The sequence below is a fragment of the Zingiber officinale genome, chromosome 10B (genome assembly GCF_018446385.1).
Source record: "Zingiber officinale cultivar Zhangliang chromosome 10B, Zo_v1.1, whole genome shotgun sequence".
Classification (NCBI taxonomy): domain Eukaryota; kingdom Viridiplantae; phylum Streptophyta; class Magnoliopsida; order Zingiberales; family Zingiberaceae; genus Zingiber; species Zingiber officinale.
The window spans coordinates 95,993,330-96,056,285 of record NC_056005.1 but is presented as its reverse complement, the minus strand read 5'-3'; the positions used below and the strand labels follow the sequence as shown (position 1 = coordinate 96,056,285).

Genomic DNA, 62,956 nt, shown 5'->3' with positions numbered 1-62,956 from the left:
AAAAAAAGTGCTCAATCTAGAAAGTATGCATCAGTTGGTCTTCCAATTTCACTTAGCTAGAGCTATGATCGTTTAATTGGAGTATTAACCAGGATTGTATTACTCTTAGAGAGATACTCGACTTAAGAAGCATACATCATTTGGTCTTCCAATCTCATTGAGCCAAAGCTGTGGTCGTTTGATTATGGTGCTGACCAGGATTGTGTTACTCTTTGAGAGATAGTCAACTCAAGAAGTATACATCCCTTGATTTTCCAATCTCATCAAGCCAAATGGCTGTCGTCTGATTAGAGTGCTGACCAGGATTGTACTACTCTTAAGAGATACTCGACTCAAGAAGTATGCATTCTTTGGTCTTCCAATCTCATCGAGCCAAAGTTGTGGTCGTTTAATTGGAGTGCTGACCAAGATTGTATTACTCTTCGAGAGATACTCGACTCAAGAAGTATACATCCCTTGGTCTTCCAATCTCATTGAACCAAAGCTGTGGTCGTTTGATTGGAGTGTTGACCAAGATTTTATTACTCTTCGAGAAATACTCGACTCAAGAAGTATACATTCCTTGGTCTTCCAATCTTATCGAGCCAAAGTTGTGGTTGTCTGATTGAAGTGCTAACCAAGATTGTATTACTCTTCGAGAGATATTCGACTCAAGAAGTATACATCCCTTAGTTTTCCAATCTTATTGAGCCATAGCTGTAGTTGTCTGATTGAAGTAGTGACCAAGATTGTATTACTCTTTGAGAGATACTCGACTCAAGAAGTATACATCCCTTGGTTTTCCAATCTTATCAAGTCATAGCTGTAGTCATTTGATTGGAGTGCTGACCATGATTACATTTATTCTTCGTAAGACACTTGACTCAGTTCTTAGTCACTTGCAACACATGTAATGCAATCCTTCTAACTCTTCTATTTTGACCTCCACTTAGGCCTTATTGAATTAGAATCAAGTATAGCTTTTTACTAAGTGGGCTTGATTTTCTTTCTGAAGACCTTCATTAGTCCTCTTTTTGGATAGTTTAAATTCACTATCCTCAACTTTGTGACTTTAGTCAAATGACACCCACAAAGTCTTGACCATCATTATATCCATGGTATAATTTTGTTGTCTATCCTTTTAAGGTACGGTTCTCACATAGGAAAATTCTATTCTTCCTTGCAAGTAACTCTCACATTACTCGAGGTTCACTTTTAGATGCGCTAGGACATCTTTTGATTGTAACATTAAAAGATATATTTTCTTCAAGTAACAATGTCTTTTACTGTAATCGCTTGAAGACGATTACAGAGAATTTCTCTCTAGTAGGAGTGAGACTCACGATCACCATAATCGTCAATATCGTCTTAAGATTGTTGGATATTTTTCTTTTAGAAAAATATGAGTATATTGATCTTTAGTGTTGAGATCTAACAGTTGGGCCCAATTAATTATCTCGATGATGAGTAGATAACTCTAACCGGTGGAGTTCGGTATGGCGATGTGGACTTTGTCTCATTTATACTCTCGACTTCCCCTTTTGGTTATCTAAGTACCCCTTTGGGTAAGATATATACCCTTCTTGGTATCGTCGCTACCAACCTAATTTCGTCGGTCGTCGAGTTATCCCTTCGGATATCGACACAACCCCTTTGGGTAAACTTATCCTTAAGGATAAGAGTATTAAGGTCAAGGTGAAGGCTAGACCTTCTTTCCTTAAGACGATATTGCCCCGCTCAAGTACTTACAGTTTGGCAAAATATCCCAAGATATAACGACTTGAGTCTTGAAATAGGAGCACTCCAAATTTTGAGTACGGAGAATTTCTCTCTAGTAGGAGTGAGACTCACGATCACCATAATCGTCAATATCGTCTTAAGATTGTTGGATATTTTTTTTTTAAAAAAATATGAGTATATTGATCTTTAGTGTTGAGATCCAACAGTTGTGCCCAATTAATTATCTCGATGATGAGTAGATAACTCTAACCGGTGGAGTTCGGTATGGCGATGTGGACTTTGTCTCATTTATACTCTCGACATCCCCTTTTGGTTATCTAAGTACCCCTTTGGGTAAGAGATATATCCTTCTTGGTATCGTCGCTACCAACCTAATTTCGTCGGTCGTCGAGTTATCCCTTCGGATATCGACACAACCCCTTTGGGTAAACTTATCCTTAAGGATAAGAGTATTAAGGTCAAGGTGAAGGCTAGACCTTCTTTCCTTAAGACGATATTGCCCCGCTCAAGTACTTACAGTTTATTGGCAAAATCTCTCAAGATATAACGACTTGAGTCTTGAAATAGGAGCACTCCAAATTTCGAGCCCTGTTGAACTTTCAAAGGCTTGAAATTCTTAAAAGAGGAGAGAGAGAAGAGAACCCAAGAGGAGAATTCATAACTTCAGAATTAAGTATATTGAGTGGAAGGAATGATATTTGTTTTATAGGGATGAAGGGTTATTCTCAAGAGGTGAAAGGATATGAGATATGTCTTTTTCCTTACACCTCTTCACTTAAACCTTTTCATTCTGATTAATTAATTTAATTAATTAATATGATTAAATATTTACTTAATCTATTGCAAATATAAATTAATCAATTAATTAATATCACAATGATTTATCTTTTAATTAATCGATAAAATTAATTATAATTTCATACCCTCAATGGTTTCACATACTTGAGTTAGTGCTTATCTATGAACTCAACTCATATGCGAATCAAATTTTCGTCCAATTATATCGGACCAATCCTTTATTAGACATTAATTTCTCATTCACTTAAGAAATTAGTTTATAACGGTCTACTTGTGAAATAACTGTCGCATCCTTATTAATCACCAAACTAATTTTCTAACAAAAAGGTTGCAATTGTAGTATTGAATGGAGGTATTGCTCCCTATTTGTTGATAGAATGGAGGATAGATAGGAACTTGAACTGTGGGATTTTGCCCATAGAATGGAGGCATTGCTCCCTATTTGTTGATACTTGGTGGTTGGCCCTGTGAACATTCAGCATGAAGTGTCATCCTGTGTAAAGCCTCCATCTGTCTTAAAATCTATAGGTCCATGCAAATAGTTATCATCCGTACATTTTTGTTGCTCAATTGAAATCAATTTCACTTGGTATTTCAATCATTCTAGTCATGTTGTGCATGATTGGTTATTGATGTACTTTGTATACTTTATTTTGTTATAATTTGTTGAAATCAATTGACTAACCACTTATTTCTGAAATTTAATTTGTTAGGAAAATGATCATTCTTTGTATATATTCTTAATATTTTTCCTCCATGTCTTTGATGGGTATCCTTAAGTGGACTAGTTCATTCAATGCTAATGCCATCATATTTCTCCTTAAATCACATGCTGAAGCTTACAGATTTATTCTATTCTGTTGTTGCCACATCACTGTAATCCAAGAAACTTGATTTGTTATGAATGAGACCGGACTCTATTTATATTTCAAACATTACCAATTCAACAGGTTTTCTTAGTGTGATGCATAGCATAGTTTCTTTCATACTCCAACTGTAAGTAGCAGGGCTTTGACCAGAGAACATATAACACTAAAGAATTCTGTCATATGGTACCTTGAGCACTGGTCATCTTTGTTTGTTTTGACATGGTCAATATAGGAGTTGTGTGAAAGAATCCGACCTTCCGAGCCGATTCGACTTGTCAAACCATCTAGTTTCCGTGTCGATTCAACTGGACACAAAAAGACATGGGGCATGATCCTCACTCGCCCATATCTTCTTCTCACTCCCCGTGATCTCTGCTCCACTTTCCCATGATCTCTATAGGTACATGTTCCTCTCACATAAATATAAGGCCAAGTATATGCTCCAGGCAAGGTGCTCAGGCTCTCTCTCTAACTTTATATTTCACATTTATCTTTTTCTTATATTATCGAAACACCAGACTCACTTAGGCATTGGAGTGATTTTGTTGAGAGAACTCCTTATTGGATATATGTGAATGAAGAAGAAATAAAAGAGGTATAGAGTTCTATTGTGAATGAGATTTTAGTCTTACATTAGGATCTTCAAGGTAAATTGATTGGTTTATATTAATTCATATGCTTTGATGATGTGAACAAATAAAAGGGGAGATGCTCTCTCTCACGTGTAGGTGTGCGGGAGTGCAAATCCATGGCCCAAATTGCACTGAACCAAATTGACTCGTGTGTGAGCACGACCTACGTGCGTCGAATGCTGGACGGTCGGGGCAACATTTACCCAAGTGGAACAACCAATATTTTGTCACGTAAATTTTTTTGCTACTTTTGAGCGAAATGCTAGCTTTTCACAGTTGGTCGAGTAATGATGCTTAATTGATCATTAACTTTGTCGTTGATCTGAACTCCTATATAAGGAGGTTATGATCATAGGAAAAAAGATTACACACATAGAAAAACAACAGAAGCTCCCCACCTACGTCCTTCTCTCTATCGATCATCTGTTGCTCGACGAAGTATTCATGATAGCAATCGGGTACTTCTCAGTTCGCTGTGACCACCAGTGCTTGGTAGGGATCACGGTTGCCTATTGTATCCTGAGAAATAGACGATCCAAGAAATCCTCGAAATACAGCCGGAGGTGGGACGAATTTGTTTCAAGGAAACTGTGTTCATTGTAGGCCTCAGTTCACTTAGTGTGCATGCCCAGTCAAGTTCTACGCTTTGCCCGCTCGGTCAAGTTCTACGCTTCGCCCGCCCGGTCAAGTTCTATGCTTCGTTCTGCCGGTCGATTTGCTCTGTCAAAGGCTCACTCGCTTGGTTGCTTCATCCACCCGGCCAGCCTCTACACCCGGCAAGTCTCAAGCTCAACTTCGACCTGGCCAACCGCATTCGTTTGGCTGCTGCTCGTCCGGTCACCCTATTGCGCTGCCTGATCGACCACTTGGCTGCTTCGCTCATTCGACCGCATGTTCACTCGGTCGCCTGACTCTCCCGTTCGGCCTCTCTGCCCGGACGACCTCCAGCTTACTCAACAGCTAACTCGCTCATTCGACCTCTTTGCTTGGACGACCTCTAGCTCGCTCAGCAGCTAACTCGCTCGTTTAGCCTCTCTATCCGGACGACCTCCAGCTTGCTCAACAACTAACTTGTTCGCTCGGCCTTTCTGCTCGGACAACCTCCAACTCGCTCGGGAGAAGCTCGCTCAGCTTGACTGCTCAGTCAGTCTAACTGACCAACCGTTCAGCTTGCTCGACCGCACTACTCAGTCGAACTTTCAGTTTGATCAGCAATTCGGAAGCCTTGCTACCCGGTTGGCTACTGAACCCGATCGACCCTTTAGTCCGCTCAGACTTTGCCGCTCGGATTCGGCCGCTCAAACTTTGCTGCTCGAACGCTTTGCTCGCTCAGCCACTCCGCGTACAACAATTGGGAAAAACCAACCCCTGCTGGCAGCTTGAGATTATCAATTCAGGTAATCTCGACAGATAAGTTGAATTTAATTTCGTATAATTTAAATTTGATAAAGTTCCAAATATTTCCGACAATAGATTGTTTTGTCCAACACTCCTAATAAGTGTTTGATGTTTCTTATTCTTCATAAGAGTCATTATGCTATGAGAAGAAATCTCGGAGAATGGCTTAACGTCATCGCTATTGGATGGTGGATATATTTCTATCGCTACATCATCGTAGTGAAATTTTCATACTGAAACATCTGCTATTGCATGAAACAAGTTATATGTTGGTTGATTCTCGTCTTCACAAAATTACATCAAGCCTTATGATTTTATTTATTTATTTATTTTTTAATTTTATTAGGTTGGTATGCCTTGTCACAAAATAAAATTATTGTTATGTGATTTTGATTTCATGGATTTGTGTTTTAAAAATAACATTTTATAAAATATTATAAAATAAGATTACCTATAATATATATTTTTTTAAACCTATATATATAGGAGTTTTGTATACGGGACTACTCTTGTATTACGCTACTATGTTCATTTCCCAAAAAGTTACTAGCTGGAACGAAGGCTTGTATCACCTGACATGATCAATATAAAATGGGCTAAACATGCCAAACAAACCGACCGAGCTAGGCCGTGGGTTTGATTGAGATATTCATTCTTATTTTATTCCCTGTCATTTCATTTCCTCTGTATTTAGACTCATTTCTTCCAATTTTTAAGCTGCATTCAATTCGTTTAACATTCCAATCATATACTTAAATGATATGGCGACTTGAGCGGGGAACAATGCATGTGACCTTTGAGTAAGGTCACTTGCTTTGCTCCTTTCCTGCCTTTTGACTCCTGAACATTTGGAACAATACTTGTTCTATACTCATAATTTTGTTAGTTTCAAATCTACATTTGGAACAATACTTTCTCCATGGAGAATTAATATCACCAATTGCCTTCAGCATTCACAAAGTTGGCATGTGCCGACATGTTTAGGGTTTAAAATAATGAGTAGGTCAACCGGTTCGGGTGGTTAATCCGGGAACTAAGACTAATTTAGTCTAAGTTTTATTTGATTAATTTGAATTTGAAGGTAGATGATTTTTTTTAAGTCGGCGTATATTCAATTTATGCGTATTAATTTTAGAATAATCGGTTCGATTATATAGAACTACATTCATTATTTTTAAGTCAACCGTTTATTAAGAAAAATTCATTCATTAATTAATTAAAATATGCTTTACAAAATCATTCATTAAAAAAACTTCATCGGTTAAATCATCTATTAGATGTTCTTCTTTTAAAATGCTTAATAGGGTAAGTCTTTGTTTTTTTAGTGAACATCGTATATTCAGTTTACATCGATTAATCCTGGATGATTAGTTCGGTTCTATAAAAATTTCACACTGAACATCATAAATCAAAAAATAATCCCAGCAAACTAATAAAATTAACACAACTATTTTTTTTTTAAAAAAAACACAAAAGTAAGTTTTTTTATAATTCAAGTATCAAAATCTTCAAATCAACTAATCCTAGAGGTGATCGGTCCGATCTCATAGAAATTTTCCACCGGTCACTAAGATAAATCAAAAAGTCTCGCGAAGACCCAACCAAATAATCAATGTTTTTGTCATTTAACTGAAGAAAAAAAAATCTTTATCGTGTGTTTAAGATTCAACCCTTAGGGCGTGTTTGGTTCGGGGTTATCGTGGATAACCTTGGTTATCTGTCTATGGTTATTTACAATAACCGTGTTTGGTTCGAGGTTTTTTTGGATTCCTAAGTTTTCCTCGATTCCGAAACGTCAGCACACGTCATCAATTGGGGCATCCAATCCGGAATAGAAATACATTTGGCTGTCTTGGTTTTTCTTGATTCCTGAGGTTATGAAATTTTTTGTCCGAAATTATCCTTCGATATGACCAGAGCACGAAGGTGGCGGTAGTAGGCTGCAGTAAAAGGCGTCGGGTAGTGTGGGCAGTGGTCGGCTTCGTCGGAGGTGGCGGCAGATCAGCAAGAGGTCAGCGGTGGGCGTTAGGCAACGAGAGACGAGCAGACGGTGGGCAGCGAAGGCGGTCGGCTGCAGCAATAGGCGTCGGGGTGCAGTCGGTGGGCAACGGTCGCGCATCGTCGGACGTGAAAACAGATCGTTGGATGGCGGCACGACAGGCAAAGGGAGACGGCGCGGGCGGTGGTCAGTGAAGGCGGCTTGTGGGCAGCGAAGCGGCTTGTGGCGGTGGGAAAAGGTCGGCGGGAGGCAAGCGGTGGGCGGTAGGCAAGGGGAGACGGGCGGGCGGTGGGCAGCGAAGGCGGCTTGCGGCAGTGGGCAACGCGAGGCGAGGAAGAAGAACAACTTTACTTTTATCTACAACGTTTTTTTTATTTTGCTATTTTAAGTTAAATGTTACTATTTTAATTAAAACTTTATTAAATGAAAACAAATTGTAAGTAAAACTTCATTATTAACTTTAATAAATTATTTAAATAGATTATAAAATTAAAATAAAATATTATCTAATTTTCTTTATTTATATTATTGAATATTAATATTATTAATTTGATTTATTTTAAAAAATAATCAAATATTAAATTGATTTAGTTATAAAATATCTTTGATGGAACAAAGGATAATACCATAAATATAAAATTAGGTTATGCATTAGAACCTCGAAACAAACAAGTTTGTGTTACATTACTTGGAATTAAACCAAACGACATTAGGTTATGTTTTATTTCCTATAACCTTAGTTATGTGATTACTAGGTAATTACATAACCAAAATTATAAATGATAACTTGAACCAAACGCACTCTTAGAGCCTAAGTCTTTCCTTTATAACAAAAATGATTATGTTCACCCTAAATGTCTCTTATAGTTCATTCTTAAATTATGTGAAGAAAAATAAATTACGAAGTTAATTTATTGCCGACTACCAAGTAGTTATAGGATGGAAGGAATTTTTTTTTCTGAGAGTATACTTCTATCAGAAATTGGCCTCTTATAATAAAAATTGATTATACTTATCTCATTTTATAATCAATTGTTAAGTGATTTATAGTTCACCCTCAAATAGCTAAAGGTGAAATAGGAGTAAGTCTTTTTTGTGACAAAAAGTGAATACGCTCGCAATTAGTGTCTCCACCAATTCGTTCCAGAGTCAACACGGACGGGGTAAATTACGAACGACTACTAACCTTGAGAATAATGACTAACACATAATTGAAGTATTTATCTCGGCTATGTTAAAATTCAAATCTTAAATTTTATGATGACAATATTTCATGTGTTAACCATTAAATGATCCCGAAAAGAGGGAGTAAGCCCTTCTTAAATTGATGGATGAAGTTAAATCTACGAAAACAATAGTCCTTCGATTAGTTTTATATATTAAACGGGAGGTTGAGACTGAGAAGGGGGCAGGCACTGCTATGCAGGTTGTGTCTTGTACTTTAAACATAGCTTTGGAAAATAAAGTAGGTTTCGCTGCCATGACAATGACCTATCTGGTGCTTTCGAATATTTGACCAGTCACCGTATTTTAAGTTCGGGCTTCACATTACGAGAATATTCAATTCAGGTCCTTCACGATTTGGTGAAACACGGAGGACTCGACAAGTTCTACCTGCGATCTGAGCTCCAAAATTTATTTATTCCGATTGTAGGGCGCTCTTGACTTTGGAGTTGCTAATAATTAAACCATAAAATAAAGTAGAAAGCCGTCAATGTTATCGATTGGTCACGCAATTTTATGAATAATAAACAAACTATTTGAATGCTTGATGACAAATCCATAATATGTAGGGTGTTATTTGTAAATATATTGCAACATTTTGTCATCAAATTGCATAAATATCTGTAATTAGAAGGGCACAACTGAAAAATAGCCCATCGAATCGGCGACAACAGCGTAGCCGACAATGCGTCTGCCACTCGAATGCAGATGGCATCGTAGGAGTAGCAATGCGTTCGTTAAAAAGCGCGCGGGAGACCAAGCAGGCCCGACGATTCGCTGTCTGTTCAAGCCAGCGAACAGGAGGTTGACGCGGAAAACCTGTGGGTCCTGCGTCGCCATCATTCATCTTTTCTCGCGTTTAAGCTGTTCTGTGAGCCGATATATTCAGCGTATCATCGTCAACACAGCCTGCACCGATTACTGCATGCGGTAGCTGCCTCGTTGCGCGCACCACGCCGTTTCTTTTTCTTTTTGACAGTTTAATTTTAAATTCTTAAAATGCTGAAAACTGCAAAATTAATTTAATAAACTAAAATTCTAAAATCGACATGAATTAATTGATTATTTTTAACTAAATATGTCAAGCTGTAGCTGGCACGTCCGCTGATACTCAAAGCGGCAATGCGACTGAGAGAAATCAGAAGTGATCTGTCGGTTCGGGCCGGTTTACATGGGAGCGCCGGTCCGGTTTAGTTGAGGAGCTGAAGGAGTCCAGATATTCATTTATTATTATTAACGTTACTTTGTCGGCGGAGCTCTCCACTTTAAATACAACCGAAACACGATCGGTCTCGATCATTCCAATTCCGTTTGCAGCTGAGCGAGCGGCGAGGAGAGGAATATATTGCAGCTGGAGCGATCGGAGAGGACGGGCTTCCGATTCGATTCCGTTTGTCCCAGGAATTTTGTCTTCGGTGGTGTAATCTCGTCGATCTGCCTTTTTTTCGTTTCCGTTTGTCCCAGGAATTTTGTCTTCGCTGGTGGAATTTTGTCGCCGCCTGTGCTACCGTGAGAACTCGGTGATCCAGGTAGTTTTTCGTCTCGACGATCTGTTTCCGAGCTCGATCTTTGGTTGTTTTCCGATGATGAATCAGGGATCTGAGTCGTCTGTCAAATTAGTTGATCCGTTGATGTGCGAGATCTTCTCCGATGAGTCTTATTCATGGAGTTTCTGATCTCGATTTTTTGTCGGCATTTCTCGCATTAGGTTTGCCTTTAAATCTCAAAGCAACTGAATAAATATGCGCACATGATATATGTTTGAACTCTGTCGATTTGAACTTTGGTGGGGATTGATTTCACTCGATCGGGAATGGTTGTTCTTCTTTGTTTGTCGTAATCGAAACTTGTGTATCTCGTTATTTTTTCTTCTTCTTCTGGCCTTTACATCTAGTGCTGTATTTCCGGTATCAGAACTATATGGAGGCATTGGTTCCTGGCGATCTAAAAACAATCTTACTTGGCAGATTATAAACTAGTGAATACTTCAGAAGGTTATCAGAAAATGACTGGTATGTCAACTTGGATTCATATTAACTGTCTTTATGAAGCGCTGATAGAATTCTTCCTGTCTGATACCCTTTTAATATGTATATATATTTTGTGCTGTAAGGTCTCGATACGTTTCACAGTCGGGAAGATAGAAAAGAAAGAAGATCAGATGTGGAGAACTCAGAAGATGAACGAAAAAGGTTGAGTTTAGGGTCTCTAAAGAAAAAGGCGTTGAGTGCTTCTTCGAGATTTACCCACTCTCTTAAGAAGCGAGGGAAAAAGAGAACCCCAAATAGGACTTCTACAGTGTCGATTGAAGATATAAGGGATGTGGAGGAGGAGCTTGCAGTCTATTCGTTCCGAAAGGAGCTATTTTCTAGAGACTTATTGCCTGATAGACACGATGACTATCATATGATGCTCAGGTTAACTTTCCACTATTAAAGAACAGGAACTTTGTTTTAGCATTAAATCCTTCACCTGACTTGTTTTAACTAGACTATAAGCATCTTTATTCAATATCAATTTTAAACATATGATTCAATTGGGTTTAATTTTACACCGTGCTTGTCTCAACTTGGTGTTCTAGATGTGATTTCATTTTTCTAATTGTTTATTAATGAATTTACATGATACAGATTCTTGAAAGCTAGAAAATTTGACTGTGAGAAAGCAGTTCAGATGTGGGCTGACATGCTTCATTGGAGAAAAGAATTTGGAACGGACACAATCATTGAGGTAGCTTATATCTATAGTTTGCCAATGGACATCACTTAATGCTGACATGTATATATGTAAAACCTACTGGATGCCAGGATTTTAAGTTTGAAGAGCTCGAGGAAGTTTTACACAATTATCCTCAGGGATACCATGGAGTTGATAAACAAGGAAGACCAGTTTATGTTGAGAGGCTAGGGAAAGTGGAACCAAATAAGCTGATGCACATTACTACAATAGACCGATATATCAAATATCATGTCCAGGAATTCGAGAAAACTTTACACGATAAGTTTCCTGCATGCTCAGTTGCTGCAAAAAGGCACATTAACTCGACGACTACAATTTTGGATGTGCAAGGAGTGGTATGGAGTTTCTTTCCTTGTTTGACCCACTCGAACCATTTGTCTGAACTTGTCTGATATTTCAAGTTGCATTCCACTGAGTCAGGGTTTGAAGAATTTCAGCAAGACAGCTAGAGACCTTTTGCTCAAAATGCAGAAAATTGATGGGGATTACTATCCTGAGGTATTGAACTTTATCCATTTTCATCATCATTGTTATTCCTCACTTCAAACTGCAATGTTTTGCTTGTTAAAGTGCAGACATTACACGAGATGTTCATTATCAATGCTGGTCCTGGCTTTAGGCTCCTTTGGAACACAGTCAAAGGTTTTCTTGACCCAAAAACAACTGCAAAGATACATGTAAGTTCTCCAATACTGAATGTGTCTTATTTTCTGGTATTTGATGTATTGCAATACGTTTTGATTACTGTATCGTGAAGGTATTGGGAACAAAGTACCAGAGTGCTTTGCTTGAAGTTATCGACTATTGGTAGGGGCATATCTTTCTCTTCGTGATATTGTTAATATTTGTTCTTTTAATTGTTAAGTTATATGCTCGTGGAATTTCAGCCAACTTCCAGATTTTTTGGGTGGCATGTGCACTTGCTCCAGTGAAGGCGGATGTTTGAAGTCTAACAAAGGGCCATGGAATAATTCCAACATTATGGAGGTACATTTATTCATTGACTATAGAGTTTTTTGCTTTCCATTTGGTCATTCGATCTGGTTTAGGATCTGAACTAAAAGGAAGTAATCTCATATCATAATGAAATAACTAGTTGATTTAGTTGCATTTACCCACCTCAATATCGAATCATTTCTAAGACCTTTCAGGAAGATTTGAGCTTGAAAAAATGTTGTTTACTCTGATACTATTTCACACAAATCATTCTTTCAAACTCTTTCCATATCATATTGTTTCTTTGGTGTTGAAGCAATTATTATTTTATCCTTAAAATAAGTAATGTATTTTTTCTTCAAATTTTAGTTTGTACATAATGCTGAAACAACATTGCTAAGGCATACTAGACGAATGTCAGAAGGAGATGAAGCCTTTGTAGGGTCATATCTTTTGAAGGCAAGTTTTCTATTTTGTCTTTATTTTGTTCCTCATTTGTATGGATGTATTGTGTAATGTCCTTTAATGATTTTCTTTTATCCTTTCTTCTTCATCTTTAGGGAAGAAGCAGCGGTACATGGACAATTGATTCTGGATCAGATATGGATGATCTAGTCTCTAAAACTATCGAGCATAGCCGTCTAGCTCCAGTTCGTGAAGAAGTGAGTTTCCCTTCACTCTCTGGTTTTCAATTCGGTACATTATGTTTATTTGTCGGAATTCTAGTTAGTCCTTCACTGCTGATGAAAAAATGCAATGATTTTATACAACATATGAATTCAAACACATCTAATTCCACCTAATCCAATCTAACTCTAGAATTTAGATTATTTTGATATTGGATGGGTCCATGGATTAAAAAAAATATAATCTAATTGAATCTCTAGTTTAAAATACCAAATATTTTTTATCTGATCCAAGTTTAATAAATTTAATTAAATATGTAATAAATTATATGTATCAATAAATAGCATTAACATTAACAGCTACAACAAAGTTCATTAAATAGTCAAGAATCATAGTCTTTGTGAATATTACACTATTATGTTTATATTTTATATGTTTGGATATATAATTATATTGCATCGACTAGGTCTTTCAATAAGATTTTTCACTTATGAAATTATAATTTATTTATTTTTTTGTTTCATTAGTTTTTTTTATTGACATTTATAAGTGGACTCAAACCAACCCACGTTCAACCTCTAGTGGATTGTGTAAAATATCTAAATGGTCATATCAGCCAGTATGTTAATTATTTGATCGGGTTGTTTCTTGATGTATATGCAGGTGAAGGTGAAAGATTCACCAGCTTACTATAGTTGCGATGACCATTTCGTTGTCGTTGATAAATCTATAGATTGTGGTCAAAGAGAATCAAAATCTTATAACAAAACAGATTTCAGATATCATGGTCAGAGTTCGTGCAACATCCCAACATCACATGGACAAGGTATTGCAAATCTATGCGATATATATTGATTTGCGATCTAGTTTCGATCAAGAGATATTGACATTTAATAAATGGAATCAATGAATCTATAAAAAAAAACACATTAATATTTTGAAATTATGATTAAGAAAAATAAAAACTGAATTATATTTTAATTTTGTCAGATGTGCAGGCGGGAAGATACATGATCGCTGATCAGGAACTCAGAGAGCGAGAACCATTGTATCGATGGATTTTAAGAATAGTCATATCTTTCCTACTCAAAATTCTGGCCTTCTTACATGTCATTAGTTCAAAAGAGGGAAGGTCGAGTGATATCCATCCACCAGAAGCTCACAATGAGGTTGCAGAAGAAGGTTCTATAGAAGATACTTCTGAACAACATATGGTTGTTTGTTTAGAGCGTCTTCGGCAGCTAGAGAAGAAGTTTGATGAGCTCACAAGCAAACCCGTGGAGATTCCTTTTGAGAAGGATTGCATGCTACTTGAATCTTGGGACCGAATAAAGCACATTGAGTTCGACCTCGAGAAGACAAAACAGGTAAGCTAGTATTTGCTACATGATGATTTTCTTTAGAAAGTTGGAGTATGAGGCCTAGTAAATCAATGAAAACTGATAAATTCAGTTTTTGCAATTAGTTTTTCTAGTAGAGAATGGTCCCTAATTGGCTCAACAAAAGGATATCTCCTATTAGGTGTTCAGCACAGGAGGTTTTAAGTTTCCGAATGGACATTTTCTATTCAAAGAAAAAAAAAAGTAATTGGAAATCATATTATAAAATACGATGCAATATTATTTTCTGTTCTGAATTTCGATATGTAGGGTTTGTATGTTCCCAGCACCTGATTTGGTTACTTCTGCATGTATTAGGTATTGCATGCCACAGTCATGAAGCAGCTGGAAATCATTGAATCATTAGATGCAACCCAAGAATTAAAGGTACTTTGTGGATTGGTTTTTTATCTTTTACTTTTCTTTCTGTTGTAAATGTTTCATTCAAAATGCTAATAATCTAAAATTTTCTTCTTTCGACTTCTCAAGCCAAGTTTTCATATTAGCGATTTATTACCCTACTTATTTTATGTTACTTTTATATAATTCTAGTATATATATATACAGAAGTGATATGCTGCGGATAAAACCGTGCGGACATGTCTTCCTGATCGGTCTCTGGACCGATCAGGGAACCCCCTGATCGGTCTGTAGACCGATCAGAAAATGATCGGTTCCCTGATCGGACTGGTGACCGATCAGGAAAGCATGTCCGCAGCGGTCCGCACGGCTTTGTCCGCAGCATATCACTTCTATATATATATATATATATATATCATCAGAATTATATGTTATCTAGAGAGCTACCTCAAGATGAGCACCATAAAGTCAATAGAATAATAACCTTCGAACATCAGAATTATATGTTCGCTAGATAGCTACCTCAAATTATTCATTACTTTATGTCTTACTCAAACTTGTAGTAGCTTTTTGATCTCTTTTATTTGTTCTTGATTCAGAGGAGGATATTTTGTTGAGGTGTGCCAATTCTCTGCGAGTGAACTTAGTCGAACACATGCCTTCGGCAAACTTGGCCAGCGAATACGATCTTGTACGGCTACTGATTGTCATTCAGAGAATACGAAAAGGAAATTTTACTCAATGGTATTTTCTGTTAACCTTGAACTGTCCTGTTCGATATCTTTCATCCAAAAATAACAAATGAATGAGAAATGCATATTAAATATAGTAAGTAATATTGTATAGGACAAAAAAAAAATGCTAAATCTACTAAAACTTCTAACAAATTATTAGCCAAGTTCATTTAATAAATTTTTAATACGAAAATTTCTAATAAAAACGTATCGACCAGTGGTGGTCGTTGGCATATTTATGTTATAGAATAAGTGAGAACTAACAATTGACCCAATTCTTTTACCAGAATATTTTTTACAAAAAAAAAACATTATTGTTTTTTGCTTGTTTTTGTTCCTTTGAAGTGACCGTACACTAGTAATTTTATTATTTATCAAAAATGATTATCGAAAATTTGTAAAATTCTAGAATTCCATAAAATGATAAAAATGGAATTATAATTGACAAACAATTAGAACAAGAAAAGTAATACTCAATATACTTTGCAAAAAAAAAAAAAACAAAAACAAAAGAAAAGCAGATGAAAAGTAAGAATAGTTTCAAGAAACAAATGATCAAAAGCTAATCATGAGTATTTTCTATTTACACCATCTAAGTTGACAGTCAACGCACACCATAAATTATTTATTTGTTTTTTAAAAATATTCTTGATTTGTAGGGCTTTGTTTAATAAGCTATCCCTTGATGCAACCGTGCTGCATCAACGAGGTGGCATCTAAAATCCACTCCAGTAAATGAACAAAATCAGGATTAATAACAAATACCAGATAGGCGTTGCTATGTTGCAACCGGTCGAACTGTTTCTTCATAACAACACGCCATGCATCACCGAAGCCATATATAATACTTTGGCATTATGTGATTGTCTGAAACCTAATCTATGGCACTGGATAGTCATATAACAGACACTTCAACACCCGCAAGCATTGACACCATATTTGTCATGTAGAAAGGCTTTTATAAGATCCCTGCCTCTCTTATGGAATACCTATCGTACTTGAGTCGTAGTATTAGTGCTAACATTGTTTATCTTGAAAATAAGGAAGATAAAATAGATGGAAATCCATCATTATGCAAATCATTATTTGGCCAGTCACCTAGTCATTATTTGGTTGTCAAATCAGTTACTTTTGACAAGTTTATCAACTATTAATTGGTGTCACATCAGCCATTAATTGCTTGTCATTATTTTGACTATAATACAATTAATATTTGGCTGAATGACAATGACTAAATAATCATTTCGTCCCTTATAAAATGGTAGTTACATCTCTCATTGAAAAAAATTAAGAAATTCTATTTTCTACAAAAAGGCTAAGCATTTCCTTCTCCACGTTTCTTATCCTCAAACAAGAGGGACAATCTTCCCTTCTTGTGAGAGAAGTTTTTTATTTCTCTTTGTAATACTCTCCTTGTAACATATCTTATTAATACAAGAGTCAGTTTTTAAGAGCGATGCTTCATCTCATGCAATCTGAATCACTATCAATTTTCAACATGGTATCAGAGCAAGTTGATTGATCCCGATAGGACGTTGCAAGCTTATTCTGGGTACTAATTCGATCAACCTTGACGAACCTTTATACGTTGTACAAATATGGGAGATTTGCAAGCTAGTTCATCACAACCTTATATTTTTTCATCTATGATTCTCAATTCATCTAATTACTTCTCTTGGACCACTCATATTAAGAGATCTTTAAACTCAAGGAAGCTTTTGAAGTATATTACAAATGATCCTCCTGCAGAGTCGGACCTTTCTTTCAAAGCTTGGAAAGAGAAGGATGATGAAGTATTTATTCTCCTATCAAATTCTATGGATAAAACTCATAGAATAATGGTCACTTGCAGACCAACGTCGAAGGTCCTTTGGGAACAAATGAGTAATTTGTATGGACAAGAATCAAATCTGGGAAGGATCTTCGAAATTAAAAGAAAAATTGCAGATATCAAAAAGGAAGAAAAGATTCTTTCCCAGCTATTTGGTGACTATGAAGATCTATGGAATGAATATAATACTTTGAGGCCGATTACAACTGACTTCAAAGTTTTACAACAACAAAGAGAGGAAGATATGATATTTGGCCTTCTTATGTCGTTAGAAGAAACTTGCTCCTCTACGTCAAGAGATTCTGAGGATGAAAAGTTTTCCTCCCTATCAAGAGGTCAGGGCTATGATTCAAAGAGCTGCAGCAAGCATGAGACTTGAAGCCTTGCAATCAAAGGGTCATTACTTTAACATAGACCTAGAAGAACAAAAGGCGAAAAGTCCAAGAATCCAAAGTTGTGTGTGGATACTGCAAGAAGTCGAATCACACAAAGGAAAAATGTTGGCGACTCCATCCACACCTAAGGCATGATCACTAAAAGAAAAAGGATCAATCATCCCACAACTCGGCCAAGATTGCAACTCTGGAAATCGCCATCAATGATATCTCAAAACTACTCGAGCAAGTAAAAACATCTATAAATGATCAAGGTAATTGCTCAAACTCTTCTAAATTTTTTAGTTCTCAAAGTTGGCTAATTGATTCAGATTGTGATTATCATATGGTAAGGGATAAGAATAAACTTAGTAATCTCAAACCACTAGTCAACCATATGACGGTAAAAGTAGCTAACGTACATAATTTAAAAATTAAAGAACTAGGAAAGATAGAACTTTTTGGAAAAAATACTAATGCGTTATATGTTCCTCAATTTACTTCTGATCTACTATCCATTAGCAAAATCACTAAAGATCATAATTGCAAGGTTGTTTTTTATTCTAATTTTGTTACTTTTTAGGATCTCAAAACGAACAAGGTGATTGGTAATGGATCCAGAAGAAATAATCTTTATTTTTTGGACCAACATAGTCATGCGCTCACAACATGCCAAACAGATAATTACTCTTTATGGTATGCTAGATTAGGTCACCCACATAAACAAGCCTTACAAAAATTGTTCCCATCTAAAATTTATGAAGAAAGATCATGTGAAGCTTGTATTTTTGGAAAGGAGACTCGAACGTACTATCCTATTTCTGAAACAATATATAAAAATGCCTTTGATCTTATTCACTCTGATATATGGACCTCTCTGATTGTGTCTAGAAGAGGTTTTAAATATTTTATATCTTTTATTGATCATGTAACTAGGTACACTTGGACATACATGCTTACATTTAAAGGACAAGCATTCGAGGCATTTAAGCATTTCTTTCGATACACTTCTAAGCAATATAATGCTAATATCAAAATACTTAGAACTGATAATGGAGGAGAATATATGAGTCATGAATTTAAAAATTATCTAGAAGAAAGGGGGATTATTCATCAAACATCTTGTCCGTATACCCCACAACAAAATGGTGTAGCAGAAAGAAAGAATCGACGCCTATTAGAAATAACTAGAACCATTCTATTTCATGCAAACATCTCAAAAAGTTATTGGAGTGATGCAGTTAGTACATCTGCTTATCTTATCAATTATTTACCCTCCAGAGTACTCAAAGGTAAATCTCCTTTGGAACTACTCACTAACATTAAACCAAACATCTCACACTTGAAAGTATTTGGTTGTGTTTGTTATGTTCATGTACCTGAACAACTTAGGGGCAAACTCGATAAAAAGGGTAGATGTTGTGTTTTTATTGGATATGGTTCATTTCAAAAAGGATATATATGTCATGATCCTGTTACTAATAAAGTATACACATCGAAGGATGTGATATTTGTAGAAAATGAGTTTTACTTTGCAGGTCAAGAAAAGGAGCAAGAACAAGAAAAAGACGACTTTCAAATGTTCCTATATACTCCAGAAGAGCCAATTATTCTTCCTCCACAATCAAGCGAGGAGGAAAATATTACGAACTCTGAGGAAGGAAGACACAACACTCTTGAAAAAAGAGAAAATGATAAACCAAACTCCTTAGAGATTGAAACAAGAAATAAGCAAGAGAGAGATCAATCTCAAAGTTTCTCAACGCCATCAGAAAATGAAACTTCTGGTTCAACTCTACCTTCCCTCAGAAGATCCACGAGGCAAAGGTTCCCTTCATCTAAATGGGTAGATTATTACAATCTTAAAGCTATATCTCATCCAATTGCTAATTATTATACTACTAATAATACTTTCCTAAGTCATCAAGTATTTTTGAGTGGCATTGATCAAGTACAGGAACCCAAGAATTATAATGAAGCCAATGAAAATCCAGAATGAAAAAAGGCAATGCAAGAAGAGCTAGATGCCCTTATAAAAAATAGAATATGGGAAATTACAACCTTACCCTAGGGCAAAAAGGCAGTAGGGTGTAAATGGATTTACAAAGTCAAACATAAAAGCAACGGTTCAATAGATTGCTTTAAAGCCACACTAGTGGCCAAAGGATACACTCAAACTTACGGTGTCGATTATATAGAAACATTTGCTCCCGTGGCTAAAATGAACATAGTAAGGGTTCTTTTATCATTGGCCACCAACAATAGATGGTCAATGTATCAAATGGACGTCAAAAATATTTTTCTCCAGGGGGGGGGGGGGGGGTTAGAAGAAGAAGTATATATGCAATTACCTCAAGGGATTCATTCAAGAGAGGAAGGAAAGGTTTGTCGACTAAGAAATGTTACTTATGGGCTGAAACAATCTCCTTGAGCTTGGTATGCAAAATTAAGTTATGCACTTATTTGTCTCAATTTCAGAAAATGTTATAGTGATTCTTCTCTTTTTATTAAAAATAATGATAGGGAAACCACTATAGTACTTATATACGTAGATGGCATAATTATTACTGGAAGTAGTATGAACTGCATTAATCAAGCTAGAAATTTCTTAATGTCTAAATTTGAAATTAAAGATTTGGAAAAATTAAAGTATTTTCTAGGTATAGAATTAGCCTATTCCCCTAAAGGGCTAGTTCTATCCCAAAGAAAATATGCTCTTGACCTTTTATAGGAGACAGGTAAGCTGGGAGCAAAGCCAGCCAACAGTCCATTCTCTACGTATAATGAAGAGAAGGATAAGGATGAGTCTTTTGCTGACATACAGAGGTACCAGAGGTTGGTTGACAAACTCATCTACATGACTATCACCAAACCAGATATTGCATATGCAATTGGCCAAATCAGCCAGCATATGCACGCACCTAAGATGAGCCACTGGAAGGCCATTGAAAGGATCCTCAGATATCTCAAACAATCTCCAAGAAGAGGGATATGCATGAAGAACAACAAAAGCTCAGAGATTGTGGGCTACTATGATGCAGACTGGGCTGGAGACACTCAAGACAGAAAATCAACTACAGGATATTGCATATTTGTTGGAGGAAATCTAATATCTTGGAAAAGTAAAAAAGCAATCAGTTGTATCTAGATCAAGCGCAGAGGCAGAATATAGGGCAATGACAATTGCAACTAGTGAAATAGTCTGGTTGAAGACTTTAGTCGAAGAGTTGGGATTTATGGTCACCACTCCTATTAAACTATATTGCGACAACCAATTAGTCATCCATATTGCTTCAAATCCAGTCTTTCATGAGCGAACCAAACACATCGAAGTTGATTGTCATTTTGTGCGTCAAAAGATAGAAGACAAAACCATAATCACTCCTTATATACGAAGTCATGAGCAGCTTGCTAACATCTTCACTAAGGGGATTACAGTTAACCATATGCAGAACATCCTCATCAAGTTGGGCTCCATGGATATCTATTCGCCAAACTTGAGTGAGAGTGTTGAAAATAAGGAAGATAAAACAGATGAAAATCCACCATTATGCAAATCATTATTTGGCCAGCCACCTAGCCATTGTTTGGTTGTCAAATCAGCTTCTTTTGGTAAGTTTATCGGCTATTAATTGGTACCACATCAGCCATTAATTGCTTGCCATTATTTTGACTATAATACAATTAATATTTGGTTGGATGACAACGGCTAAATAATCATTTCATCCATTATAAAATGGGAGTTGCATCTCTCATTGAAAAAATTAAGAAATTCTATTTTTCTATTTTCTACAAAAAAGGCTAAGGGTGCGTTTGGTTTGCACCGTTTTCATTTCCATTTTCTGGAAAACGCGCGTTTTCTAGAAAACAGAAAATGACTTTTTATCATTTTCTGTTTTTCTAGAAAACGATAACCAATTTTTTAGAAAACGCGCGCGGAAAACGCAAACCAAACATCGTTTTTCAGAAAACGCGCGTTTTCCAGAAAATGAAAATGGAAAATGCGCGTACCAAACGCCCCCTAAGCATCTCCTTCTCCACGTTTCTTATCCTCAAACAAGAGGGACAATCTTCCCTTCTTGTGAGAGAAGTTTTTTATTCCTCTTTGTAATACTCTCCTTGTAACATATCTTATGAATACAAGAGTGAGTTTTTAAGAGCGGTGCTTCATCTCATGCAATCTGAATCACTATCAATTTTCAACAGTTATACATGTTTGCATTCCTATCAATATAATAAGCAAACAACCTTAAATTCTCTCGCTTGGGATTGCAGTGATCTCAATTTCAAGCTCTCACTGCTAGGCGCACTTTTCCGCAAAATAGGGGATCAATCGGATGATGGCATGATCAAGTTATAATAAGTGTAACTCAAGCAAGTTGCTCTTGGTTCGATCGAGATGTGACTCACTATGAGTCGTCGATCAAGCAGTTAGTATCAACTGATAGCAACCCACATGGATTGGTAGAGGTAGTGCACAGTTCACAATTTTTAAAGTAGAATCATAACCACGGGCCTAGAATGACATGGAGGAAAGGTGAATCTTGTACAGTTCATGTTGCAGAATCTATGGAATTTTTCAATTGATGAGACAAGAATTGTATGCTATTAGATGCATAAATAGATAATAACAGTTCATTCAGAGCAATTTAGAAGATAAGTCATACTCATCATCATAATCGTCACTAGGATTTGCCGTAACTAATTAAGATTAGTTATTATCTTTGCATTGAGTACTATTAAAGATGAATCATTAGTAATATACTTAATCAAATAAATCATTTCTCATTAATTTAACTAAGGGCCTGTTTGCTCCACATAGGGAGAGGAGAGGGAATAGTCCATTGTGCCCTCCTGCTGCGTGAAACTCGTCCAGCCAAAAGCTAGGTGGACACACAGGAGAGGAAGAGGGAAAAAGGTGAAATGGTTGTAATATTTTATTCCCTTTATCAATTTTACCTAATAATACTCCTAACCCCAGGGCTTAGTGCGGTGTTGCATTTTCTAAGCAATCAGAAGGCAAAGAAGGGAAAAAGCTTTCAGCGGCGTTTTTTTATTTTGATTAATCTGCATTGAGCCTACAATGGAATTCAAATCTTGCAAGAAGAATGATCACTGTAAAGTTAATTTATCAAGTTAAAAGATGACAAAAACAAAAACTTACAGCGCGCCTGTAATGTTTGGAAAACGATTTCCCTATTTTTAAACTGCTCTTTCGAAAAAGTGATCCCTATTTTAACATGAAGCTTCAGTAACCTTCTGTAGGCTGTAGCTCTGCCTCAGTCAGCAGCCACATAGCAGAGTGTCTGGACATAAAAAAGTATTTTAGATAGTTAATGTGAATAAATGTTTCATTCAAAGTGGGCATAAAAAATATGATCAAAATCATCAGTAAACTGAATACAAAAGTTAGATGGATGTCGATCCAGATATCTATATACGCAACATTGCAATTAATGCATGTATATCATGGCTATATGCTGCACATAATTAGGCAAACATGCATGAACCATTAGATTATCATATAACTAAAGTTTAAGAACATTCCTCATCTTTAGCTTATTGAAAGCAAGCATGACCCTTTGGCCGACAAAATTATTCCCTAGTGCAACTATGCTCCAAAAAATTGTATGGGGACAATTGTGTGATGCATGCACCCTATACATTGGAACAACCACACACCATCTCAGTGAACCTAACGTGACTAATGCAGTTAACAAAGACATGGTAATATTCAGAATAATTTTGATTCGTTTTAGTTTGCAAGTACAACTAAAAGTCTAAAATACAAATTAGCAAGTAATCCCATTTAGACACCCATGAACTTTCCACCTTAAGTTGGGGGAAAAAAATGCCCAACTACTAATCAACTAGAACTTTCCATCATGATTCAAATGCAATAGTTGTTTTACCTTAATCCTTGAAACAGCACAAAAGTTTGGGGGGCGTAGACTTGTATGACGTTATACCAATGAGACACATATAATAGATTCATGTGAATTGCATTTGATTTCCAGCCTTAGCAGTAATATTTGTGAGGAACCTGAGTCCAGTGAACAGAAATGATCAGATTCTAAATAGAAATCACTAAAAGAAAGGGCATCTGCCAATGAAACTGGATAAAAAAAGACAGATTACTGTATTGATTTCGCATCACTGCCATTTCGATAAGCTTAACATGAGAGATTTCGTGGACGGGGGAGAAGGGTGCCTACTCCCAGCATTACAATTATATTCGCAATCTAATCAAACTCTACCTAGTCATGTAAATTCTTTGTGATGTTAAACTGTAAACGACTGATATGGATCATGTCTCCAACGATATCAGTTGCATAACCATAGAAGAAACATGTACAGATTAGTGATTATATCATCTGACCTTCCGCAGCTCTAGATGGAGCACAGATCCGAAGACCTTCAGCAGCACCACCGCCATTAAGGCTGTGAATGGATCTGCACAAAGGCGTCGGTGGGAATGAGGTTGAGATCGCCTAGGGGCGGGTGGTCATTCATATGGTCCAGGCACCGGCCGCCGGAGTTGGATCCGGAGAGATGGAGCATCGATCCAAAGACCTTCCGCAGGACAACTGCCATTAGGACCCTGATTAGATCTGAACAAAGACGTAGATGAGAATGACTTTGAGATCGCCGAGGGGAGGGGTGGTCTTACTGGAGCAGGATCCGGAGCGATGGAGCACCGATCCGAAGACCTTCTGCAGAACCACCGCCACTAAGGCCGCGATTGGATCTGCACGAAGACGTAGATGAGAATGAGGTTGAGATGGCTGAGAGCGGGCGATCTTTCTGGAGGTCCGGGCAGCGGCGGCTGGAGCAGGATCCTCCGGAGCGATGAAGCACGGATCCAGAGACCTTCCGAATCTCCACCGCCATTAAGGCCCCGATTGGATGACCGAAGGCGAAGAGGAAGAGGCGGAGGGGGCAGGAAGGTGGAGGAAATTCGAATGAAGGAGTTGCGATGAGATTTGGGCGGCCCAGTTTGAATATATAATAAAGGGAGCAGATCTTCTTGTCCCCGTTCTCTATGGAAGAGGGAGGGATGGACCACTCATAATTTCGATCAAATTATGATCGTAATTTGATCATAATTAGTTGTGATCTTTTTTTGAATTCATCATCCTTTGCATGTTATAATCTGGTTCGGACACATCCAGAAGTAGTAATCAGGTTGCTAGATACTGAGCAAGCAGTAGAGATCCTCTGGTCCGCAAATGGACCAGGAGATGATTCATTATATGAGGACCCTTAATTTGGATGGACCCTATCATTAAATAGGTAGGGTCCATCCAAATCAAAGGTCCTCATTAATGGATCATCCCCTGGTCCGCAATTTGTCGACCAGAAAATCTGCTCTTCTGAGTAAGATAGTCTCCGACCGTCCTCTCCAAACCACACTACCACACTATAATCTAAAAGAGATGACGAATATAAGAAAAAAACATAATCAATTATGATTAAATTACGATCATAATCCTACTATAATTATTCATCTCCTATCCATAAAACATAGGAGACAGGAGATCTATTTTTTCATAATAAAGGCGTCCAGGTCGGCACAATCGTGCTCACCAAGGAGGACACGTGGACGGCTGATGAGTTGTTTAAATTAGGCCGTGTAACAAGTCCGTTTGTTTTTCAGAATAAAAATACGTTAAAAAATATTTTCACAATTTTCAATTTCTAATTACACACAAAAGTACAGCTTAGGATGGTAAACAATTCAAGCCGAACCCAGCTGGTCAAGTTCGTTCGAATCTAAAATAAATTAAAATTTTAAAATAATAATTTAAAATTTTATTTATTTATTTAAATATTATCTAACCTTCAATTTAAACTTATTTGATTATTTAAAATTTTTACTTTTTTAATTAGTTATTAAACTTGTTAATTTAAATTTATTTGTTAATTTTAAAATCTTTTTTATTTATTTAATATGTTTATAAAATTTTTTTTAATAAACATGTATAGTTCACGAATATTATTCACTAACATTGTTTATAAATATTATTTACAAATATTATTCATAAATATTAATGAACTAAACACATATATACTTAAACTTATTTTTTTAATTGATCTGGTATATATTAAACAAATATAAATAATTTCTTACTAAATCAAACAACAATCTTATTCTTAAATGTTTTGTTCATTTACTGACGTAACTATAACCAATAAGAATTTCTAATCAACTTCAAAATATAAAAAAGTGAATTTAGTGAAAAAAATCAAATTAAACTCATTTTTTCTATTTTCTACTATTACTAATAATCTATAATTTGCTCTACATGATTTCATTGGCCTTACATGAGGTTAGTGGTGTCATGTAATTGGTAATTGCCCTGGAGCAATGATTAAGTGGTAGCATATCTTTTCAATTTTTTAACATTTAACCATTGAGTCTAAATTTTAATAAATTAATGAATATTTTTTTTAATAAACAATTAATCTAAGAACAACTAAATTAATGAACTCATTTCTCAATCTTAATATTGATGATTAGTGAAAAATTCTGTAAGACAGAATCAGTTATCCCCAAAATTAGACAGCATAATCTAAATACTCGATGTCAACTTTTAAAAAAAATTGAAAGGACAATAAAATTATAAGATCAATCAAATCTAACTTAATCATATACATATCTTTATCATCTAATGCTAGCTTACACCTTGGCCATGGCACGAGGAAAAGAAAAATTGAGCGTGCGAGAAAGGTTAAAATCCACTAAAGCTCGCTTACACCTTGACCATTCCATTTAGTACAAAGTGGGCACGAATAGAGACTTCCATTTTGCTCACTTGTTGGATTCCACTAATTTCAGTCTTTTCCAAAACACTCTTCCACTACAACTACTATCATTCCAAAGACCATGGCATTCGTATAAATTCTTCCGTTTTTCATTTCTTTGCACGTCGAGAAGGCATGACTTCTTCGCCTTTCCCTTCCCTCGTCTCTCTTCTTATAGTTTTGCTCGCTTTAATAGTTAATGCGAATGGAGAATCAAGAAGCCATCACAAGGTTAACGTTTCTTCCTTGTTGCCAAGAAAAGTGTGCTCCAATTCCAAAGGTGAGCACATGCTACGTGATTTGGGAAATTTCAAGGGCGTATTTGAAAATTATGTATTAAACATTATGATGAAATTTTAGCGTAAAAAAAATAGCTCTAAGCTATAGCATAAATGATGGACGCATGATATCGTAATGGTTAGGGGTTAATTCTTAGAAACCGATAACTTGAAGTTTACCCCATCTGTATATATCTCCCTTTATATTCGAGGGGTCGGCGCTAGGAGACCGTTAATATAACGGATCTATATTTAACGTAAAAATAACAATGATTATATGTGAATAAATAGAATAATAAGGGGCAAAGTGTAAGTTTTTTTTATTTTGACTCTGGTTTGATGAGCAGATGCCCTCTCTAACGTTACGAGACTACGCTTGGTTCACCGGCACGGTCCGTGCTCGCCGGCGGTGAGGCGCCGGAGATCGAATTTCGAAGCTGAGATTCTCGCCCGTGACCAATTACACGTCGGCTTCCTCCGCCAACGGATCGCGGCCGCCGAGCTCGGTGGCGGCGGCACTTCCCCTGCATCAACGAGAGCGGCGCCGTCGACGAAGATTCCCGCCCGCAGCGGCGCATCCGTCTCCGCCGGCGACTACATCGTCACCGTGGGACTCGGCACCCCGCCAAAGGCCCAGACGCTGTTCTTTGACACCGGCAGCGACGTCACGTGGGTCCAGTGCCAACCCTGCACCGTTTCTTGTTACCGCCAACTCGACCGGCTTTTCGACCCGGCTTCCTCGGCCACCTACGCCAACATCACGTGCGCCTCTGCCGCTTGCGCAGACCTCGATGCGTTGGACTGCAGCGACGGCACGTGTATCTACGGCGTGTCCTACGGCGACGGGTCCCAGAGCGTCGGGTTCTACTCGTCTGACGCGCTGGCGCTGACGCCGTCAGACGTGGTGCCGCGATTCCTGTTTGGTTGCGGCCAGGCCAATGAGGGCCTCTTCGGCCTGGCCGCGGGGATCCTCGGCCTCGGCGGCGGCCGGCCGTCGCTAGTGACGCAGACAATGAAAAAGTACAACGGCGTGTTCGGCTACTGCCTGCCGGCGTCGGCGAGCGATACCGGCTACTTGGCCTTCGGCGACAGCGGGAGCACCAATCCGACTGTTAAATACACGAACATGTTGAGGGACGCGAAAACGCCGACGTTCTACTTCATCAATCTGATAGGAATCAGCGTCGCCGGCCAGCAGCTGCGCATCCAGCCGTCGGCCTTCGCCAAAGCCGGTACGCTGATCGACTCCGGCACCGTCATCACCCGGCTTCCCCCGGCGGCCTACGCCTCGCTTCGCTCGGCCTTCCGTGGGCGTATGTCGAGGTACAAGAAAGCGCCCGCCGTGTCGATCCTCGACACCTGCTACGACCCGACGGGGCGCGGGGAAGTGAAACTGCCGGCAGTGGCGTTGCTGTTCAGTGGCGACGTTTCTGTGAACCTGGCCCCGGAGGGGATCGTGTACGCCGTGAACGAGTCTCGGATTTGCCTGGCCTTCGCGGCCAACGACGCAGACGACGACGTGGGCATCCTGGGGAACGTGCAGCAGAGGACGTTCGGTGTGCTTTACGATGTGCCGAAGAAGAAGATCGGATTTGCGGCCGGAGGCTGTTAAGCTAATCGAAGAATGTCAACAGGGACAATTGTAAAAGAACATTACCACTAATGTCTATCGTAATAAAAAGTTCGAGGGTCATTAAGCGATACCCTCGTTTAACATCTGTGCACACTTTTGAATCTTTAAAAGGCATGTTGAATTGTTCAAGAGTTTCACTTAATTTAGCCTTCTTATCTATTTCGATGACCAATAGTTGGAAGCATAGAAGGATTAGAAGAACACCTACTCAAGGAGAGTTACCCTGGCTACTAGATACTATCTGACCAGAGTTAAATTGGCCAAACGCCAACAATGTAGGACGAGGTCACCTCCTGATCGAGCATAAAAGCGAACTGTCGATTAAGTAATAGCTTAGGGAACAAAAATGGAGACAGAGCATCAACCCAAAACAGCATCACAATGGATGACCTTACTCGGGCCAGACATGATGAAGGCATCCAAAGACATAAATAGAACTGAATATAACAAACAAATAGAACATATTATAATGCACTTAAAACGTACTAAGTCCTGCTTAAACATAGACCAGATATACTAAGACAGGAATAAAACAAGTAATCAAAAAGCCAAAACACGACGTTACAAAGACAGTAAATTCAAGTTCACACAATCGTCAAGAACACATGAATTCTGCAGGCAAATGCAAACTGGATAGGCGACTGATGATGCATGGATTAAGAAACTTAAACAATCACTTCTACTTTGTTTTTAGGTTTTTCTTTAGCTCAAAACATAAATTTACAGCAAAAGCAATGGGAACAAAATAATAATAATAATCCACTAGCTTTAGATTCTTGGCGTATCTAATGTTTAATGGCCTCATCTGAAAGTGATGACGGAAGATATAAGTAGAGAGAATATTTTGTCCCTAAATTGTAAAATAAAGAAAAAGCAAATGGCAAAGAATGAGCAGCAAAACATTAGAACCAGGGGGAACCACACAAGTAAACATAAAAAAAAGAGAGAGGTCAGTGTCAGTTCACAAGTATAGCCCAAACTATGAAAGTCTAGCAACTCCAAACCCTCATAGGCCTACCCATGCAGGATGGCCATGCTGTAGATATAAATATATATCCATTCTTCTTTTTTTTGTTCATTCAATCAGGCTTACTCCTACGCCGCGTTCTGAATGTCCTCTAAACTGAGTAGTGACCGATGACTGAGCTGTGGCTAATGTAACTTAGGTTTGGAGTGGCTTCAATAATTATTGGTCCAATTTATTTGTGCATGCTGTGTCGGTTGATAAACACCAGCAGGAGGGGCTAGCATTTCTACACCCCCGGGTACACTCTGTGACGGCTGCAGCAAAGGGTGGACAGAACCAGCAACTGCCGGTGTTGGGGGATACATACCGCTGAAGGTGCCGTGACCAGCCTGAGCTGGCGTAAATGTCATGTGTTGTCCCTGAGGAATGTTGTAGAAAGAGCTAGCTTGAAGTGAGGAAATGTCACGTCCAGGTGCAGGAATCCATACCGGTGGGCCTTCGCTCTGCTCGAACAAATGTAGAGATAAGGCCAAGATGAGTTGGCGTATATTGCTTGAATGTAAGCACATAAAAGGGGAAAAAACATCAAAAACATTTTCAGTATGGTAATTCTACAAAATAAAATGAATGAAGCAACCAACACAAATATGTAAAATAGTGAATGAAAATCTTAATCGAACTAAAAACACCAATGAGTTGATGAAAGACTTGTAGGAATCTTATTTAAAGAATACAGGAGATAAAAGATATTGATACGCAAATCAAATAGCAGTCTGTTTCCCTGTTCTTCTGGTACTTCAGATAACAGATGTAGAACTCATACTTCTTTCATATTACCATGGCCAAGAATCTATACTTCCGTAAGCTAAAAACAAAGGTTTCAAAATGTAGATATTACCGGACAGACAAAGGTTAGAACAATCATACAAACAATTAAGAGAAACTTAAGTCGTCCAGTGGCTCTATAACAGTTCAAACAGATCTATGAGGAGCTTAGGTGTAAAGCAGCAAATGCAGACCACTGAGATTAGGAGCATGGACAGTGGCAAAATGCAAAGATTCCCACATAGTGCAGAGTAAAATTTGAACCACTATGATTAGTCATGAATTGTAAATTTAAGGATCTACAGTAGCAGCATAATTAAACAAACACATAGAAAAGCATAGAAAATACCTGTTGTCCGGAAATATAAGCATTATTCTCCTTAAACTGTGACGATACCAGTTCTTCATTGGCAGTTGAATTTCCAGTGCTAACAGCAGGAACAGAAGTATAGCCAGCCTGGGTTGAGTTATATGTTCCATAAACAGTTGGTAATCCAACAATAGTTGAATTGCCAGTGTTAGAACCAGGTTTGTATTGTGGAAGAGAGTACTTTACAGAAGCAGCAGCAGGAGTTGCAGCTCCAGGAGTTGGATACATGCCACCCGTAGGAGGTTGCTGAGGGAATGCAGCACCGCTCAAGAAATGATGAACCGCAGGTGGAGGGGCATAGAATGGTGAGAAATATTGACTGTAGGGAACGTAGTTGGGGGAGAAATGAGATATATGTAACCCAGCCGGTTGACGGAAGACAGGAATTGGCTGCTGAGGAATAGCAAGAGAGCCCTGCATGGTGCCTGCAGCTTGAGTTCCCAGAGGAGTTGAGCCCACTGTCGATAGTACTATGTTGTTGGTATTCTGAATTAGAGAAAAAAATGAGTGGGTGCATCAGGATCTTAGCAAGACAAAATAGTTGAGAGCGCAAACAAGAAAAACATGATACATGACCATAATCAAGAACCAAGACAGGCCAAACAGAGGTTTTTGCTTAAAAGAAGGTTAGTTGTAGAGGCAAACAGAAGTTTGCTTAAAATAGGCGTGGAATATTTCTGCTATAAAAATAATAATAATAAAAAATACTCTTAAGCAGAAGGGATGAAGATGGTATAGCAATTGTTATCCAGAAAAAGTGCTCATCATGCAATAATGGAAGTGATGCACAGGTCAAGGAAATAATTTTTTTTAAGAAACAAAGAAAATAGATGATAGCTGGAAGGTTAAACACAAACCTCTTGGGAAGCCTGGCCAGACTGAGCAGGTAGAAGGGCAATGTTCCCATTGTACCTAGTGGAGGCACTAGATGCAAAAAAAGGGGAGATCCGACCATCAGCATCAGGAGATGGACGATAAAATGGGTTGAAATAACTAGTGGATGGATCATAGTGTTGCTGTACCTGCATCAAAAAAATCAACACCCAACTTGTTTTAGCATAAAAAATGAGTAAAGTTGAAGCAAAATGTCAGTTTCCAGCATCGTACATCAGAAATCAGGATGCTCATCTCAAACCAATTTGCTGTCCATATTAAACTGCAATTAGTGATAAAATTTGAACTACTTGCAGGATCGGAATCAGAAAATCCATCAAGTTTTATCCCTCCCAAATCAAATATCAAACATTTAGAATCAGATACAAGCATAAAGTTAAGTAGAACATGTGAATGTTTTTAGAGGAAAGTACTAGTTTCCTTAAGAGTCAAGAGAATATTTTTATGAAGTAATAATTAAACTTTTTATGGAAAATAGCAATAGTCACAGGATAAACAAGGGATCAAATATCACTTATTTTACATTAATCCCCTACCTAAAACCTACCTAGAATTTTGAAATCCAAGAAAGATATTTATCCATGACAATTACTATTGATCATTCCTCATGGTCATTTGGGTTTATTATCCCACCATTGCTAAAGTTGCAGCCTGTGCTGCAATGCAACTCCACTCTCGAGTTTTGAGAAGTGTATAGAATGTTTCATCTTGCCCCTTTCTGGGAATAGTGGATTCTAAGCCATAGAAACTAGGGGTGACCATTCAGTTCAAACTGAACCTCACCAAATAAGGATAAACCTTTTTTTTTTTTCCTTTTTGTCTTCATTGTTTGAACCAAAGCAAACTGAATAAGGTTACAAAGTAAACTAGAATCATGCTAAAATTATCCAGTTATTTGGCTTGGTTCAGTTTAACCAAATTAACATAGTATTCTTTTTTCTAATAAAAACCCTATGTAGCATAGGCACTATAAAGTTTATGTTTGCAATTAAAATTTTAAATACATAATTATTAGAAACATACGACATTTATAATGAAGAATGATTGATATATAATTGAAGCTATTCATCACATATAGTAATGGAGAAAAGGCTCAAATTTTATCAATTACATTTTAGTTAGAATCTAAAGAATGATCCTATATATATTATTTTTTTAATGGATGGAAATATGAAAAATTACAAACACTTTGATATTTCAGCTCAAACAATTTTCGAAATAAAAAAAAACCAAATCAAAGCCAACCAAAATTGAATTAATAAAAAACCAAATCAAAGCAAAAACAAATAATTTGAATCAGACTGGTTTCCCCTAATGGATACTGGTGCAAAAAAATGTCTGGATGGTTTGCAAAAGTGGTCAAATGAAGGATCAGGTTTACAAAGTTGGGCAGAGAAAGCAAAAGTTTTTTCTATCGAACAGCTCCATAAAATAACTTATTAAATTGGTAATGCAATTGGGATGATAAATCATTGAAGCAGTGAATTTGTTTTTTTTTTAAAAGGTAAATGGTGTTAACAAAGATTCACTTATACAAACTGGCCATTAGCCACCACCAGATTAGCTCCAGTATCATCCATAGAGATCAATATAATAAGATTATTAAAAGAGAAGAAGGATGCCTATAAAACAACAAGTAACTTGTACTGAAACATACGTCTTAAGCGATGGTATAAAGATAGTGCATGCATTTTACCAGAAAACTTGGAAGACGTGACTCACGAGCCTGAGATTCTGAGCTTTCAAAAGAAGCAATTTGGCTACTGAGCTGTGGTACCAATCCTACAGGAGGATAGGATGGTGTAGACTGAACAATCAAATTCTGAGAACCTTCTGGACTTAAACTATCTTCTTGATTGGTTTGGTTGTATTCTGTTTCAGGTGATGCGCTATTGGAAATAACAATTTCCTTCTTTGAATAATTATCTGTGACCTGTTCAGGTGATTGAGTTTGTTCAGAAAAATCATCTTCTTCAGCAGTTGAGGATGTTGAATTGCTGCTGAAATTACAGAAGCAAACCATAATGTTAGAAGAGGAAAAACATAGTAGCTAAGTTAGTATGACAGCGCATAGCCAGGCAGTAAATTTCATTCGCAGAAGTATCATAAGAATACAGTTCTCCCTTATTTGTATCAATCAAGAAGCAAGGAACATGCAGCACAAAATGGTTTCTGATGTTGCAAGACCTCCACACAGTGGAAAACCATAATAATGAATATGAAATCATGAGTTTTTTTTCCATATAAAAGCTTCGTCATATCACACTATACTGGATGCAAAGTTATGGCGCATCAATGGGGACTTAGTCAAATAACATCTCTCAAGTTTTAGACCACATCCAAAGATTTCTTAACATAGCAGAATTTCCTGATTTACCACAAACAAAGAGGAGATGTTGTACAGTGCATATGCAGATGAAAATAGCAAAAAGTGCAACTAATGTATAAGAACCTTAAAGCATGCTTCTCGATAGTTTCATCAATCTCTTTAGATGGCTCGTAATGTGGTGTCTCAATATTCTGTCCAGTAAGGTCCTTGGCAACAACCAGTTTAAACATGAAATTAGCATCAAAGCTTCCAAAACTTAATCCATGTCGCTCGGATTCTGTGACCTGGAGATGGTTCGGAATAATCACATGCTGTCGGTCTGATACCTTCAGGTCTTCTACCTTCTTTCCTAGCTTAACAGAAGCACCTACTGAAGTAGCTGACAATGAGGATGGTAATGAATCGGAAACAGCTTCAATCACTACTGGTGCTTCAGAAGTGCCATTTGTCTCAGAAGCCTGAGCAGGGTTTGCAAGTACTGACTTGGGTTTCCACTCTTTATTAGGAAGAGGTGCTGAACAGAAAGAAGATCACTCAGTCTACTTCAAAGTTAGAAAACTAAATAAATACAAATCAGATCAGAAATTTAGACAACAAAATTTAATAATTGTCACACCAGACATTTTCAATGCATGATATTAGTCCCAACAAACTAAGAATTGTGCAATGATATATATTAAATGTATTGTAAGAGGAGCATCAGAACAACAGATGTGAATTACAATAAAAACCCCAAATTAAAATATCAGTGTAATTAGGTGGAACAGGGGAGGCAAGGTCTCAGAATGTGCATTATGTAAGCAAAAGAAGCAAGTTCCTAAACAGAAAAATGTCTCTCTATCAGTAAAAATTTCAACACAAATGCAAACAATAGATCTCTGAAACAAAATATTTGTGGCTTGTCTAATCTGAAATTGTCCCTAGGAAAAGAAATATGAATCCACTGTATTCTGCCTCCCTGTTGTTTCAAACGTATGGCAAATCCATTTTGAATTTTCCATATTATCCAATAATCCTCTTAAAACCACAAAAACAAAAAATGTCCAAAAGAATATCATGATATAGGGTATGGCAGTGTGATATATCAGGAACTAGCATTAAAATGAGAGATTGGTTTTGAGTACTAAATTATTATGTCAACCTGATGAGAAAGTGGACCTCTGCTATATTGCAAATTCATTAAGAATGATATACTGGCTTTTCTAATCCTTTTGGAATGTAAGATACAGCTCAAGACAACAACATCCAGTAGAAAGCTTCAGCCACCAGAAATTCAGTAATTACATCCAAAAAAATTGACTTCTAAAGTAAATATATCAAAGAAGCACACATTTTATAAATTACAATACTTGCACAGTCAAGCAGAAAAACAATCCCCAAAATAGAGCATGGATTGATGCCATCCAAGATCAGCCCCAACTTGCATAGGAACTCTATCAACTATAAATTGCAACACCCAACATATAATGTACACTGACCAAGGAAGTTTATACAATCATTTTCAATAAGTTAATTTGCTAAAAGAAAATTTGGTTTGCAAGCCTTTGACAAACTTGTTTCTGAAGCCAGTTGGGCTTGCTTCCAACCCAAGGCTTCAACTGAAAAGAAACAAGATGCAGATATGCTTTCTCCAAAGAATTGAGATGTTGTGTGTTTTAGTTGATTTAGTAAAATTACCAGAAAAGTTTCTACTACAACTGAACATCGAAAAAGGCTACATATACAAAAGATAAAGAAAATGAGGCCATGTCTACCTTTCTGCAAACCACTTGGATGTTGAAAGCGATTGCTGTAAGTAGAGGATGGTCTAATGCCCATAGCACTAGAAAAGGATGAAGATGCAGCTTGGGATTTTTCTGTGGCTTCACATGTTCCTGATCCATGTGGTTTGATCTGTGGGCAGGCTCATGTCAGAACAACCTTTTATACTAACATCTAATAAATCTATAGCATACCCTAACTAGTGATCACTGCAAAATCAGACCATTGGATCCATGTTACCTGTTTCATGGTTCCTAGCTCTGCAGGGGTGCATGGATCAATAGATGGCACTGGCACCGGCTTATTTGAAGATAATTGGTCAATATTTTGCAGATATGGACTAGATGCAGAACCACCCTTTGAGTCTTTGATAGGTATTCTGGAATTTGCAGTCTTAGTGGTTACTGCATCAGAAATTTCTTCTGATGGAGTGCCATTGACACCAGATACATGAGACCCCTGAGAAGACACAAGATGTTCTATGTTGCTGGGGCCATTGACAAGACCAGATACAGAGCTGAAAAGGAAGAATTATTAGGAAATTTAATCAAAACTCAGGTCAATTATTAGGGTTAGATCAAATTTTAAAATGAAGGAAAAAAATATAAAAAAAATAATTGCTAGTAACTGACAATTTCATATAAAAGCAGAAGGAAATTGATAATACATAGTTTTGAACATTTTTTTTTTTTACTTGTTTGCACTTTACACCATATTAGCAAGAACAAAATAAATCAATCTTTTCCAACTACCATCAGATTAATCTTATGTTTTTTCTCCAACCTATAGCTCTTTTATTGCATCTAACTTATCTCTGTGGTACTAATGAAGATGTCCAAGAGGAACAACACGTCCAAGCTGCCTTATTTCAGTAATAACCATGAGCATTCTTGTTATGCCAGAGTCTATATCTTGCATGGCAGCAGGGAACAAACACTCTAAATGGATTTTGTCTAAACTTTCATTTTGTACTGTCTTAATTAAATAGTACCCGAGCAAGACTAATTTTGAGTGTCAATGTGACAATTTGAAACCTGAACTTGTTCCAGGAAAAACTGTACTTGCAACCAATGATTGAAATACCGTGCGGCATTGACGGTTTTTACCGCTCCGACGGGGGAGTGAAATCAGCACAGTACGTGCAACAATTTTGTGTTGTTCAAAATTAAATTTGAGATTTAACTAATTCAAATAATTTCCAACTTAAGTGTGATTTCGAAAAAGCTTTCATAAGCCCTAATTAAATTATCCCAATAAAATATATAAAAAATATATTTAAAATTTACAAAAGTAATAATAAATTTTATTAATTGATATTCAACAATTGTTTTTACTATTTTAAATTTTATTTAAAAATTCTAATAAATCAAATCTATATTTTTTCAGTTAATGTTTAATTGATATTCTAATATATTTTTTTACTATTTTAAATATATACTATTTAAATTAAGAATTAATTAAATAAATAAATAGTTAATTTATATAATTAATATATATAAAATAACATCTTTGTATTAATTTATATAATTATGATTATTTAATCTAGTTAGAGAACTACAGAGTTGATCTAAGCAGAATGTTACAAAAATCAATACTTCCATCTGATCCACATCAGAAAAGATAGCATATTATAATATATCAATTTTAATTCCAATGTATCAATTTTAATTCCAGTTATTGATAGATCAATTTTTTTCAAAGAAAACTATATTTAATTATTTTTTCTAACAACATTAAATTGTTCAATAATGGAAAACTTATATAAAATCAATATACAACTTTTTAAAAATTATACAATAAACATATTTATCTAATAATTACTATATATATATATTAAAAATACCAAAACCATATCGGCACAATATGATATCGAAACCGTATCATTCCTATTTGGGACCGAAAACTCGGCACAAGTCGAGATTTTAAACCTTACTTACAACATATCCAACCCAAACAGCCAACCAATGAAAGAAAGAAAGAAAGAAAGAAAGAAAGACACAAAAGATTTTAAATGATGATGGTATGGCGTAGATATTTCAATCTAGTGCTACCCCAGTTAACATACTGACATGGATGAGAACCAACCAGCCATAATGTTGAGATTTCAAGTGTGGTTGTCAGATTGCAATGCAGACCTTACACACTAAATGTGATCCCGAATTTAGAAAAACTGAATGGACATACAAAATCAAAAATCTCATGAAGCAACAAAGGAATCCAATGTTCCTCACTATTGCTAGTTAATATGTCAAACTGATATCGTGATCTAGTACTATTCCAGTTCAAATGTTCAAGGTGTTGACCTGCAGCTGAGAACCAACTAGCCATAATGATTTCAAGTGTGATTGTCAGATTGCAATACAGACCTTAGAAAACTGAATGTGATCCGGAACTTGGAAAAACTGAACGGACATACAAAATCAAGATGCCAAACAGGGTCTAATTGGATTGAAATCTCATGAAGCAACAAAGGAATCCAATATTCCTCACAATTCCTAGTTAAGATGTAAAACTGATAATGCAATTTACTACTATCCTAGTTCAAATGTTCAGGGTGTCCAACTGTGGAAGAGAACCAACCAGCCATAATGATTTTAAGCACAGTTTGCCAAGATAGTGATTCAGACCTTTGGAACATTGAATAGGGATAAACAATCTAGATGGCAAGTATGGTCTCAATTGTACTGGAAAATCATGAACCAACAATCCTATGGTCGTATCAGTGAGAGCCAACTGTTTCTAAACGACATACCTTGATAATGGAATTGCAGGTTTATTCTCTGCGTCAGGAGATGTGGATGAAGATGTATTGGCTTTATCTATGCCTTGATTTAGCCCACTCTCCTTTGCTGCTGTTGCATTTCTTCCAGCAGCAGCATCTGGAGAATGACAATTTTTTGAGTCAATATCCAATAACTAGCAATAGAAAATATACATTAACAATATTCAATAACTAGCAATAGAATATACTAAAGAAGGCTTTGACCAAAAAGGATAACCAATATGTGCTTTTGAAGTACCCTTAGTGTATATGCACGAGATGGGAAATGGGAAGTGGAATTTCAAGAAGAGTAGGATCAGTAAGTAAAGTCATCTATTTGTAAAGATATTGAACACCTTAGAGAAGTTCACATTCATACTTGTATATGATTTTGAATATGAGAACATAAAAAAAATCAAGTGCATGACTCTAAGTTCATTTGTGAATACATGTAGCAAAGGTCTTGATATGAGCCAAATAGAGAAACTAAGGCCATCATAGAAGTCTAGCTGCATAGCCAAAGCACGACAACATTACAAAGAAGTACATACCATTAGGCAGTGAACGTGAGGAGTAATTTCCCCGACCTCCCCTACCTCCTCGTCCCTGCACACCAGGCCTCCACCTAGGCTCAGCGGATTCTCTGACATTCTGGTGAGAATAATAAAACATACCAATCATGAATAATTCAACTAAGCAGAATATAAAATGCCACTGATCCTATTTAGTTTCTGCATCCAACGAATACTAAATCCAGATAAGGTGATTTACAAATGTCAAACTGGCGTTCTGATGAGAATAGTAAAATATAGCAATCATGAATAATTCAACTCAATAGTGTACAGCATGCCATTGATCCTACTTAGTGTCTGCATCCTATGAATTCTAAATCCTAATAAGATGATTTATAAAGGTCAAAAGGCAACTACAGGAATGCACTTCAAAGAATATCTAAGAATAAGACAAACCATGCTCTCAATCTAGTTTGCTCTAAAAGAACACCAGGAATCAACTAGAGTTAGTTGCGATTGAGATTAGATAAATTTGGCATGAGACAGGCCTGAGTTAAATTAAATTTTGGCTACCAATGGGATATACTATTACAAGTTAGATTAAAAATTAATAAAGAGATAATAAGAACAAGTTTAAAAAAAATTAAATACATCTCCCTAGTTCATGTCATTAAACATAGATCCAATTTATCCTCTATGATATAGACAACACAGAAATGACATGCCTATGCAAAAGCTTGTGTTAACTAAATGTCAATGACTTGAATTTACCAGTTACTGAATCTTTGATAAATATTAATTGCTTTGGAGCAGATATGTTGTATATGTCGTATACACATATATTATGTTTGAAAATAATAAAGGAAATCATAGAATTAAGCCATAAATGACAAACAAAACAATCAATATTTACCTCCTTTCTCTTGTCATGCTTCCTTTTGACCTCATGGAAAGTATCTGAAAATAAAGAAAAAATGATTTGTTATGACCTAATACAAAGGTATGCCCAAGTGCATTTCAGAAGAAATCACAAGAAATTGAGGCACATAAATATAAACTCACAATTGAATCCAGTATAAAATACCTAACGGACATAACCATGCCAGTATTTGCAAGAAGGCAGAGAAGAAAAAATGACACCGCAATTGTAAATACATTCTTTCTTTGCACAAATGCACACATACTTAAATTATCATATCAGACAAGAAGAGATAATTGCATTATCAGCTCTTTTAATTCCCTCGTGTTGGGTAAATGTGAACCATATTTCAACACCATGAATTCTAAATGAAATATAACATATACCTTTCACAAATCACTGGGGAATACAATAGCACTCCTTAAAGCAAGGAACAAAGTCAAATACTTGCAACTTAATAAAACAGCAAAGCACATAAAAAAAGTGTGGCCCTGACCCTTTTGGACAACAAACAACACCGTAAAAGAACTTTAGTTGCTCCAATAAATTAATGATTGCAGAACTATCCATGGCGAGTCTAGATAAATACATGCTATAGCAAGAGAAGAGGAAATTTTTTCGTTAAATTAGAAAGGTAAAGTGATCAACTTAAACAATCATTGATATCTAAGAACAGGAAAAGCAAACAATATAAACCATGATTCACGTCAATATGGATTATTGTCTCATTAAGAATGACGCAAAAAAAAGGTAGAACAGAAACAATTACGACAATCATAGCCTACTTGACGACTGAACAGTGTCTTCTACATTCCCAAACAAATATTTCTTCCAAACCCGTACGGATCAATGGCTGCGCTATCATAAGAGCGACCCAGCATCGTAGGTCAAACCAACAAATCGATAAGAGGAAACAAAAAAATCACGGTCAATACCCCCAAATCTCCCACCAATAGAACCGATCAGCGGCGCCAAAAGCGCCACTGGGGTGAAGGAGATCGATCTTTCGAATGCTAATACTCGATTCGCACGATAACATCCAGCACGAAAAGGAGAAGCCCGGTATGGGAGTGAGCGGAGCAGGGGAGGAGGAAAGGGGGAGGGGGCGACCTTGAAGGAGGAGCTTCTGGGCAGTCTCGTTGGGATCCATAGAGCACTCCTTGAGCATTGCGTAAATCTCCTCGTCGGTGTGATTGCCGGCGATCTCCTTGATGTTCTGGATCGTGCGGCGCACGCCGGAGGGGATCGAAACCCTAGCGCCTCCGCCGCTCATCTTCGGATCCAGGGGAGGAGGAGGAGGAGGAGGAGGAGGGAGGAGGGTTTAGAGAGCGAGGAGATGAAGATAGCGAACGCAGAGAGAGAGAGAGGAGACCGCCTTTTTTCGCCCTTTTATTTTCCCTTTCTTCCTTGCGGTCTTTTGCTGCGAGTGTGAGAACAGCAAGTAGGGCAGATTAGTTTTGGTTTCGGGGCATTTTTAAAATATTTTTCATTTTCTTTTACGTTGAGTCATTTCATTTTGCACCTTCAAGTATGTCAAAAACCACATTATTTCATTGTACTTTATAATCGCTCTTTTAATCACTCATTGTCTCGTTTAATTGAGTATTATATCGCGGGACAGTACGGATCTCCCACATAATTAAGTCAAATGTAAAATAAATTAAATCATTAAAATAATTATCAAACTTGACTCTCTTTTTTTTTAGTTTAAAAATGATTTATTTAAATATTATCAATATTTTAATTTTAATTTATTTAATTATTTTAAACTTTTGCATTATGATGGATTCGGATAAATTTTAACTTCGGATGGGTGGAGAATCACCGTAGCGCGCGTGAAGAAGTAGATGGTCTATTTGGCAGTTGACCATTCAAGACGCCTCCATTGTGTGTTTTGAAGGCTCAAGGCACCTCAGATGACTTGAAGCACCTCGGATGCCCAACAGAGCAACTACTACGGAAGATCCTTAAGGCGCCTCCATTCACCACAAGGCGTTTCCAAGAACTTAGCGATATTGTAGCACGGATAAGAGCACGAATTCACGTTAGCATGCTCAAGGCATCTCTGTTGAACAAAGCGCCTCTAATGCGGCTAGGTCAGCTAAACACTGGCAAAGCGGATAATAATTCAACCGAACTAAGGCGCCTCCGATGTCACGTTAACAAATAGTTAGTTTCAACTAGAATATTAGAGCATCTTCAATAAGGGATATTTCTCCAAATATCATCCCCTCTCAAATATTCCTCATTGGAGGAGTTAATTGTAAAAATCACCGGACACAAATTTATGTTTGACGACTTTCTTTACTGTGGGGTCCACCAAAAGGTAGGCTAACATATTTTATGTTTTATTTTTTAAAAATTTAATTAATGGTTTTGCACTTTTTGAAAGATAAAAAAAATAAAATAAAATTAAAATCGAACTTGGGCGGAAAAAATCAAAATCGAACGTTAATCAATGTTCGTTTTTTCAGAACATTAATCAACATTTGTTTTTTTCGAACGTTGGGCAACATTCATTTTCCCCCTATATATATATTGTTCCTTTTATCTATTTTCATCAATTCTACACTCATTACGTATCAAAAATTTAAAGAGAAATAGATAAAAATTTCGGTCATTATTTTAATAATTTGTTCAACTCTTCAAATATTGACGAAAATTCTAATGAATAAAGTTCTCGAATTCGTCCTAATATTCTCGAAGATACAACGAACCCTACAATATCAAATCCCGGTGAAGCATTATTCTTGATGGCAATGTGCAATCAATTTAAAGTGGCTAAATTTATGCAAGATTATTATGGGAGTACACAAAGAAGGAGGACAATTAACAGAGAATGTGTAGCTAAACACGCTCAACTTGTCAATGATTATTTCTGTGTTGAGCCAGTGTATACTGATGGCATGTTTTGACGACGATTCCGGATGAGAAAAGAGTTATTTTTGCGCATAGTCACTGATTTAAAAAATATCCTAGTCGATATTTTAAATAGAGGGAAGATGTCACCTCTTAAGAAATACACAGCGGTTATCCGTCAACTGGCTTATGAAGGTTCCGCTGACCAATTTGATGAGTACTTGTGAATGGGTGAAATAATTGTCCTCTAATGCTTGTCCAACTTTTGCCAATGTATGATACAAATATATAGAGATGAGTACTTAAGAAAATCCAATGCAACTGACATCACTCGTTTACTTGAAATACATGAATAAAAGCATGGTTTCCTTGGAATGTTAGGAAATCTTGATTGCATGCATTAGACTTGGAAAAATTATCTAATCGCGTGGAGGGCACAATACACACAAGGTAATCATGTCTATCCAACAATTATGCTTGAAGTAGTCGCATATGTCGATTTATGAATATGACATATGCATTTTTTTGGAGTTGTTGAATCTTGCAATGACATCAATGTGCTTAATGAATCACTTATTTTTAATGATGTCTTGAAAGAAAATGCACTAAAAGTTAGCTTTATTGTGAATAGTACACAATATACAAAAGGATACTACCTAACAAATGATATATATCCGGAATGAACCACTTTTGTCTAGAGTTTTTCCTGCTCTCAGGATCCGAAAAGAATAAAATTTAAGGAAAGACAAGATGTTGCAAGAAAATATGTCGAGCGGGCATTTGAGGTACTTTAAGCTTGTTGGGCAATTATAAGAAGTTTAGAACGACATTGGTTTATGGATAAATGTAAAGAAATCGTGTATACATATATTATTTTACACAACATGATTGTGGAAGATGAAGGTTATGTAATCTCGATTTGCCATCGTGAGGAACAAGATACTATCATAGCGAATTATGGCTCAACTAATAAATTTGCTAAATGCATTTGAAGAAATTCAAGTTACGTGATATTCAAGTGCATCATCAGCTTTATCATGATTTGGTTCAATATACGTGGGAAACATGTTATCATAATGCGTAAATAACTAATTTATCATATATGAAATATTTAATTATTCAATTTCAAATTTGTGAAATATTTGAACTCTGTATGTTGTAGTTTTTTTAAAAAGGTGTACGTTCAATATTGTATTGTTTATGTTTAAATAAAATATTAATATTAAAGTAATTATATTGAATAATTGTCCAAATATATAGATAAATATTAAGTAAAAATTATTTATGGATAAATGGTAGACGAAATATATTAAAAATATATATTAGTTTTATTTAAATGAAAAATTAGATATAAGTTAATAAAATAGTTGCAAGGCCCATAAATATTTAATTGGTGAGATATTTGATGGGTGAGACCCATAAATATTTGATTGGTGAGATATTTCATTGTGAAATTTGAGATATTTGAATAGTAGGATATTTGAAGAGTGATGTGAAAGTGGGGACCATAAATATTTGGGAGAAATATTCTTAACCATTAGAGCATCAACAATGGCTAGGGATCTTTCTCTTAAGTATTTGTGGCCCTCACTTCCATAGCATTCTTCAAATATCATACTATTCAAATATCTCAACTTTCACAATGAAATATTTCACCAATCAAATATTGATGGGTCCCACCCATCAAATATTCACTTTAAAATATCCTTAATTTCACAATCAAATATCTCACCAACCAAATATTTATGGGCTCACGACCATTTAATTAACTTACATTTAATAGGCAATGGGGTATGGAAGTGATGAAAATAGATGAAAGAAATGATGTATATATAGGGAGAAATTGAACGTTACCTAATGTTCGAAAAAATAAACGTTTCTTTCAAACGTTAAAAAAATTGAACATTTATTTTTCGAACGTTCGATTTGTTTTCCATTTTTATTTTTTTCAATTTAATTAAATAAAAAAACAAACGTAAAAATAATATGGCACCCACCATTTTGGTTGGCCTCACAAGATTTAATTAAATTTTTTTAAAAAATAAAAGAAATCAAAAATAATGACACCATCATTTTTGTGCCCGGTGATTTCCAATCAGCCCTCAAATATTCCCCATAATAGGGGATATTTGAGAGGAGGAGGGGATATTTGGAGAAATATCCCCTCCAAATATCTCCCATTGGAGATGCTCTTATAAATAGAGGCATTGTCCTCATAAGACATCCACAATGAGAAATATTTAGAGGAGGTATTTCTCTAAATATTGTTGATGCAATATTCCCTAGGTCAAGGTTGACCTGGTTGACTAAGCTTGAATTGGTTCAAGCTCGAGTCTTGATGTTTGGGTTTCGATGTTTGACAATACATGGAGACAAGACATGGAGATTGCAGGTGCAATTGTTCATGTGGTGAGATTGTGAAGAAGAGTCAAGTAGGTCAAGGTTGACTGGATACTTGACTGGAAAATCCCAGTGAGTGAAGTAAGGTGAAAGTCCTAATTGGGAGGTTAGGCAGAAGGAAAATCCTGGTGAGTGAAGCCAGGTGAAAGACCTAGTGAGTGAAGCTAGGCAGTATGGAAAGTCCCGGTGAGTGAAGCCAGGCAAATGAGAAGTCCTAGTGAGTGAAGCTAGGCATAAGGAAAATCTTGGTGAGTGAAGCCAGGTGAAAGACCTAGTGAGTGAAGCTAGGCAGTATGGAAAATCCTGGTGAGTGAAATCAGGCAAATGAGAAGTCCTAGTGAGTGAAGCTAGGCAGAAAGAAAATCCTGGTGAAGCCAGGTGAAAGACCTAGTGAGTGAAGCTAGGCAGTATGGAAAGTCCTGGTGAATTAAGTCAGGCAAATGAGAAGTCATAGTAAGTGAAGATAGGTAGAAGGAAAATCCTAGTGAGTGAAGCTAGGTGAAAGTCCTGGTGAGTAAAGCCAGGCACAGGAAATCCAGATGGATCAAGTTTGATCAGACATCTGGTGTTGGGAAGTCCAAGTAGGTCAAAGGGATTGACCGGATACTTGGCACGGAAAATCCAGGTGGATCAAGGTTGATCGGACACCTGGTGGAGATAAGTCCAAGTGGGTCAAGGATGACCGGACACTTGGTACGAGGAGAAAAGTCCAAGTGGGTCAAAGGGATTGACCGGATGCTATGCATGATATACCAACAGGTCATGGTTGACCGAATGTTTATTTAGGGGACTTTGAACTTGTTTTTTTGGCAAAAATAAGAGCTGGATCGATCAGCCGATCGATTGGCTCATGCCCAATCGATCGGCCGATTGATTGGGTGAGTCCCCGCGACAATCCTCCTCCCAATCGATCAGTGGATCGATTGGGGAGAAGTGTCGCACGTGTAACGCCCCACCCTTCTTACCCAACCAAAGGCGGCGCTACGTTCTTATACTACTTACGTACATGCTTTAGTTATAACAGCGGAAGAATAAAAACTTTAAAGAATTTAATTTATTAAGCATAATATCACATATTCTGATTTGTTCAAATGTGCATATGTTGATTCTATAACTAATCATATTAATTTGTCCGGATCGTTCTTTGCCGAGCCACCACCACACACATCACTATCTGCTCCTCCTGTTGCTCCTCTAGCTCATCCAGCTTCTTTATCTGCGGTACAAGGAAAGTAAGCTATGAGCACTCATGGCTCAGTAAGTTTCTTTCCTACTCACTAAAACCGAATCATCGTATATTAATATCATGCGTAGTATCATAAGCATATAACATACAAGAGTATCATATTCATATCATAATATCACATGGCATTATATCTAATCATCAGGTAATTTAAAGCACATATGTAGGCAATGCATCATGAATTTGAAAACTTATACTTATAAATACTTGAAATTAATATCATCATTGAGGGGATCCCGGTTTGTACCACATACATCATGCGCACGCTTCTTAAGTAGGTCCAAGGTAGCAAGTCTTGAACCCTACCATACATACATACTAGGCCCGAGTCTTACTCCATCGACCTAGGGCATTCAGAAGCCCATTACTGACGAGGCCCGAGTCTTATTCCATCGACCCCGGGGCGTTTACGGAGCCCACCCTTGGTACAAACCATACAAAATAACATATCATGCATAACTATCATATCATGTCCTTAACAATCTTTCATGCATTTCCTTTTTCGTTTCTTTTCATTATGTATAGCATTTCCTTATGCTATCACATATCATGGCATATTACATAATATAATTTCATTCCTTCATTATGTATAGCATTTCCTTATGCTATCACATATCATGGTATATTACATAACATAGTTTTATTTCTTCATTATGTATAGCATTTCCTTATGCTATCACATATCATGGCATATTACATAACATAGCATTTCTTCATTATGTATAGCATTTCCTATGCTATCACATATCATGGCATATTACATAACATAGCATTTCTTCATTATGTATAGCATTTCCTATGCTATCACATATCATGGCATTTACATAACATAAATTTCATTCTTTTCTCATTATGTATAACATTTCCTATGCTATCACATATCATGGCATATAACATAATTTCATAGCATATCCTAAGTTTCTTTCCCTTTTTCTTTTATTTCCTTCATGGCCGAAACCTACTAGTCCTTAAGCTAGGTCTCTTAAGTGACTTAAAGCATGGAAAGCTTAAGTAAATATCATGGAAAAAGTTACTAAGAATATCATACATAAAATTGGATCATAAATAAGCTAGGACTCTTGTGATCTTACTTGTCTTATATCATGTACTCATTTTCTTCATTCCAATTAAACATGAGAGCATTAATCAACTTTCATATCATGACCCCACAAAGGTCTTGAACATATTAACATTTTGTTTAAGCTTTTCTAAGCTATCCATTTCATCATGGCCGAAAACCCTAAGAAAGAATTCATGAAGTTCTAACAATATTCAACGTACGAATCTTTTAAGATCTTTGTATTCTATCACATGAGCATGTTTATTTAAATTTAAGGGTCTTCCTAACCCTAAACCCTTCCTTGGCCGAAATATAGGAGTGGGTTTTCTTTTATTTTCAATTATCTTCTAAGCAAGAAAACTAATACATGATCCTTAACATTTCATAGGGAGGACCTCGTACTAGTTGGGTAAAACAATAATTTCCCTAGCCTCTTAAAAATATTTTTGGCCGAAATTCTAGGGTTAAGTACTCCTTTGATCAAGCATCATATAGGTGTAAAAACATGAAGAAGATCCCTTTTCCATGGCATAGAAAATCTATCATGTAGTGTAGATTTAGTTAAACCTTACTAGATTTCGAAGGCTTTTCTTAACCGAATTTTCTCAAACTTGTTTCTAGGTTTTAAAATCCTCATAAAATCTGAAAAATATATAAAAAGCCTTGTACCACAGGTGAGGGGAAGCTTACCTTCTTCACTTAAGTTTCCTAGGTTTGAGAACTTGCTTGGGGACCTTTCTTCCTTGCTTGTTTGCTCGGCACCAATGGAGGAGAGGAGTGGCTAGGTCTTTTGGTGGAGAGGGGAGGGAGAAGAGACCTCTTCCTCTTTGTGTTGCTCGGCAACAACAAGAAAGAAAGAAGAGGGAGGGAGTGAGAAGGAAGAGGAGCTTCCTTCCTCTTGTGTTGCTCGGCAACAAGAAGAAAAGAGAGGGAGAGGGAGGTCTCGGCACAAAGGGAGGAGAGGAGGATGAGTGGGTTGAGGATGAAGTTGAAGCCCCCCTCCATGCCTATTTATACTAAAAGGAGGGGAGGGAACTTGACTTGATTCATCCTCCCTATTCATTTCTCCCCTTAAATGACAAGAATATTCTAGAGATATGCCTCTTGAGTTCTCTCTTTTCTTTCCCTTAATCTCTCTTTTTTTTCTCCTTTAATTAAAATTCCTATCTCTCCTCTTACAATATTCTCTCCTATCCCACTTGGTTAATACATGCATGCATCCACAAGAGAACCAAGGTTCAAAACTTGGTTATGTATATTTTTATTTCTTTTTACTTCCTTTTTCTTTTAAGTAAAAAGAATCCTTTCTTATTCTTAACTACTTAATCCTTTCTCTCCTTATCAATAATTCTCCTATCCCCTTTGGTATCCTATACATGTTCCTTACAAGAGGTCCAAGGTTCAATCTCTCTTCTAACATTTTATTTTCTTTTGTACATAATAATTCGTATATTTCCATATTATGCATTATGCATAAATATTTCATACATGTACATATTATCTCATATTTCTTCCTTTTGTCTACATTAATTCCATACATTTTAAATCATGCATAGATGATTATATTCTCAACTTTATTTTTCTTTCATAAAGTTTTAATCATCTAAATCCATCTTAATATAGAATATTTACATCTTCTTTTCATTCGTACTCTTATTACCCTTATTTTCTTATCTAGGCTTTCTAGGGGTGTTACAATCTCCCCTACTTATTGAAAGTTCGTCCCCGAACTTAGAATGACAATTTCTGCTTAGATTCCCTTAGACGTTGGTGGAGCTTCTAATCTCCCTTGACTTATTGAAGGTCCCTCAATAGAAGTCTGCAGTTGGTGTAACCTTGCGGGACCGCCTTGATTCGGAACATACTGTGGTGCTTTAGTTTTGGTAGGGCAGTCTCTAGATAGATGTCCTTCCAGTCCACAGTCGTAGCATTTAATTTTGCCCTTACGACAGTCTTTTGCTTTATGACCCTCTATCCCACAGTTGTAGCACCTATTAGTGCCCGTACGACATGTCCCTGGATGTTTCTTCCCACATGTATTGCACTGAGAAAACTTGAGCTGCTTGTTGGACGGACCAATCTCAGTGTCATTCCGTCGTTTTCCCTTTCCGCCGTGGTTCCCTTTCCAGTTGGCCTTAACATTTTCCAGTTCTTCCATCTGAGCTTGCTTCTTGTCCTTTCCTAGTGCCTTCAGGTAGTGTTCAGTATTCAGGGCACTGCTAATTAACTCCTCTGTGGTCCGCGGTCTGTTAACTCCGCCGGCCACATTAAGTGCTATCTCGGGTCTGAGCATCTTTAGCATAAGCCTGACCCTTTCTCCTTCCGTCCTAACTAATTCCGGGCATAGTCGCGCCAGGCGGTTGAATCTTTTTATCGCTTCTTCCACCGTTAGGTCACCTTGCCGAAATTCAGTGAATTCATCATAGTGCCTACTTGTCACCCGAGTGTGGAAGAATTCTTCGAAGAATTCCGTCTCAAAATCCGCCCAACTCATTTGGTTTACTGGTCTCTTCACTTTCACTCTGTCCCACCACATTCGGGCGTCTCCCGTGAGACAGAATGATACGCATTTTACCTTTTCCTGCTCAGGCCAGTCCAATAGTTCTATCATGCTCTCCATCGTCTTAAACCAAGCTTGTGCGTCCCATGCTTCACAATTACCAGAGAATTTCTCCGGCCTCAGTCTTTGCCACTGGATTAGATACGCTTCTTGACGAACTACCGGTGCCAGATTCACTGGCGGTACCGGTGCTGCTACTGGCTCCGGTTCAACTATTGGTATGTTTGGCGTATTGTTCTGATTTGGGGTAGCAGGATTCCCTTGTTGATTTATCATGGCAGCAATCATCTGTTGCTGTTCCGTAAGCTGTCGTTGTAGCTCAGTAACCACTTGTGCCCAATCAGGTGGAGGTACGGTCTCCTCTGTTCTGGCATTTCGTCTTCTAGCCATATCTAATGATAACAAGATTAGCCTAAGTTATCACTTATGCATGAATATCCTAACATATCATGTCTAGGTTTCATGCCATGTTGAGGTATTCTTTCTTAGGTTGTCATATCATCTTTTGATTACCTTATCATTCTTACACGTCAAGATCTAGCCGATGGTAATATCATTCTTATACTTAAATTGATACCATTTCTACTCTTTTTATTCATCAAAAGCTTTTATTACATAACTTCTTCTCTTAAAAGGTCAGGTAGGTTGCGACTACTCCTGCCATAAAGGACATGAGAGCAGTAGTCATTATCAACCCAACTTGTATCGACTTGCCCAGACTATCCTGGGGTGGATCAGGCATTATCGGAGGTTGAATCTCCGATGCCTCTTCCGGGTCGATTATTGTCTCTTCATCCATTCCCTCGTCTTCTTCAACAGGTTCGTCCAGTTCCATCGGGTCTTCGTCTAGTTCCTCCTCGAGGTTGTTCAGTCCCCACTCGAAGTCTATTATATCGTTGGGGTTGAAGCCCATTTCCATGTATTCAGCAAGGTCAATTTCATCCTCGACCATCTCAGGAAACTCGTTCTCTTCTTCATAATACTCCATAATTTCTGCATCTTCTTCTTCATTATCATCCGAATTCCCTTCCTCGATTTCCTCGAGATCTTCCTCTCCAAACTCACCGTGTTCCGGAGATCCCGCGTCGAAGTATTCCAGCATCTCAGGTTCATCCGCGAACTCGAGGTATTCGCCAGAATATTCCACATCCTCGGAATTGTATTCGAACGGAATATAGTCCATTTCTACAAGATTTTAAAGATTCATTATTCCTCTTATGTTATAGCCTAAGGTTCTTGTATCTAGGCTACCATTCATGCATCCTAGAATATTACCTACTTATCATCATGTACCATTCTCTAGGGTATAGCTCAAGGTATCCTTCCTAGGCTACCATTCATGCATCCTAGAGTATCATACAAATTTTCGCATATAAATAAATTAAGCAACTGTACTTACTTGGAGCGACAGGAATGGAGCTTGATGTGTGTGTAGTGAGCTGGCAAAACTTCGCTCTGATACCACCTGTAACGCCCCACCCTTCTTACCCAACCAAAGGCGGCGCTATGTTCTTATACTACTTACGTACATGTTTTACTATAACAGCGGAAGAATAAAAACTTTAAAGAATTTAATGTATTAAGCATAATATCACATATTCTGATTTGTTCAAATATTGATTCTATAACTAATCATATTAATTTGTCCGAATCGTTCTTTGCCGAGCCACCACCACACACATCACTATCTGCTCCTCCTGCTGCTCCGTTGTTCCGAATATCCGTCCCCCATATCTGCGGTACAAGGAAAGTAAGCTATGAGCACTCATGGCTCAGTAAGTTCCTTTCCTACTCACTGAAACCGAAAATCATCGTATATCAATATCATGCGTAATATCATAAGCATACAACATACAAGGGTATCATATTCATATCATATTATCACATGACATTATATCTAATCATCAGATAATTCAAGTACATATGTAGGCAATGCATCATGAATTTGAAAACTTATACTAATAAGTACTTGAAATTAATATCATCATTAAGGGGATCCCGGTTTGTACCACATACATAATACGCGCACTTCATAGGTAGGTCCAAGGTAGCAAGTCTTGAACCCTATCATGCATACATACTAGGCCCGAGTCTTACTCCATCGACCTAGGGCATTCAGAGGCCCATTACTGATGAGGCCCGAGTCTTACTCCATCGACCCCGGGGCGTTTACGGAGCCCACCCATGGTACAAACCCATACAAAAATAACTTATCATGCATAACTATCATATCATGTCCTTAACAATCTTTCATGCATTTCTTTTCATTATGTATAGCATTTCCTATGCTATCACATATCATGGCATATTACATAACATAATTTCATTTCTTCATTTTGTATAGCATTTCCTTATGCTATCACATATCATGACATATTACATAACATTATGTATAGCATTTCCTATGCTATCACATATCATGGCATATAACATAATTTCATTTTCTCCTCATTATGTTTAGCATTTCCTATGCTATCACATATCATGGCATATTACATAACATTATGTATAGCATTTCCTATGCTATCACATATCATGGCATATAACATAATTTCATTTTCTCCTCATTATGTTTAGCATTTCCTATGCTATCACATATCATGGCATATTACATAACATTATGTATAGCATTTCATAGAAGGAACCTTGCACTTAGTTCGGTTAGACAATAATCTTACTCACCTCTTTAAAATATTTTTGGTTGAAATCCTAAGGTTAGATACTCCTCTGATCATACATCATATCAATATAAAATCATGGAAAGGAATCCTTCTACATAGCATAGAAAATCTTATCATGAAATGAGGTCTTGTTTAAATCATCCTAGATTTGAAAACCTTTTCTTTAGCCGAATTTTCTTAAATTCTTTCCTAGGTTTTCTAATCCTTATAAATCCGAAAATCACATAAAAGCCTTGTACCACAGGTGAGGGGAAGCTTACCTTCTTCGCTTAAGTTTCCTAGAGTTGAGAACTTGCTTGGACCTTTCTTCCTTGCTTGCTTTGCTCGGCACCAATGGAGGAGAGGAGTGGCTAGGTCTTTTGGTGGAGAGGAGGAGGAAGAAGAGGCTTCTCTTTCCTCTTGTGTTGCTCGGCAACAACAAGAGAGAAAGAGGGAGAGAGTGAAGAGGAAGAAGAGGTTCTTCCTCTTGTGTTGCTCGGCAACAAGAAGAAGAAGAGAGAGGGAGAGGTGAGTCTCGGCACAAAAGGGAGGAGAGGAGGAGAATGAGTGGGGGATGAAGTTGAAGTCACCCCTCCATGCCTATTTATACTAAAATGAGGGGAGGAAACTTGACTTGATTCATCCTCCCTATTCATTTCTCCCCTTAAATGACAAGAATATTCTAGAGAAATGCCTTTTGAGTTCTCTCTTTTCTTTCCCTTAATTTCTCTCTTTTCTCTCCTTTAATTAAAATTCCTATCTCTCCTCTTACAATATCCTCTCTTATCCCACTTGGTTAACACATGCATGCATCCACAAGAGAACCAAGGATCAAAACTTGTTTATGTATATTTTTATTTCTTTTTACTTCCTTTTCCTTTTAAGTAGGAAGAATCCTTTCTTATTATTAACTACTTAATCCTTTCTCTCCTTATCAATAATTCTCCTATCCCCTTTGGTATCCTATACATGTTCCTTACAAGAGATCCAAGGTTCAATCTCTCTTCTAACATTTTATTTTCTTTTGTACATAATAATTCGTATATTACTATATTATGCATTATGCATAAATATTTCATACATATATATATTATCTCATATTTCTTCCTTTTGTCCATATTAATTCCATACATTTTAAATCATGCATAGATGATTTATACTCTCAACTTTATTTTTCTTTCATAAAGTTTTAATCATCTAAATTCATCTTAATATTTAACTTAGAATATTTACACCTTCTTTTCATTCGTACTCTCATTATCCTTACTTTCTTATCTAGGCTTTCTAGGGGTGTTACAATCTCCCCTACTTATTGAAAGTTCGTCCCCGAACTTAGAATGACAATTTCTGCTCAGATTCCCTTAGACGTTGGTGGAGCTTCTAATCTCCCTTGACTCATTGAAGGTCCCTCAATTGAAGTCTGCAGTTGGTGTAACCTTGCGGGACCACCTTGATTCAGAACATACTGTGGTGCTTTAGTTTTGGTAGGGCAGTCTCTAGATAGATGTCCTTCCAGTCCACAGTCGTAGCATTTAATTTTGCCCTTACGACAGTCTTTTGCTTTATGACCCTCTATCCCACAGTTGTAGCACTTATTAGTGCCCGTACGACATGTCCCTGGATGTTTCTTCCCACATGTATTGCACTGAGAAAACTTGAGCTGCTTGTTGGACGGACCAATCTCAGCGTCATTCCGTCGTTTTCCCTTTCCGCCGTGGTTCCCTTTCCAGTTGGCCTTAATATTTTCTAGTTCTTCCATCTGAGCTTGCTTCTTGTCCTTGCCTAGTGCCTTCAGGTAGTGTTCGGTATTTAGGGCACTGCTAATTAACTCTTCTGTGGTCCGCGGTCTGTTACCACATTAAGTGCTATCTCGGGTCTGAGCATCTTTAGCATAAGCCTGACCCTTTCTCCCTCCGTCCTAACTAATTCCGGGCATAATCGTGCCAGGCGGTTGAATCTTTTCATCGCTTCTTCCACCGTTAGGTCACCTTGCCGAAATTCGGTGAATTCATCATAGTGCCTACTTGTCACCCGAGTGTGGAAGAATTCTTCGAAGAATTCCGTCTCAAAATCTGCCCAACTCATTTGGTTCACTGGTCTTTTCACTTTCACTCTGTCCCACCACATTCGGGCGTCTCCTGTGAGACAGAAGGATACGCATTTGACCTTTTCATGCTCAGACCAGTCCAATAGTTCTATCATGCTCTCCATTGTATTAAACCAAGCTTGTGCGTCCCATGCTTCACAATTTCCAGAGAATTTCTCTGGCCTCAGTCTTTGCCACTGGATCATATACGCTTCTTGACGAACTACCGGTGCCAGATTCACTGATGGTACCGGTGCTGCTACCGGCTCCGGTTGTCGTATTATTCTGATTTGGGGTAGCAGAATTCCCTTGTTGATTCATCATGGCAGCAATCATCTGTTGCTGTTCCGTAAGCTGTCGTTGTAGCTCAGTAACTACTTGTGCCCAATCAGGTGGAGGTACGGTCTCATCCGTTCTGGCATTTCGTCTTCTAGTCATACTTATTTTCCTAAATGATAACAAGATTAGTCTAAGTTATCATTTATGTATGAATATCCTAACATATCCTGTCTAGGTTTCATGCCATGTTTGAGTTTGAGGTATTCTTTCTTAGGTTGTCATATCATCTTTAGGTTACCTTACCATTCATACGCGTCAAGATCTAGCCGATGGTATTATCATTCTTATGCTTAAATTGATACCATTTCTACTCTTTTTATTCATCAAAAGCTTTTATTACATAACTTCTTCTCTTAAAAGGCCAGGTAGGTTGCGACTACTCCTGCCATAAAGGACATGAGAGCAGTAGTCATTATCAACCCAACCTGTATCGACTTGCCCAGATCATCCTGGGGTGGATCAGGCATTATCGGAGGTTGAATCTCCGATGCCTCTTCCGGGTCGATTATTGTCTCTTCATCCATTCCCTCGTCTTCTTCAACATGTTCGTCCAGTTCCATCGGGTCTTCATTTAGTTCTCCCTCGAGGTTGTTCAGTCCCCACTCGAAGTCTATTATATCGTTGGGGTTGAAACCCATTTCCATGTATTCAGCAAGGTTAAATTCATCCTCGACCATCTCAGGAAACTCATTCTCTCCTTCATAATATTCCATAATTTCTGCATCTTCATCTTCATTATCGTCCAAATTCCATTCCTCGATTTCCTCGAGATCCTCCTCTCCGAACTCGCCGTGTTCCGGAGATTCCGAGTCGCTCACATAGTTGTTGAAGTATTCCAGCATATCGGGTTCATCCGCGAACTCGAGGTATTCGCCAGAATATTCCACATCCTCGGGATCGTATTCGAACGGGATATAGTTCATTTCTACAAGATTTTAAAGATTCATTATTCCTCTTATGTTATAGCCTAAGGTTCTTGTATCTAGGCTACCATTCATGCATCCTACTTATCATCATGCACCATTCTCTAGGGTATAGCTTAAGGTATCCTTCCTAGGCTACCATTCATGCATCCTAGAGTATCATACTATTTTTGCATACAAATAAATTATGCAACTGTACTTACTTGGAGCGACAGGAAGGAGCTTGATGTGTGTGTAGTGAGCTGGCAAAACTTGGCTCTGATACCACCTGTAACGCCCACCCTTCTTACCCAACCAAAGGTGGCGCTACGTTCTTATACTACTTACGTACATGCTTTAGTTATAACAGCGGAAGAATAAAACTTTAAAGAATTTAATTTATTAAGCATAATATCACATATTCTGATTTGTTCAAATGTGCATATGTTGATTCTATAACTAATCATATTAATTTGTCCGGATCGTTCTTTGCCGAGCCACCACCACACACATCACTATCTGCTCCTCCTGTTGCTCCTCTAGCTCATCCAGCTTCTTTATCTGCGGTACAAGGAAAGTAAGCTATGAGCACTCATGGCTCAGTAAGTTCCTTTCCTACTCACTAAAACCGAATTCATATCATTGCATATCAATATCATGCGAGGTATCATAAGCATACGACATACAAGGGTATCATATTCATAGTCATATCATAATATCACGTGACATAATATCTAATCATCAGATAATTCAAGCACATATGTAGGCAATGCATCATGAATTTGAAAACTTATACTTATAAGTACTTGAAATTCATATCATCATTAGAGGGGATCCCGGTTTGTACCACATACATAATGCGCGCGCTTCTTAAGTAGGTCCAAGGTAGCAAGTCTTGAACCCTACCATACATACATACTAGGTCCGAGTCTTACTCCATCGACCTAGGGCATTCAGAAGCCCATTTCTGACGAGGCCCGAGTCTTATTCCATCGACCCCGGGGCGTTTACGGAGCCCACCCTTGGTACAAACCATACAAAATAATTTATCATGCATAACTATCATATCATATCCCTAACAATCTTTCATGCATTTCATTTTTCATTTCTTTTCATTATGTATAGCATTTCCTATGCTATCACATATCATGGCATTTACATAACATAAATTTCATTCTTTTCTCATTATGTATAGCATTTCTTATGCTAACACATATCATGGCATATACATAACATAAATTTCATTCTTTTCTCATTATGTATAGCATTTCCTATGCTATCACATATCATGACATATACATAATATAAATTTCATTCTTTTCTCATTATGTATAGCATTTCCTATGCTATCACATATCATGGTATAGAAAATCTATCATGTAGTGTAGACTTAGTTACACCTTACTAGATCTCGGAAGCTCTTCTTAACCGAATTTTCTCAAACTTGTTTCTAGGTTTTAAAATCCTCATAAAATCTGCAAAATATATATAAAGCCTTGTACCACAGGTGAGGGGAAGCTTACCTTCTTCGCTTAAGTTTCCTAGGTTTGAGAACTTGCTTGGGGACCTTTCTTCCTTGCTTGTTTGCTCGGCACCAATGGAGGAGAGGAGTGGCTAGGTCTTTTGGTGGAGAGGGGAGGAAGAAGAGGCTTCTTCCTCTTTGTGTTGCTCGGCAACAACAAGAAAGAAAGAAGAGGGAGGGAGTGAGAAGGAAGAGGAGCTTCCTTCCTCTTGTGTTGCTCGGCAACAAGAAGAAAAGAGAGGGAGAGGGTTTTCGGCACCCAAGGGAGGAGAGGAGGAAAGTGAGTGAGGATGAAGTTGAAGTCACCCCTCCATGCCTATTTATACTAAAATGAGGGGAGGAAACTTGACTTGATCCATCCTCCCTATTCATTTCTCCCCTTAAATGATAAGAATATTCTAGAGAAATGCCCTTCTATGTACGAATTATGGAAATATACATAATATGGAAATATACGAATTATTATGTACAAAAGAAAATAAAATGTTAGAAGAGAGATTGAACCTTGGACCTCTTGTAAGGAACATGTATAGGATACCAAAGGGGATAGGAGAATTATTGATAAGGAGAGAAAGGATTAAGTAGTTAAGAATAAGAAAGGATTCTTTTTACTTAAAAGAAAAATGAAGTAAAAAGAAATAAAAATATACATAACCAAGTTTTGAACCTTGGTTCTCTTGTGGATGCATGCATGTATTAACCAAGTGGGATAGGAGAGAATATTGTAAGAGGAGAGATAGGAATTTTAATTAAAGGAGAAAAAAAAGAGAGATTAAGGGAAAGAAAAGAGAGAACTCAAGAGGCATATCTCTAGAATATTCTTGTCATTTAAGGGGAGAAATGAATAGGGAGGATGAATCAAGTCAAGTTCCCTCCCCTCCTTTTAGTATAAATAGGCATGGAGGGGGGCTTCAACTTCATCCTCAACCCACTCATCCTCCTCTCCTCCCTTTGTGCCGAGACCTCCCTCTCCCTCTCTTTTCTTCTTGTTGCCGAGCAACACAAGAGGAAGGAAGCTCCTCTTCCTTCTCACTCCCTCCCTCTTCTTTCTTTCTTGTTGTTGCCGAGCAACACAAAGAGGAAGAAGCCTCTTCTTCCTCCCCTCTCCACCAAAAGACCTAGCCACTCCTCTCCTCCATTGGTGCCGAGCAAACAAGCAAGGAAGAAAGGTCCCCAAGCAAGTTCTCAAACCTAGGAAACTTAAGCGAAGAAGGTAAGCTTCCCCTCACCTGTGGTACAAGGCTTTATATATATTTTGCAGATTTTATGAGGATTTTAAAACCTAGAAACAAGTTTGAGAAAATTCGGTTAAGAAGAGCTTCCGAGATCTAGTGAGGTGTAACTAAGTCTACACTACATGATAGATTTTCTATACCATGATATGTGATAGCATAGGAAATGCTATACATAATGAGAAAAGAATGAAATTTATATTATGTATATGTCATGATATGTGATAGCATAGGAAATGCTATACATAATGAGAAAAGAATGAAATTTATGTTATGTATATGCCATGATATGTGTTAGCATAAGAAATGCTATACATAATGAGAAAAGAATGAAATTTATGTTATGTAAATGCCATGATATGTGATAGCATAGGAAATGCTATACATAATGAAAAGAAATGAAAAATGAAATGCATGAAAGATTGTTAGGGATATGATATGATAGTTATGCATGATAAATTATTTTTGTATGGTTTATACCAAGGGTGGGCTCCGTAAACGCCCCGGTGGAATAAGACTCGGGCCTCGTCAGAAATGGGCTTCTGAATGCCCTAGGTCGATGGAGTAAGACTCGGACCTAGTATGTATGTATGGTAGGGTTCAAGACTTGCTACCTTGGACCTACTTAAGAAGCGCGCGCATTATGTATGTGGTACAAACCGGGATCCCCTCTAATGATGATATGAATTTCAAGTACTTATAAGTATAAGTTTTCAAATTCATGATGCATTGCCTACATATGTGCTTGAATTATCTGATGATTAGATATTATGTCACGTGATATTATGATATGACTATGAATATGATACCCTTGTATGTCGTATGCTTATGATACCTTGCATGTGATAAAATGATATGAATTCGGTTTTAGTGAGTAGGAAAGGAACTTACTGAGCCATGAGTGCTCATAGCTTACTTTCCTTGTACCGCAGATAAAGAAGCTGGATGAGCTAGAGGAGCAATAGGAGGAGCAGATAGTGATGTGTGTGGTGGTGTCTCGGCAAAGAACGATCCGGACAAATTAATATGATTAGTTATAGAATCAACATATGCACATTTATGTGATATTATGCTTAATAAATTAAATTCTTTAAAGTTTTTATTCTTCCGCTGTTATAACTAAAGCATGTACGTAAGTAGTATAAGAACGTAGCACCACCTTTGGTTGGGTAAGAAGGGTGGGGCGTTACAGGAGGTAGTCCAGGTAGATCTGATACCAACAGATCTACCTGGACTACCTCCCAATAAATGAGTGGATTTGAGATTGAATTGGTTCTTGGAACCGGTCCAATTTCAAAAGCTCCGTATCGCATGTCTCCAGCAGAGCTGAAGGAGTTATAAGAACGACTCCAGGAGCTACTTGACAAAGGCTTCATCCGCCCTAGTCACTCACCTTGGGGAGCTCCTGTGTTGTTTGTCAAGAAGAAAGATGGATCTACGCGAATGTGCATAGATTACAGAGCTCTGAATCAAATGACAATCAAGAACAAGTACCCCCTTACCAGGATCGATGATTTATTTGATCAGTTAAGAGGAGCAACAGTGTTCTCAAAGATAGACCTACGCTCTGGGTGCCATCAGCTGAAGGTGAAAGAAAGAGATATACCCAGAACAGCTTTCAGAACCAGATATGGACACTACAAGTTTGTGATTCATGTATTTTGGTGTGACTAATGCACCAGCGGTCTTCATGGACCTAATGAACAGAGTGTTCAGAGAATATCTTGACAAATTTGTCATTGTATTCATCGATGACATTCTGGTCTATTCAAGGACCCCAGAGGAGCATGACGCGCACTTGAGGATAGTACTGCAGACTCTTCATGCTAAATTCTCAAAGTGCGAGTTCTGGTTAAATCAGGTGGCGTTTTTAGGTCACATTATCTCTAAAGAAGGTATTCAAGTGGATCCAGCCAAAGTGGAAGCGGTCAACAACTGGAGTAGACCCAAGAACGTCAGAGAGATCAGAAGCTTCCTTGGTTTAGCTGGGTACTATAGGAAGTTCGTGGAGGACTTTTCCAGGATAGCTTCTCCGCTAACAGCCCTCACCAGAAAGAACAAAAGCTTTGAATGGTCAGATAAATGTGAGCAGAGCTTCCAAGAGCTAAAGAAGAGACTGATCAGTGCTCCCATTCTGACTGTTCCACAGAGCGACAAGAGTTTCGACATCTACAGCGATGCTTCCAAGATGGGTTTAGGAGCTGTACTCATGCAAGAAGGAAAGGTCATAGCTTATGCTTCCAGACAACTCAAAGACTATGAGAAGAACTACCCTACTCATGATCTCGAGCTGGCAGCTGTAGTTTTTGCACTTAAACTCTGGCGACATTAATTGTATGGAGTCCAGTGTAGAATTTTCACAGATCATCAGAGTCTTAAGTACTTCTTCACTCAGAAGGACTTAAACATGAGACAGCGTAGGTGGCTGGAGTTGGTCAAAGATTACGACTGTGAAATTCTCTACCACCCAGGCACTCAGCAGAAAATCTAGTGCATCACTGATGTCTTTGTCATCACTAGCCCTGCCACTGCAGAAAGAGTTGTCAGATTTTGGACTTGAAATTATCGAAGGACAGCTCTCTGCATTGACCTTAGAGTCCACATTGCTTGTGGAGATACAGAGAAAGCAAAGTGAAGATCCGGATATCCAGAAGATCAAGCAGGGGATACAGAAAGAAGACAGCTCAGAGTTTAGAGTAACAGACAGCGGAATTCTTTATCAGGGGAGTCGCATTTGCGTGCCCAATGATGAGGAACTGAGAAAGAAGATCTTAGAGGAAGTTCACAGTACACCATATTCCATGCATCCTGGTTCTTCCAAGATGTACCAAGATGTGAAACAGAGGTTTTGGTGGTCAGGACTCAAAAGAGATGTAGCTAAGTATGTCAGTACCTGCTTGACATGCCAGAGAGTCAAAGCAGAACACCAGAGACCAGGAGGAGTTCTTCAGCCTCTTCCAACACCAGAATGGAAATGGGAAGACATTTCCATGGACTTCATAACAGGTCTTCCAAGAACCACCAATGGATATGATGCGATATGGGTAATAGTAGACCGATTGACCAAGTCTGCTCATTTCCTAGCCATCAAGGTGTACCACTCCATAGAGCAGTTGGCCCAGCTATATGTTAAAGAGGTAATCAGACTTCATGGAGTTCCTAAATCTATCGTTTCTGATAGAGATGGGCGCTTCACCTCACACTTTTGGGAGGGCGTTCAGAATGCACTAGGCACCAAACTCAAAGTCAGCACAGCTTTCCATCCACAGACTGATGGACAGACAGAGCGAGTGAATCAGATTTTAGAAGACATGCTCAGAGCTTGTGCGCTAGATTTCAAGGGAAGTTGGTGCAAGTATTTGTACTTAGTTGAATTCGCCTACAACAATAGCTATCAGGCCACCATCAAGATGTCACCTTATGAGACACTGTATGGCAGGAAATGCAGATCACCCATATGCTGGCAAGAAGCAGGAGAGAGAAAAGAAATGGAAGTAGAGCTGGGTATTCAGACAGAGCTGATGGATGAGACCACACAGGCGATCCAGAAAATCAGACAGAGAATCGAGACTGCCCAGACCAGACAGAAGAGTTATGCTGACACACGCCGTAGGCCACTGGAATTCCAGGCAGGAGATTCAGTTTTCCTCAAGGTCGCTCCTATGAAGGGAGTGATGAGATTTGGCAAGAAGGGCAAATTAAGTACTCGCTATGTAGGACCTTACCTAATCATAGAGAGGATTGGGAAAGTAGCTTACAGGCTGGACTTACCACAAGACATGTCAGCAATACACAATGTATTTCATGTCTCCATGCTAAGGAAGTGTCTCCATGACCCGAGCCAAGTGATTCAGCCTCAGTCAATGCAGATCCAAGAGGATCTTAGTTATGAGAGCAGACCTACACAGATAGTGGACAGAACAGTCAAGAGATTGAGAAACAAAGAAGTACCACTAGTGAAGGTCGTCTGGCAGAACCAGATGGGAGCGGGAGGACAGTATGAGACAGAAGTATCCAGAGCTATTCTAAGTTCGAGGACGAACTTTTTATAAGGTATGGGGGATTGTAACAACCCAATTTTCCCCTATTTCGAGTTCCAAATGTCCATAAAAATATTTGGAAATACTTTTAAAATATTCTAGAGATTTTTAAAAAATTTTAGAGTATTTTTATGTAATTTTTGGAGGTCATTTAGTATGTTTACAAAAAGAAAGAAAGTTTGATAAATAAATGTGTTGAAGCTAGGTCTCGAACCCGTGACCTGGGGTCAGACACGACCCAACCGGACGCAGCTTGACCAGCTGAGCCAGCGAGTTTTTGTTAATTATATAGGAGGTGGAATATATTTAAGCTATAGTTAGAGCGTTTTGAATAAAAGGGGAATAAAAGTGCGCGGATGGGATTCGAACCCATGAGCTGG

At 37.6% G+C, this 62,956-nt stretch overlaps 3 protein-coding genes and 1 long non-coding RNA gene across 6 annotated transcripts; 2 read left to right on the top strand and 2 right to left on the bottom strand.

Annotated features, from left to right (window-relative positions):
• The first annotated feature begins 9,897 nt into the window (after positions 1-9,897).
• Positions 9,898-15,438, top strand: LOC122029547 (phosphatidylinositol/phosphatidylcholine transfer protein SFH8-like). 2 transcript variants are annotated; one of them, XM_042588579.1, is made up of 15 exons: positions 9,898-10,168; positions 10,607-10,651; positions 10,753-11,056; positions 11,270-11,369; positions 11,447-11,713; positions 11,799-11,876; positions 11,954-12,055; positions 12,136-12,185; positions 12,266-12,365; positions 12,684-12,773; positions 12,875-12,976; positions 13,605-13,767; positions 13,932-14,308; positions 14,639-14,707; positions 15,280-15,438. In XM_042588579.1, exons 2-15 carry the CDS (start codon positions 10,645-10,647, stop codon positions 15,295-15,297), a joined length of 1,827 nt encoding a protein of 608 aa, XP_042444513.1. In that variant the 5' UTR covers positions 9,898-10,168; positions 10,607-10,644; the 3' UTR covers positions 15,298-15,438. The 2 variants fall into 2 exon arrangements, with proteins under 2 accessions (XP_042444513.1, XP_042444512.1); XM_042588578.1 differs by having other exon boundaries at positions 10,554-10,651.
• Positions 15,439-22,522: 7,084 nt separating this feature from the next.
• Positions 22,523-24,588, bottom strand: LOC122030128. The gene is made up of 4 exons (XR_006125317.1): positions 24,290-24,588; positions 23,999-24,206; positions 23,532-23,662; positions 22,523-22,925 (listed from the first exon to the last, which is right to left on the bottom strand). It is a non-coding gene; the product is annotated as an uncharacterized LOC122030128 (long non-coding RNA).
• A 1,952-nt stretch (positions 24,589-26,540) lies between these two features.
• LOC122030113 (aspartyl protease family protein At5g10770-like) lies at positions 26,541-28,418 on the top strand. Its single transcript, XM_042589268.1, has 2 exons — positions 26,541-26,704; positions 27,050-28,418. Exons 1-2 carry the CDS (start codon positions 26,560-26,562, stop codon positions 28,312-28,314), a joined length of 1,410 nt encoding a protein of 469 aa, XP_042445202.1. The 5' UTR covers positions 26,541-26,559; the 3' UTR covers positions 28,315-28,418.
• An 819-nt stretch (positions 28,419-29,237) lies between these two features.
• LOC122028862 (GBF-interacting protein 1-like) lies at positions 29,238-41,114 on the bottom strand. Of its 2 annotated transcripts, none has more exons than XM_042587800.1 (11): positions 40,784-41,114; positions 39,668-39,711; positions 38,794-38,893; positions 38,234-38,360; positions 35,722-35,998; positions 35,475-35,613; positions 33,844-34,234; positions 33,088-33,388; positions 31,355-31,519; positions 30,477-30,983; positions 29,238-29,805 (listed from the first exon to the last, which is right to left on the bottom strand). In XM_042587800.1, exons 1-11 carry the CDS (start codon positions 40,944-40,946, stop codon positions 29,515-29,517), a joined length of 2,505 nt encoding a protein of 834 aa, XP_042443734.1. In that variant the 5' UTR covers positions 40,947-41,114; the 3' UTR covers positions 29,238-29,514. The 2 variants fall into 2 exon arrangements, with proteins under 2 accessions (XP_042443734.1, XP_042443733.1); XM_042587799.1 differs by having other exon boundaries at positions 33,088-33,391; positions 40,784-41,113.
• Positions 41,115-62,956: the final 21,842 nt, after the last annotated feature.

Excerpts from the sequence above, each read along its gene's own strand:
- LOC122029547 (XM_042588579.1), top strand. Across the intron at positions 11,714-11,798 it reads TTTTGGATGTGCAAGGAGTG|GGTTTGAAGAATTTCAGCAA; the intron begins GTATGGAGTTTC and ends CCACTGAGTCAG. Across the intron at positions 13,768-13,931 it reads CCCAACATCACATGGACAAG|ATGTGCAGGCGGGAAGATAC; the intron begins GTATTGCAAATC and ends TAATTTTGTCAG.
- LOC122030113 (XM_042589268.1), top strand. The coding sequence starts at position 26,560 with ATGACTTCTTCGCCTTTCCCTTCCCTCGTCTCTCTTCTTATAGTTTTG. Across the intron at positions 26,705-27,049 it reads AGTGTGCTCCAATTCCAAAG|ATGCCCTCTCTAACGTTACG; the intron begins GTGAGCACATGC and ends TTTGATGAGCAG.
- LOC122028862 (XM_042587799.1), bottom strand. The coding sequence starts at position 40,946 with ATGAGCGGCGGAGGCGCTAGGGTTTCGATCCCCTCCGGCGTGCGCCGC. Across the intron at positions 35,999-38,233 it reads CCTGCAATTCCATTATCAAG|CTCTGTATCTGGTCTTGTCA; the intron begins GTATGTCGTTTA and ends CTTCCTTTTCAG. Across the intron at positions 35,614-35,721 it reads AGCTAGGAACCATGAAACAG|ATCAAACCACATGGATCAGG; the intron begins GTAACATGGATC and ends GCCTGCCCACAG.